Genomic DNA, 72,089 nt, shown 5'->3' on the forward strand with positions numbered 1-72,089 from the left:
GGGTGTCTCACATGTGGTTCATGCATGGCTCACACATCATTCGGGTGTAATTCAGGCGTTGCTCACACAAGACTTGTGAGGGTCACATATCATACATGACACTTTCACCAGTGGTTAAGGCATAGCTCAGCCATGGCTCACACATGATACAGGTTTGCCACAGCACTGGCTCCCATGTGGCTGACACATGATACAGGCTTTTGTCCCGCATGGCTCACACATGGTTCAGGTGTGGCTCATGCATGTCTGTGGTGTTGCTCAGGCCTGGCTCACATGTGTTTGTGGCATGGGTGGCACGTGGATCACCATAGCAGGCAAGTTGTGCCAGTGTGGCTGACACGTGCTTCAAGTGAGGCTGACCTGTGGTTCAAGTGTGACTGGCACTTGGTTCAGGCCTGGTTGGCACATGACACCACGCAGCTGAGCCTTGACACAGGCGTGGTTCACACGTTGTTCAGGCATGGCTGACACATCACTCAGGTGAGGTGGTTTCAGGTGTGGCTGACACATGAGGCAGGCATGGCTGACACGTGACTCAGGCATTCATCGCACAGAATTTGTGCCTATCAGACATGTGTTTCATGCATGGGTTACATGTCATTCCTGTGTGGCACACACGTGGCTCACTCACTGCTGACAAATGGCTCCCACCTACTCGGAAGTCGCTGTCACATGGCTCATGCATGGAGCAGCCATGTTTCACGAGTGGCTCCATTGTGGTTCACGTGTGGTTCAAACCTTGCACATGTGTGCTTCACACGTGTTTCACATGTGGTTCAAGTGTGCCTCATGTGGTTCAGTCTGAAGCACATGTGAGGCACCCTTGAATCACATCTGGACCACATGGGAAACACCCATGTTCAATGCTTGAACCACACATGAACCTCAGGTGAGCCACACATAAAGCACAGCTGAGGCATGCATGAGCCACGTGCCAGCCATGAATGAGTATGTGGGGCCTGGTGTCAGCAACGTGGGAGCCACACCTGTACGACATGTCCCATGTGTGACCACATGCCTGCCACGCATGGATAATGTGCGATGAATGCCTGAGTCGCGTGTGAGCCATGCCTGAGTCATGAGTCAGCCCCGCATCAGAAAAGTGCCAACCACCCATGAATCACCTGTCACCCACATCTGAACCACATATATTTTTTTCAGGCATGGGATTCAGGTGTGTCGGACACGGGTTGCAGCCATATGTGATGCTTTGTTCAGGCCGCAGTGACACGTGCTTGCTCTGTGGCTGACACTTGGTGTGTCGCAGTTGACACATGGCTCAGGCGTGCCTTAGACGGTTCAGTTGTGGCTCACACACAGTTCAGATGTAATTCAGGCATGGCTCACGCATGTCTTGTGTGGGTCACAAATGCTACAGGAAACTTTCACACATGATTTAGGAATGGCTAACACATGGTTCAGGTGCAGCTCAGCCATGGCTCCCACATGATGCAGGCCTGTCACAGAACTGGGTCACGTGTGGGTAACACATGATTCCAGAATTTGTCACGCATGGCTCACTAACGGCTGAGGTGTGGCTCATGCATGGATGTTGTGCTGCTCTGGCATGGCTCACACTTGATTATGTCATGGTTGGCACGTGGTTCAGGCGTGGCCAGCAGGTGGCTAGAGCGTGGCTGACATGTGCTTCAAGTGAGGCTGGTGTGTGGTTAAATAGGGACTTGCACATGGTTCAGTTGTGGCTGGCATGTGACTTCGGCATGGCTGAGATGAGACTCAGGTATGGCTCACACGTTTTGCAGGCATGGCTGATGCATGACTCAGGGGGCAGCCACGTGACAGGCATGCCTGTCACATCACACAGGTGTGGCTCGCACCTGGTTCATGCATGGCATTCAAGTGGCTCAGGGGTGGCTGGTGCGTGGTTCCCGCAAGGGTGCCAGGTTTTTCAGGGGTGGCTGACACATGGCGCAGGCATGGCTGACACGTGACTCAGGCATTCATCCCACATGATCCCTGCATGGCAGACATGTGTTTCATGCATGGGTTACGTGTTGTTCATGTGTGGGACACACGTGACTTGCTTTTTACTGACCCATGGCTCTCACCTACTAAGACGTGGCTGGCACTTGGCTGACACATGGCCCAGTGGCATTTCACGTGTTGCTCCCATGTGGCTCACGTGTGGTTCAGGCATTGAAGATGGGTGCTTCACTCGTGGTCCCCATGTGGTTCAACTGTGACACATGTGGTTCAGTCATGGTTCAGTTGTGGCTCCTGAAGTGTTCAGGAGTAACCCTGGTGTGGCTCACACATGGATCCTCTGCGTGTTACATATGGTTGAGCAGTGTTTCACCTGTGATTCAGGCATGGCTCACACGTGTTGCAGGCATGGCTCAGCCATGGCTCACATGTAGTTGAGGCAAGCCTCAGACCAGGGCCATGTGTGGCTGACACATGATTCAGGAGTTTGTCACACGTGGCTAACACACGTCTCAGGGGAGGCTCACACATGGCCGCGGCATGGCTCTGGAATGGTAGGCATGTGGCTCAGGCATGTCTGACACGAGACTCAGGCATTGCTCACATGTGATTCGGGCATGGGATTCAGGTGTGTTGGACACGGGTTCCAGTGCTGTGTGGTGCTTCATTGAGGCTGCAGTGACACGTGATTGCTGTGGGGCTGACACTTGGGGTGTCACATTTGACACATGGCTCAGGCGTGGCTGACATGTGGTTCAGATGTGGGTGACAGGTGATTCAGGTGTGGCTGGCACTTTACTGATGCGGGGGTGACACACAATGCAGGCATTGCCCACACGTGATGCAGGCATTCATCGCACATTATCCATGCGTGGCAGGCATGTGGTCACTCGTGGGACATGTCGTACAGGTGTGGTTCCCACATTGCTCAAATGTGGGCCCCACATACTCAGTCTTGGTTGGCACGTGGCTCATGCATGCCTCAGCTCTGTTTATGTGTGGCCCACCTGAGCTTCTGGTGTGGTTCAAGCATTGAACATGTGTGCTTCCCATGTGCTTCAGATGTGGTTCAAGGGTGCCTCACATGTGGATCCGGCATGGTTCAGTTGGGGCTCACACATGGTTCAGATGTAATTCAGGCATGGCTCACACATGACGTTTGCTTCACAAATGCTACAGGAGATTTCACACATGATTTAGGCATGGCTCACATATGGTTCAGGTGCAACTCAGCCAGGGCCTGCTGGGAGCCATGGCTACATCATTTGATCGATTGTTTCACAGGGTCCAGCCGATTAACGCCAAGGGGTGCAGGGTCGCCCCTTGGTGAAGACTAACCGGCCAGCCCCTTACATAGTTCTGAAACCTGTGCTGCTTCTAATTGCCCTTCATTCCTTTTCCTTTCTTAACCTCCAGTTTTCACTCCTTTGGGTGGCTGCTTGGGAGGCACTACCTCCCGGGAAAATTAGATATAGTAAGAGAATGTGACCACCTGCAGGTAACTTTCAAGATATTCTTCGGTTAATTATTGGAGGAGCACACAGTCCCATTTGAGACAATCAGAAAGGAATCCTGCCCAGATAAGATGTCGAATTAGGTTTATGGCCTCCGTCTGGTTAATGTTTCCTTCTCCCTCCAGTTCTTTGTCTAAATATATATATGCATCGTCCTTCTAAGTTTGCTGGTTAATTGGATGATCAAGAAGTATCTATATATTATTCTTGACCTTCTGCTTTCTGTTAAAATGTTATACAGGTTTTCTCCCAGAAGCAATAAATAATAAATAATTGATGAGTGGAAGGGCCGAGGGGTGCAGGGATGCCCCTTAGTGAAGAGTGGCTGGCCGACACCCCTGATATTTTCTGAATTATATGCATGCTTTCTAGCAAGGTTATGCCTATACTTATTTCTGTTTTTTATTCTTGAAGATAGATAGATTAGCTTAGCTTTTTAGCCCTCTACTTTACTAACAAAGTGATACTTTCTCAGGCAGTGTGCTTAAGGGACTGTTAGCTCCACAATCTAAAAGACAAAGGAATGCTTCCATCCCCTAAAGGGTGTGAAAAAGTAAAGATGTTTAACTGCCCGCTGAGAATGCAGATAGCCCTGGGGCTAAGACACCCTGGAGTCGCCTTTTGTTCCCATTAACCATCAACACTAATGGCGTAAATGATTAAGGGAGGCAGGGATGGCTCCCCCAGGATGTAAACAGATGTCCTGTCCAGAGGCCTGGACCTTCTCTCTTTGATTTAACTTTACCATGAATTACATCAGACACCTAGGTACCTATCTCCTTTAGCTTAGAGACAACAAACACTAGCTAATTGCGGAGAAGACTACCATTAACCTTATGCTATATAGAATGGAATGCTAGTAAATATTATTGTGCTCGATTTTTTTACTTCCTTATATCTCTGAGAATATTTGTATGTCGACGAAAATAATCCATATCCAATCTATAAATGAAAATTTGGGTGAGTTTATTCTGAGCTTAAATCTGAGGATTATAACCCGGGAGAGTCTTTCCACAAAGGAACAGAGCACTCCAAAGAAGTCGGGGTATAAGGGTGGTTATATACCCTCAAAGAGGATGTTTCACATAGGATTGAAATGTCCCTTTTACAATAGTCGCGAGACTGCTCTGTCGGCACAGTGATTGATGGAAATAGCAGGTAGGTCTGCTGTCTCGGCGAACACAGCTGGGTGGCAGTCTGTTGTCTCCAGCTGGGTGGTCACACGTGAGCTGGGAGGTGAGTGCAGCAATCAATTCCTAGCCTAAGGAAAAATGCTTATCCCTAAGGAAATGCTAATGTGGGGGAAACTTGCACCTTTATCTCAAGGGCCTTTGTTCTGGCCATAGGAAATGTCTAAGTAGATATGCAATGCGTGCTCAATAGCCACAGTCAGGCCCTTTTGAAAAAAAATCAGGCCGAATTAGGTTTATACTAAATGGCTTCCTCATATACTCCAATATATCCTATTGCTTGCCATTTTTATTTGTCATGTAGAACCATTTCTGTACTAATCCTGAAAAATATATAAATGACACTTGTGCACAGTAAAGTTGGACTTGCTAACACCAACCCAAGACTCATGTCCTCTTTATTTCCCCCTCCTTCAGTTTTTCACCGACACCGTCTCTCCCGCGGAACCTGGACTCTGCCGAGGCTGGACCCCAGCAAGGGCCCACACGTGATGCAGGCACACCACAGAACTGGGTCACATGTGGCTGACGCATGCTTCAGGCGTTTGTCACTCATGGCTCAGACACAACTGAGGTGTGGCTCATGCACGGCTGTGGTGGGGCTCAGGCATGGCTCACACTTGTTTGTGGCATGGTTGGCACGTGGATCAGGCATCGCAAGCAGGTGGCTTGAGCTTGGCTGGCACGTGCTTCAAGTGAGGCAGGTGTGTGGTTAAATCGGGACTAGCACATAATTCAGTCGTGGCTGGCATGTGACTTCGGCATGGCTGAGATGAGACTCAAGTGTGGCTCACAGTTTTTCAGGCATGGCTGACACAGGACTCAGGTGTGGCAGCCATGTGCCACAGGCGTGCCTGTCATATCACACAGGTGTGGCTCACACCTGGTTCATGCACGGCCTTCATGTGGCTCAGGAGTGGCTGGTGTGTGGTTCCCACATGGGTGCCAGGTGTTTCAGGGGTTGCTGACACATGGCACAGGCATGGCTGACACGTGACTCAGGCATTCATCCCACATGATCCCTGCATGGCAGACATGTGTTTCATGCATGGGTTACGTGTTGTTCATGTGTGGGACACACGTGACTTGCTTTTTACTGACCCATGGCTCTCACCTACTAAGACGTGGCTGTCACGTGGCTGTCACAGGGCCCAGTCATGTTTCACATGTGGCTCCCATGTGGCTCATGTGTGGTTCAGGCATTGAAGATGGGTGCTTCACTCGTGGGTCCCATGCGGTTCAAGTGTGACACATGTGGTTCAGTCATGCTTCAGGTGTGGCTCCCGAAGGGATCAGGTGGAACCCAGGTGTGGCTCACATATGTCTCATGTGCATGTCAGATATGGTTGAGGAGTGTTTCACCCGCGATTCAGGCGTGGCTCACACGTGGTGCAGCCATGGCTCCGCCATGTCTGACATGTAGTTCAGGCGAGCCTCAGACCAGAGCCAGGTGTGGCTGACACATGATTCAGGAGTTTGTCACACATGGCTAACACACGTCTCAGGGGAGGCTCACACATGGCTGGGGTGTGGCTCTGGCATGGTAGGCACCTGGCTCAGGGATGTCTGACAGGAGACTCAGGTGGTGCTCACATGTGTTTCAGGCATGGGATTCAGGTGTTTCGGACATGGATTCCAGTACTGTGTGGTGCTTCGTTGAGGCCCCAGTGACATGTCATTGCTATGGGGATGACACTCAGTGTGTCGCAGTTGACACATGGCTCAGGCGTGGCTGACATGTGGTTCAGATGTGGGTGACAGGTGATTCAGCTGTGGCTGGCACTTTACTGATGCAGGGCTGACACATGGTGCAGGCATTGCTCTCACTTGACTCAGGCATTCATGGCACATTATCCATGCGTGGCAGGCATGTGGTCACACATGGGACATGTCGTACAGCTGTGGCTCCCACGTTGCTCAAACATGGTCCCCACATACTCAGTCATGGCTGGCATGTGGCTCATGCATGCCTCAGCCGTGTTTCATGTTTGGCTCACCTGAGGTTCATGTTTGGTTCAAGCATTGAACATGGGTGCGTCCCATGTGCTTCAGATGTGGTTCAAGGGGTCCTCACATGTGGTTCAGGCATGGTTCAGTTGTGGCTGACACACGGTTCAGATGTAATTCAGGCATGGCTCACACATGATTTGTGAGCGTCACAAATGCTACAGGAGACTTTCACACATGATTTACACATGGCACACACATGGTTCAGGAGCGACTCATCCAAGGCTCACATGTGATGCAGGCATGACACAGACCTGGGTCACATGTGGCTGACGCATGATTCAGGTGTTTGTCACACATGGCTCACACACGGCTGAAGTGTGGCTCATGCATGGCTGTAGTGTTGCTGAGGCGCGGCTCACACTTGGTTGTGGCATGGTTGGCACGTGGTTTAGGCATGGCAGGCAGGTGGCTCCAGCGTGTCTGACACGTGTTTCAAGTGAGGCTGGTATGTGGTTAGATTGGGACTGGCACATGGTTCAGTCATGGCTGGCATGTGGCTTCGGAATGGCTGAGATGAGACTCAGGTGTAGCTCACACGTTTTTCAGACATGGCTGAGTCATGACTAAGGTGAGGCAGCCACATGACACAGGCGTGCCTGTCACATCATGCAGCTGTGGCTCGCACCTGCTTCATGCGCGGCCCTCACGTGGCTCTGGGGTGGCTGGTGCGTGGTTCACACATGGGTGCCAGGTGTTTCAGGTGTGGCTGACACATGATGGAGGCATGGCTGACACGTGACTCAGGCATTCATCACCCATTATCTGTGCCCGGCCAACATGTGTTTCATGCATGGGTTACATGTCATTCACGTGTAGCACACATGTGACTCACTCACTGCTGACAAATGTCTCCTGCGTACTTGGACGTGGCTGGCACGTGGCTCACGCATGGCCCAGCCATGTTTCACTAGTGGCTCCCCTGTGGTACACATGTGGTTCAAACCTTTAACATGTGTGCTTCACACGTGTTTCACGTGTGGTACAAGTTTGCCTCACGTGGTTGAGTCATGATTCAGGTGTGGCTCCCAAATGGTTCAGGTGTAACTCGGGTGCAGCTCACACACTGCTCATGTGCATGTCACATATGGTTGAGGAGTGTTTGAGCCATGATTTAGGAGTGGCTCACACGTGGTGCAGGCGTGGCTCAGCCATGGCTCACATGGAGTTCAGGCGAGTCTCAGACCGGGGCCAGGTGAGGCTGACACGTGATTCAGGAGTTTGTCACACATCGCTAACACATTTCTCAGGGGAGGCTCACGATGCCTGGGGCGTGGCTCTGGCATGGTTGGCACGTGGCTCAGGCATGTCTGACATGACACTCAGGCATTGCTGACATGTGTTTCAGACATGGGAATCAGGTGTGTCAGACACGACTTCCAGTGGTATGTGATGCTTCATTGAGGGCGCAGTGACACGTGATTGCTGTGTGGCTGACACTTCAAGTGTTGCAGTTGACACATGGCTCAGGCATGCCTGAAATGTGGTTCAGATGTGGGTGACAGGTGATTCAGGTGTGGCTGGCAATTTTCTGATGCGGGGCTGACACATGACGCACGCATGGCTCACAAGTGAATCAGGCAATCATCGCACATTATCCATGCGTGGCAGACATGTGGGCAGACGTGGGACATGTCGTACAGGTGTGGCTCCCATGTTGCTGACACATGGGCCCCGCATACTCAGTCATGGCTTGCACGTGGCTCAGGCATTCCTCAGCGGTGTTTCATGTGTGGCTCACCTGAGGTTCATGTGTTGTTCAAGCATTCAACATGGCTGCTTCCCATGTGGTCCAAGTGTGTTTCAAGGGTGCCTCACATGTGCTTCTGGCACGGTTCTCTTGTGTCTCACACACAGTTCCAATGTAATTCATGCATGGCTCACACATGACTTGTGTGGGTCACAAATGCTACAGGAGACTTTCACACATGATTTAGGCCTGGCTCACACATGGTTCAGGTGCAGCTCAGCCGAGGCTCACACGTGATGAAGGCACGCCACAGAACTGAGTCACATGTGGCTGAGCCATGAGTCCGGTGTTGGTCACGCATCCCTCACACCTGGCTGAGGTGTGGCTCATGCATGGCTGTGGTGCTGCTCAGGCATGGCTCACACTTATTTGTGGCATGGTTGGCACGTTCGTCAGGCATGGCCGGCATGTGGCTCCAGCATGGCTGACACGTGCTTCAAGTGAGGCTGGCGTGTGCTTAAATTGGGACTGCCATATGGTTCAGTCATAGCATGGCTCCCACACAGCTGAGGTGTGCCTCATGCATGGCTGTGGTGCTGCTCAGGCATGGGTCACAATTGTTTGTGGCATTGTTGGCACATGGTTCAGGCATGGCAGGCAGGTGGCTCGAGCGTGGCTGCCATGTGCTTCAAGTGAGGTTGGCATGTGGTTAAATTGGGACTGGCACATGATACAGTCGTGGCTGACATGTGACTTCGGCATGGCTGAGATGAGACTCAGGCGTGGCTCACAGATTTTTCAGGCATGACTGACTCATGACTCACTTGAGGCAGAGACTTGAAACAGGCGTGCCTGTCACATCACGCAGGTGTGGCTCACACCTCGTTCATGCACAGCCTTCACGTGTCTCAGGGGTGGTTGGAGCTTGGTTCCTGCATGGGTGCCAGGTGTTTCAGGTGTGGCTGACACATGATGCAGGCTTGACTAACACGGGACTCAGGCATTCATCGCACATTATCCATGCATGGAAGACATGTGTTTCATGCATGGGTTATGTGTTGATCGTGTGTGGGACACACGATACTCGCTTTTTTCTGACCCATGGCTACCACCTACTCAGACGTGCCTGGCACGTAGCTGACACATGGCCCAGCCATGTTTCACAGCATGGTTCAGTTGTGGCTCACACACGGTTCAGATGTAATTCAGGCATGGTTCACACGTGACTTGTGTGGGTGACAAATGCCACAGGAGACTTACACAGATGATTTAGGCATGGCTCACACATGGATCAGGTGCAGCTCACCCAAGGCTCACAGGTGATGCAGGCATGCCACAGAACTGGGTCACATGTGGCTGACACATGATTCTGGCGTTTATCACGCATGGCTCACACCTGGCTGAGCTGTGGCTTATGCATGGCTGTGGTGCTGCTCAGGCATGGCTCACACCTGTTTGTGGCATGGTTGGCAAGTTGTTCAGGCATGGACGGAAGGTGGCTCCAGTGTGGCTGACACGTGCTTCAAGTCAGGCTGGCGTGTGGTGAAACTGGGACTGGCACACGGTTCAGTCATGGCTGGCATGGGACTTCAGCATGGCTGAGATGAGACTCAGGCATGGCTCACACGATTTTCAGGCATGGCTGACAGATGACTCAGGCAAGGCAGCCATGTGACACAGGCCTGCCTGTAAGATCACTCAGCTGTGGCTCACACCTGCTTCATGCATGGCCTTCATTTAACTCTGGGTTGGCTGGTGCGTCGTTCACGCATGGGTGCCAGGTGTTTCAGGTGTAGCTGACACATGATGCAGGGACGGCTGACACTTGACTCAGGCATTAATCACACATTATCCGTGCCTGGCAGATATGTGTTTCATGCATGGGTTACATGTCGTTTATGTGTGGCACACACGTGACTCACTCACTGCTGACAAATGGCTCCCACCTACTCAGATGTGGCTGGCAAGTGGCTCACTCATGTCCCCACCATGTTACACGAGTGGCTCTCTTGTGGTACATGTGTGGTTCAAACCTTGAACATGTGTGCTTCACACGTGTTTCACATGTGGTTCAAGTGTGTCTCATGTGGTTCACTCATGGTTCAGGAGTGGCTCCCAAATGGTTCAGGTGTAACTCATGTGTGGCTCACACATGACTCATGTGCGTGTCTCATATGCTTGAGGAGTGTTTGAGCCGTGATTCAGGCATGGCTCACACGTGGTGCAGGCATGGCTCAGCCATGGCTCACATGGAGTTCAAGCGAGCCTCAGACCGGGGCCAAGTGTGGCTGACACATGATTCAGGAGTTTGTCACACAAGGCTAACACACGTCTCAGGTGAGGCTCATGCATGGCTGGGGCGTGGCTCTGGCATGGTTGGCACGTGGCTCAGGCATGTCTGACACGATGCTCAGGCATTGCTGACATGTGTTTCAGGCATGGGATTCAGGTGTGTCAGACATGGGTTCCAGAGTTATGTGATGCTTCATTCAGGCCACAGTGACACGTGATTGCTGTGTGGCTGACACTTCATGTTTCGCAGTTGACACATGGCTCAGACATGCCTGAGATGTGCTTCAGATGTGGGTGACAGGTGACTCAGGTGTGGCTGGCACTTTTCTGATGCGGGGCTGACACATGACCCAGGCATGGCTCACACGCGACTCAGGCATTCATCGCACATTATCCATGTGTGGCAAGCATGTGGTCACATGTGGGACATGTCGTACAGGTGTGGATCCCACGTTGCTGATACCTGGCCCCCACATGCTCAGTCACAGCTGGCGCATGGCTCATGCATGCCTCAGCGGTGTTTCACGTGTGGCTTACCTGAGGTTCATGTGTGGTTCAAGCATTGAACATGGGTGCTTCCCATGTGTTCCAGATGTGGTTCAACAGTGCCTCACATGTGCTTCAGTCACGGTTCAGTTGTGGCTCACACATGGTTCTGATGTAATTCAGGCATGGCTCACACATGACTTGTGATGGTCACAAATTCTACAGGAGACTTTCACACATGATTTAGGCATGGTTCACACATGGTTAAGGTGCAGCTCAGAAAAAGGCTCACACATGACGCAGGCACACCACAGAACTGAGTCACATGTGGCTGACGCATGATTCTGGAGTTCGTCACACAGGGCTCACACACGGCTGAGGTGTGGCTCGTGCATGGCTGTGGTGTTGCTCAGGCATGGCTCACATGTGTTTGTGGCAGGGGTGGCACGTGGTTCAGGCATGGCAGGGATGTTCTGCAAGTGTGGCTGACACGTGCTTCAAGTGAGGCTGACCTGTGTTTCAAGTGTGACTGGTGCTTGGTTCAGGCCTGGCTGGCACGTGACTTGGCTTGGCTGAGCCTTGACACAGGCGTGGTTCACACATTGTTCAGGCGTGGCTGACACGTGACTCAGGTGAGGTGGATTCGTGACACAGGTGTTGCTGAAACGTCACGCAGGTGTGGTTCACCCATGGTTCATGCATGGCCTTCGTGTTGTTCAGGGGTGGCTGGTGCATGGTGCACGCATGGGTAGCAGGTGGTTCAGGCATGGCTGAAATGTGACTCTGGCATGTGTGAAACATGGCTCCGGTGTGGCTGACACATATATGAGGCATGTCTTACATGTGACTCTGGCATTCATCGCCCAGTAACCATGTGTGATGGAAAGGTGATCACACAGGAGTCACATGTCGTACATGGGTGGCTCCCACGGGACTACAGGTTGCTGAAACGTGGCTCCCACCTACTCAGTCATGTCTGCCACGTGGCTCCCGCATCTATCAGCTGTGTCTCAAGGGTGGCTGCCCTGTTGTTCATGCGTGCTTCAAGCATGGAACATGTGTGTTTGCCAGGTTCTTCAGATGTGGTTCAAGGGTGTCTCCCATGTGGTTCCTGCATGGTTCACAGATGGTTCGGGTGTAATTCAGGCGTGGATCTCACCTGACTCGTCTGTGTCACATATGGTTGAGGACACTCTCACACGTGGTTCAGGCATAGCTCATCCATGGCTCACACGTGACGCAGGCATGCCACAGTACTGGCTCCCATGTGGCTGACACATGATAGAGGCTTTTGTCACGGATGGATCACACATGGTTCAGGTGTGGCTCATGCATGACTGTGTTGTTTGTCAGGTATGGCTCACATGTGACTCTGGCATGGGTGGCACGTGGTTCAGGTATGGAAGGCAAGTTGTGCCAGTGTGGCTTACACGTGCTTCAAGAGAGGCTGACCTATGGTTCAAGTGTGACTGGCACTTGGTTCAGGCCTGGCTGGCACGTGACTTGGCTTGGCTGAGCCTTGACACAGGCGTGGTTCACACGTTGTTCAGGAGTGGCTGACACATGACTCAGGTGAGGTGGAAACGTGACACAAGCGTGCCTGACACATCATGCAGCTGTGGTTCACACATGGCTCTTGCATGGCCCTTGTGCGGTTCAGGGGTATCTGGAGCGTGGTGCATGCATGGGTGGTAGGTGGTTCAGGCGTGGCTGAAATGTGACTCCGGCATGTGTGAAACAGGTCTTTGGTGTGGCTGACACATGTGTCAGGTATGGCTGACACGTGACTCAGGCATTCATCGCCCAGTATCCATTTGTGACGGAAATGTGATCATGCAGGAGTCACATGCCGTACATGATTGGCTCCCACGTGACTACAGGTTGCTGAAACGTGGCTCCCACATACTCAGTCATGGCTGCCACGTGGCTAACGCATGGCTCAGCTGTGTCTCATAGATGTCACCCCTGTGGTTCATGTGCTCTTGTGTGGTTCATGCATGGAACATGTGTGTTTCACAGGTTCTTCAGATGTGGTTCAAGGGTGTCCCCCATGTGGTTCCTGCATGCCTCACACATGGTTCGGGTGTAATTCAGGCGTGGATCTCACACGACTCATCTGGGTCACATATGGTTGAGGACACTCTCACACGTGGTTGAGGCATAGCTCAGCCATGGCTCACACGTGATGCAGGCGTGCCACAGAACTGACTCCCAGGAGGCTGACACATGATACAAGCTTTGGTCACGCAGGGCTCACATATGGTTCAGGTGTGTTTCATGCATGTCTGTGGTGCTGGTCAGGCGTGGCTCACATGTGTTTTCAGCATGGGTGGCACATGGTTCAGGCATGGCAGGCTACTTGTGCCAGTTGCCCGACACATGCTTCAAGTGAGGCTGACCTGTGGTTCAAGTGTGACTGGCACTTGGTTCAGTCCTGGCTGGCACATGACTGGGCGTGGCTGAGCCGTGACACAGGCGTGCTTCACACGTTGTTCAGGCGTGACTGACACATGACTCATGTGAGGTGGAAACGTGACACAGGCGTGCCTGACATGTCATGCAGGTGTGGATCACACTTGGTTCATGCATGGCCTTCGTGTGGTTCAGGGTGGCTGAAATGTGACTCCGGCATGTGTGAAACAGGACTCCGATGTGGCTGACACATGTGTCAGGCATGGCAGACATGTGACTCAGGCATTCACTGCCCAGTAGCCATGTGTGACAGGAAGGTGATCACGCAGGAGTCACATGCCATACATGGGTGGCTCCCATGTGACTACAGGCTGCGGAAACGTGGCTCCCACATACTCAGTCATGGCTGCCATGTGGCTCACGCATTGCTCAGCTGTGTCTCATGCGTGGCTCCCATGTGGTTCATGCGTGCTTCAAGCATGGGTCATGTGTGTTTCACAGGTTCTTCAGTTGTGTTACAAGGGTGTCTCCCATGTGCTTCCTGCATGGCTTACACATGGTTCGGGTGTACTTCAGGCGTGGATCTCACTCGACTCGTCTGGGTCACATATGATTGGGGACACTCTCACACGTGGTTCAGGCATAGCTCAGCCATGGCTCACATGTGACGCAGGCGAGCCACAGAACTGGCTCCCATGTGGCTAACACATGATACAGGCTTTGGTCACGCATTTCTCACCTATGGTTCAGATGTGGCACATGCATGTCTCTGGTCTTGGTCAGGCGTGGCTCACATGTGTTTATGGCATGGGTGGCATGTGATTCAGGCATGGCAGGCAAGTTGTGCCAGTGTGGCTGACACGTGTTCCAAATGAGGCTGACCTGTGGTTCAAGTGTGACTGGCACTTGGTTCAGGCCTGGCTGACACATGACTTGGTGCGGCTGAGCCGTGACACAAGTGTAGTTCACACGTTGTTCAGGTGAGGTGGAAACGTGACACAGATGTGCCTGACACATCACGCTCGTGTGGTTCACACATGGTTCAGGCATGGTCTTCATGTGGTTCAGGGGTTGCTGGTGCATGGTGCACTCATGGGCGGCAGGTAGTTCAGGCGTGGTTGAAATGTGACTCCAGCATGGGTGAAACAGGACTCCACTGTGGCTGACACATGTGTTAGACATGGCTGACATGTGACTCAGGCATTCATCACCCAGTATCCATGTGTGACGGAAAGGTGATCACACAGGAGTCACATGCCATACCTGGGTTGCTCCCACGGGACTACAGGTTGCTGAAAGGTGGCTCCTAAATACTCAGTCACGGCTGCCACGTGGCTGACCCATGGCTCAACTGTGTCTCATGGGTGGCTCCCTTGTGCTTCATGCCTGGTTCAAGCATGGAAACTGTGTGTTTCACAGGTTCTTCAGATGTGGTTCAAGGGTGTCTACCATGTGGTTCCTGCATGGCTCACACATGGTTCCAGTGTAATTCAGGCGTGGATCTCACACGACTCGTCTGGGTCACATATGGTTGAGGACACTCTCACACGTGGTTGAGGCATAGCTCAGCCATGGCTCACATGTGATGCAGACGTGCCACAGCACTGGCTCCCACGTGCCTGACACATGATACAGGCTTTGGTCACGCATGGCTCACACATGATTCAGGTGTGGCTCCTGCATGTCTGTGGTGCTGGTCAGGCGTGGCTCACATGTGTTTTCAGCATTGGTGGCACGTGGTACAGACCTGGTAGGCAACTTGTGCCAGTGTGCCTGACACGTGCTTAAAGTGAGGCTGACCTGTGGTTCAAATATGACTGGCACTTGGTTCATGCCTGGCTGGCACGTGACTTGGCGCGGCTGATCCTTGACACAGGCGTGGTTAACATGTTGTTCAGGCATGCTGACACATGACTCGGGTGAGGTGGATATGTGACACAGGCATGCCTGACACATCACACAGGTGTGGTTCACACAGGGTTCATGCATGTCCCTCGTTTGGTTCAGGGGCAGCTGGTGCATTTTGCACGCATGGGTGGCAGGGGGTTCAAGCGTTGCTGAAATGTGACTCCAGCATGTGTGAAACAGGTCTCCAGTGTGGCTGACACATGTGTCAGGCATGGGTGACACTTGACTCAGGCATTCATCGCCAAGTATCCATGTGTGATGGAAAGGTGTCACGCAGGACTCACATGCCCTACCTGGGTGGCTCCCACGTGACTACAGGTTGCTGAAACGTGGCCCCCACATAGTCAGGGCTGCCAAGTGGCTCACGCATGGCTCAGCTGTGTCTCATGGGTGGCTCCCCTGTGGTTCATGCGTGCTTCAAGAATGGAACATGTGAGTTTCACAGGTTCTTCAGATGTGGTTCCAGGGTGTCTCCCATGTGCTTCCTGCATGGCTCACACATGGTTCGTTTGTACGTCAGGTGTAGATCTCACACGACTCGTCTGTGTCACATATGGTGGAGGACAGTCTCACACGTGATTCAGGCACAGCTCAGCCATTGCTCACAAATGACGCAGGTGTGCCGCAGAACTGGCTCCCATGTGGCTGACACATGATACAGGCTTTGGTCATGCATGGCTCACACATGGTTCAGGTGTGGCTCATGCAGGTCTGTGGTGTTGGTCAGGCGTGGCTCACATGTGTTTCCGGCATGGGTAGCATGTGGTTCATGCATGGCTGGGAAGTTGTGCCAGTGTGTCTCACACGTGCTTCAAGTGAGGCTGAGGTGTGGTTCAAGTGTGACTGTCGCTTGGTTCAGGCCTGGCTGGCATGTGACTTGGCACTGCTGAGCTTTGACACAGGCGTGGTTCACACATTGTTCAGGCTTGGCTGACACATGACTCATGTGAGGTGGAAACGTGACAGAGGCGTTCCTGACACGGCAGGCAGGGGTGGTTCACACATGGTTCATGCATGGCGTTCCTGTGGTTCAGGGGTGGCTGGTTCATGGTGCACACATGGGTGGCATGTGGTTCAGGCGTCTCTGAAATGTGACTCTTGCATGTGTGAAATAGGACTCCGGTGTGGCTGACACATGTGTCAGGCATGGCTGATGCGTGACTCAGGCATTCATCACCCAGTATCCATGTCTGACGGAAAGTTGATCATGCAGGAGTCACATGCCGTAAATGGGTGGCTCCCACGGGACTACAGGTTGCTGAAACGTGGCTCCCACATACTCACTCATGGCTGCCACGTGGCTCACGCATGGCTCAGCTGTGTCTCATGGGTGGCTCCCCTGTGCTTCATGCGTGCTTCAAGCATGGAACATGTGTGTTTCCCAGGTTCTTCCGATGTGGTTCAAGGGTGTCTACCATGTGGTTCCTGCATGGCTCACACATGGTTCCAGTGTAATTCAGGCGTGGATCTCACTCGACTCGTCTGGGTCATATATGGTTGAGGATACTCTCACACGTGGTTCAGGCATAGCTCAGCCATGGGTCACAGGTGATGCAGGCGTGCCACAGAACTGGCTCCCATGTGGCTGACACATGATACATGCTTTGGTCACCCATGGCTCACACATGGTTCGGGTGTGGCTCATGCATGTCTGTGGTGTTGGTCAGGCGTGGCTCACAGGTGTTTTTGGCATGGGTGGCACGTGGTTCAGGCATGGCAGGAAAGTTGTGCCTGTGTGGCTGACACGTGCTTCAAGTGAGGCTGACCTGTGGTTCAAGTGTGACTGGCACTTGGTTCAAGCCTGGCTGGCACGTGACTTGGCGCGGCTGAGCCTTGACACAGGTGTGGTTCACACTTTGGTCAGGCGTGGCTGAAACCTGACTCAGGTGAGGTGGAAACGTGGCACAGGCGTGCCTGACACATCACACAGGTGTGGTTCACACCTGGTTCATGCATGGCCTTCATGTGGTTCAGGGGTGGCTGGTGCATGGTGCATGCATGGGTGGCAGGTGGTTCAGGCATGGCTGAAATGTGACTCCAGCATTTGTGAAACAGGACTCCAGTGTGGCTGACACGTGACTCAGGCATTCATTGCCCAGTATCCATGTGTGATGGAAATGTGATCACACAAGTGTCACATACCGTACAGGGGTGGCTCACATGTGACTACAGGTTGCTGAAACGTGGCTCCCACCTACTCAGTCATGTCTGCCACGTGGCTCCCGCATCTATCAGCTGTGTCTCAAGGGTGGCTGCCCTGTTGTTCATGCGTGCTTCAAGCATGGAACATGTGTGTTTGCCAGGTTCTTCAGATGTGGTTCAAGGGTGTCTCCCATGTGGTTCCTGCATGGTTCACAGATGGTTCGGGTGTAATTCAGGCGTGGATCTCACCTGACTCGTCTGTGTCACATATGGTTGAGGACACTCTCACACGTGGTTCAGGCATAGCTCATCCATGGCTCACACGTGACGCAGGCATGCCACAGTACTGGCTCCCATGTGGCTGACACATGATAGAGGCTTTTGTCACGGATGGATCACACATGGTTCAGGTGTGGCTCATGCATGACTGTGTTGTTTGTCAGGTATGGCTCACATGTGACTCTGGCATGGGTGGCACGTGGTTCAGGTATGGAAGGCAAGTTGTGCCAGTGTGGCTTACACGTGCTTCAAGAGAGGCTGACCTATGGTTCAAGTGTGACTGGCACTTGGTTCAGGCCTGGCTGGCACGTGACTTGGCTTGGCTGAGCCTTGACACAGGCGTGGTTCACACGTTGTTCAGGAGTGGCTGACACATGACTCAGGTGAGGTGGAAACGTGACACAAGCGTGCCTGACACATCATGCAGCTGTGGTTCACACATGGCTCTTGCATGGCCCTTGTGCGGTTCAGGGGTATCTGGAGCGTGGTGCATGCATGGGTGGTAGGTGGTTCAGGCGTGGCTGAAATGTGACTCCGGCATGTGTGAAACAGGTCTTTGGTGTGGCTGACACATGTGTCAGGTATGGCTGACACGTGACTCAGGCATTCATCGCCCAGTATCCATTTGTGACGGAAATGTGATCATGCAGGAGTCACATGCCGTACATGATTGGCTCCCACGTGACTACAGGTTGCTGAAACGTGGCTCCCACATACTCAGTCATGGCTGCCACGTGGCTAACGCATGGCTCAGCTGTGTCTCATAGATGTCACCCCTGTGGTTCATGTGCTCTTGTGTGGTTCATGCATGGAACATGTGTGTTTCACAGGTTCTTCAGATGTGGTTCAAGGGTGTCCCCCATGTGGTTCCTGCATGCCTCACACATGGTTCGGGTGTAATTCAGGCGTGGATCTCACACGACTCATCTGGGTCACATATGGTTGAGGACACTCTCACACGTGGTTGAGGCATAGCTCAGCCATGGCTCACACGTGATGCAGGCGTGCCACAGAACTGACTCCCAGGAGGCTGACACATGATACAAGCTTTGGTCACGCAGGGCTCACATATGGTTCAGGTGTGTTTCATGCATGTCTGTGGTGCTGGTCAGGCGTGGCTCACATGTGTTTTCAGCATGGGTGGCACATGGTTCAGGCATGGCAGGCTACTTGTGCCAGTTGCCCGACACATGCTTCAAGTGAGGCTGACCTGTGGTTCAAGTGTGACTGGCACTTGGTTCAGTCCTGGCTGGCACATGACTGGGCGTGGCTGAGCCGTGACACAGGCGTGCTTCACACGTTGTTCAGGCGTGACTGACACATGACTCATGTGAGGTGGAAACGTGACACAGGCGTGCCTGACATGTCATGCAGGTGTGGATCACACTTGGTTCATGCATGGCCTTCGTGTGGTTCAGGGTGGCTGAAATGTGACTCCGGCATGTGTGAAACAGGACTCCGATGTGGCTGACACATGTGTCAGGCATGGCAGACATGTGACTCAGGCATTCACTGCCCAGTAGCCATGTGTGACAGGAAGGTGATCACGCAGGAGTCACATGCCATACATGGGTGGCTCCCATGTGACTACAGGCTGCGGAAACGTGGCTCCCACATACTCAGTCATGGCTGCCATGTGGCTCACGCATTGCTCAGCTGTGTCTCATGCGTGGCTCCCATGTGGTTCATGCGTGCTTCAAGCATGGGTCATGTGTGTTTCACAGGTTCTTCAGTTGTGTTACAAGGGTGTCTCCCATGTGCTTCCTGCATGGCTTACACATGGTTCGGGTGTACTTCAGGCGTGGATCTCACTCGACTCGTCTGGGTCACATATGATTGGGGACACTCTCACACGTGGTTCAGGCATAGCTCAGCCATGGCTCACATGTGACGCAGGCGAGCCACAGAACTGGCTCCCATGTGGCTAACACATGATACAGGCTTTGGTCACGCATTTCTCACCTATGGTTCAGATGTGGCACATGCATGTCTCTGGTCTTGGTCAGGCGTGGCTCACATGTGTTTATGGCATGGGTGGCATGTGATTCAGGCATGGCAGGCAAGTTGTGCCAGTGTGGCTGACACGTGTTCCAAATGAGGCTGACCTGTGGTTCAAGTGTGACTGGCACTTGGTTCAGGCCTGGCTGACACATGACTTGGTGCAGCTGAGCCGTGACACAAGTGTAGTTCACACGTTGTTCAGGTGAGGTGGAAACGTGACACAGATGTGCCTGACACATCACGCTCGTGTGGTTCACACATGGTTCAGGCATGGTCTTCATGTGGTTCAGGGGTTGCTGGTGCATGGTGCACTCATGGGCGGCAGGTAGTTCAGGCGTGGTTGAAATGTGACTCCAGCATGGGTGAAACAGGACTCCACTGTGGCTGACACATGTGTTAGACATGGCTGACATGTGACTCAGGCATTCATCACCCAGTATCCATGTGTGACGGAAAGGTGATCACACAGGAGTCACATGCCATACCTGGGTTGCTCCCACGGGACTACAGGTTGCTGAAAGGTGGCTCCTAAATACTCAGTCACGGCTGCCACGTGGCTGACCCATGGCTCAACTGTGTCTCATGGGTGGCTCCCTTGTGCTTCATGCCTGGTTCAAGCATGGAAACTGTGTGTTTCACAGGTTCTTCAGATGTGGTTCAAGGGTGTCTACCATGTGGTTCCTGCATGGCTCACACATGGTTCCAGTGTAATTCAGGCGTGGATCTCACACGACTCGTCTGGGTCACATATGGTTGAGGACACTCTCACACGTGGTTGAGGCATAGCTCAGCCATGGCTCACATGTGATGCAGACGTGCCACAGCACTGGCTCCCACGTGCCTGACACATGATACAGGCTTTGGTCACGCATGGCTCACACATGATTCAGGTGTGGCTCCTGCATGTCTGTGGTGCTGGTCAGGCGTGGCTCACATGTGTTTTCAGCATTGGTGGCACGTGGTACAGACCTGGTAGGCAACTTGTGCCAGTGTGCCTGACACGTGCTTAAAGTGAGGCTGACCTGTGGTTCAAATATGACTGGCACTTGGTTCATGCCTGGCTGGCACGTGACTTGGCGCGGCTGATCCTTGACACAGGCGTGGTTAACATGTTGTTCAGGCATGCTGACACATGACTCGGGTGAGGTGGATATGTGACACAGGCATGCCTGACACATCACACAGGTGTGGTTCACACAGGGTTCATGCATGTCCCTCGTTTGGTTCAGGGGCAGCTGGTGCATTTTGCACGCATGGGTGGCAGGGGGTTCAAGCGTTGCTGAAATGTGACTCCAGCATGTGTGAAACAGGTCTCCAGTGTGGCTGACACATGTGTCAGGCATGGGTGACACTTGACTCAGGCATTCATCGCCAAGTATCCATGTGTGATGGAAAGGTGTCACGCAGGACTCACATGCCCTACCTGGGTGGCTCCCACGTGACTACAGGTTGCTGAAACGTGGCCCCCACATAGTCAGGGCTGCCAAGTGGCTCACGCATGGCTCAGCTGTGTCTCATGGGTGGCTCCCCTGTGGTTCATGCGTGCTTCAAGAATGGAACATGTGAGTTTCACAGGTTCTTCAGATGTGGTTCCAGGGTGTCTCCCATGTGCTTCCTGCATGGCTCACACATGGTTCGTTTGTACGTCAGGTGTAGATCTCACACGACTCGTCTGTGTCACATATGGTGGAGGACAGTCTCACACGTGATTCAGGCACAGCTCAGCCATTGCTCACAAATGACGCAGGTGTGCCGCAGAACTGGCTCCCATGTGGCTGACACATGATACAGGCTTTGGTCATGCATGGCTCACACATGGTTCAGGTGTGGCTCATGCAGGTCTGTGGTGTTGGTCAGGCGTGGCTCACATGTGTTTCCGGCATGGGTAGCATGTGGTTCATGCATGGCTGGGAAGTTGTGCCAGTGTGTCTCACACGTGCTTCAAGTGAGGCTGAGGTGTGGTTCAAGTGTGACTGTCGCTTGGTTCAGGCCTGGCTGGCATGTGACTTGGCACTGCTGAGCTTTGACACAGGCGTGGTTCACACATTGTTCAGGCTTGGCTGACACATGACTCATGTGAGGTGGAAACGTGACAGAGGCGTTCCTGACACGGCAGGCAGGGGTGGTTCACACATGGTTCATGCATGGCGTTCCTGTGGTTCAGGGGTGGCTGGTTCATGGTGCACACATGGGTGGCATGTGGTTCAGGCGTCTCTGAAATGTGACTCTTGCATGTGTGAAATAGGACTCCGGTGTGGCTGACACATGTGTCAGGCATGGCTGATGCGTGACTCAGGCATTCATCACCCAGTATCCATGTCTGACGGAAAGTTGATCATGCAGGAGTCACATGCCGTAAATGGGTGGCTCCCACGGGACTACAGGTTGCTGAAACGTGGCTCCCACATACTCACTCATGGCTGCCACGTGGCTCACGCATGGCTCAGCTGTGTCTCATGGGTGGCTCCCCTGTGCTTCATGCGTGCTTCAAGCATGGAACATGTGTGTTTCCCAGGTTCTTCCGATGTGGTTCAAGGGTGTCTACCATGTGGTTCCTGCATGGCTCACACATGGTTCCAGTGTAATTCAGGCGTGGATCTCACTCGACTCGTCTGGGTCATATATGGTTGAGGATACTCTCACACGTGGTTCAGGCATAGCTCAGCCATGGGTCACAGGTGATGCAGGCGTGCCACAGAACTGGCTCCCATGTGGCTGACACATGATACATGCTTTGGTCACCCATGGCTCACACATGGTTCGGGTGTGGCTCATGCATGTCTGTGGTGTTGGTCAGGCGTGGCTCACAGGTGTTTTTGGCATGGGTGGCACGTGGTTCAGGCATGGCAGGAAAGTTGTGCCTGTGTGGCTGACACGTGCTTCAAGTGAGGCTGACCTGTGGTTCAAGTGTGACTGGCACTTGGTTCAAGCCTGGCTGGCACGTGACTTGGCGCGGCTGAGCCTTGACACAGGTGTGGTTCACACTTTGGTCAGGCGTGGCTGAAACCTGACTCAGGTGAGGTGGAAACGTGGCACAGGCGTGCCTGACACATCACACAGGTGTGGTTCACACCTGGTTCATGCATGGCCTTCATGTGGTTCAGGGGTGGCTGGTGCATGGTGCATGCATGGGTGGCAGGTGGTTCAGGCATGGCTGAAATGTGACTCCAGCATTTGTGAAACAGGACTCCAGTGTGGCTGACACGTGACTCAGGCATTCATTGCCCAGTATCCATGTGTGATGGAAATGTGATCACACAAGTGTCACATACCGTACAGGGGTGGCTCACATGTGACTACAGGTTGCTGAAACGTGGCTCCCACCTACTCAGTCATGTCTGCCACGTGGCTCCCGCATCTATCAGCTGTGTCTCAAGGGTGGCTGCCCTGTTGTTCATGCGTGCTTCAAGCATGGAACATGTGTGTTTGCCAGGTTCTTCAGATGTGGTTCAAGGGTGTCTCCCATGTGGTTCCTGCATGGTTCACAGATGGTTCGGGTGTAATTCAGGCGTGGATCTCACCTGACTCGTCTGTGTCACATATGGTTGAGGACACTCTCACACGTGGTTCAGGCATAGCTCATCCATGGCTCACACGTGACGCAGGCATGCCACAGTACTGGCTCCCATGTGGCTGACACATGATAGAGGCTTTTGTCACGGATGGATCACACATGGTTCAGGTGTGGCTCATGCATGACTGTGTTGTTTGTCAGGTATGGCTCACATGTGACTCTGGCATGGGTGGCACGTGGTTCAGGTATGGAAGGCAAGTTGTGCCAGTGTGGCTTACACGTGCTTCAAGAGAGGCTGACCTATGGTTCAAGTGTGACTGGCACTTGGTTCAGGCCTGGCTGGCACGTGACTTGGCTTGGCTGAGCCTTGACACAGGCGTGGTTCACACGTTGTTCAGGAGTGGCTGACACATGACTCAGGTGAGGTGGAAACGTGACACAAGCGTGCCTGACACATCATGCAGCTGTGGTTCACACATGGCTCTTGCATGGCCCTTGTGCGGTTCAGGGGTATCTGGAGCGTGGTGCATGCATGGGTGGTAGGTGGTTCAGGCGTGGCTGAAATGTGACTCCGGCATGTGTGAAACAGGTCTTTGGTGTGGCTGACACATGTGTCAGGTATGGCTGACACGTGACTCAGGCATTCATCGCCCAGTATCCATTTGTGACGGAAATGTGATCATGCAGGAGTCACATGCCGTACATGATTGGCTCCCACGTGACTACAGGTTGCTGAAACGTGGCTCCCACATACTCAGTCATGGCTGCCACGTGGCTAACGCATGGCTCAGCTGTGTCTCATAGATGTCACCCCTGTGGTTCATGTGCTCTTGTGTGGTTCATGCATGGAACATGTGTGTTTCACAGGTTCTTCAGATGTGGTTCAAGGGTGTCCCCCATGTGGTTCCTGCATGCCTCACACATGGTTCGGGTGTAATTCAGGCGTGGATCTCACACGACTCATCTGGGTCACATATGGTTGAGGACACTCTCACACGTGGTTGAGGCATAGCTCAGCCATGGCTCACACGTGATGCAGGCGTGCCACAGAACTGACTCCCAGGAGGCTGACACATGATACAAGCTTTGGTCACGCAGGGCTCACATATGGTTCAGGTGTGTTTCATGCATGTCTGTGGTGCTGGTCAGGCGTGGCTCACATGTGTTTTCAGCATGGGTGGCACATGGTTCAGGCATGGCAGGCTACTTGTGCCAGTTGCCCGACACATGCTTCAAGTGAGGCTGACCTGTGGTTCAAGTGTGACTGGCACTTGGTTCAGTCCTGGCTGGCACATGACTGGGCGTGGCTGAGCCGTGACACAGGCGTGCTTCACACGTTGTTCAGGCGTGACTGACACATGACTCATGTGAGGTGGAAACGTGACACAGGCGTGCCTGACATGTCATGCAGGTGTGGATCACACTTGGTTCATGCATGGCCTTCGTGTGGTTCAGGGTGGCTGAAATGTGACTCCGGCATGTGTGAAACAGGACTCCGATGTGGCTGACACATGTGTCAGGCATGGCAGACATGTGACTCAGGCATTCACTGCCCAGTAGCCATGTGTGACAGGAAGGTGATCACGCAGGAGTCACATGCCATACATGGGTGGCTCCCATGTGACTACAGGCTGCGGAAACGTGGCTCCCACATACTCAGTCATGGCTGCCATGTGGCTCACGCATTGCTCAGCTGTGTCTCATGCGTGGCTCCCATGTGGTTCATGCGTGCTTCAAGCATGGGTCATGTGTGTTTCACAGGTTCTTCAGTTGTGTTACAAGGGTGTCTCCCATGTGCTTCCTGCATGGCTTACACATGGTTCGGGTGTACTTCAGGCGTGGATCTCACTCGACTCGTCTGGGTCACATATGATTGGGGACACTCTCACACGTGGTTCAGGCATAGCTCAGCCATGGCTCACATGTGACGCAGGCGAGCCACAGAACTGGCTCCCATGTGGCTAACACATGATACAGGCTTTGGTCACGCATTTCTCACCTATGGTTCAGATGTGGCACATGCATGTCTCTGGTCTTGGTCAGGCGTGGCTCACATGTGTTTATGGCATGGGTGGCATGTGATTCAGGCATGGCAGGCAAGTTGTGCCAGTGTGGCTGACACGTGTTCCAAATGAGGCTGACCTGTGGTTCAAGTGTGACTGGCACTTGGTTCAGGCCTGGCTGACACATGACTTGGTGCAGCTGAGCCGTGACACAAGTGTAGTTCACACGTTGTTCAGGTGAGGTGGAAACGTGACACAGATGTGCCTGACACATCACGCTCGTGTGGTTCACACATGGTTCAGGCATGGTCTTCATGTGGTTCAGGGGTTGCTGGTGCATGGTGCACTCATGGGCGGCAGGTAGTTCAGGCGTGGTTGAAATGTGACTCCAGCATGGGTGAAACAGGACTCCACTGTGGCTGACACATGTGTTAGACATGGCTGACATGTGACTCAGGCATTCATCACCCAGTATCCATGTGTGACGGAAAGGTGATCACACAGGAGTCACATGCCATACCTGGGTTGCTCCCACGGGACTACAGGTTGCTGAAAGGTGGCTCCTAAATACTCAGTCACGGCTGCCACGTGGCTGACCCATGGCTCAACTGTGTCTCATGGGTGGCTCCCTTGTGCTTCATGCCTGGTTCAAGCATGGAAACTGTGTGTTTCACAGGTTCTTCAGATGTGGTTCAAGGGTGTCTACCATGTGGTTCCTGCATGGCTCACACATGGTTCCAGTGTAATTCAGGCGTGGATCTCACACGACTCGTCTGGGTCACATATGGTTGAGGACACTCTCACACGTGGTTGAGGCATAGCTCAGCCATGGCTCACATGTGATGCAGACGTGCCACAGCACTGGCTCCCACGTGCCTGACACATGATACAGGCTTTGGTCACGCATGGCTCACACATGATTCAGGTGTGGCTCCTGCATGTCTGTGGTGCTGGTCAGGCGTGGCTCACATGTGTTTTCAGCATTGGTGGCACGTGGTACAGACCTGGTAGGCAACTTGTGCCAGTGTGCCTGACACGTGCTTAAAGTGAGGCTGACCTGTGGTTCAAATATGACTGGCACTTGGTTCATGCCTGGCTGGCACGTGACTTGGCGCGGCTGATCCTTGACACAGGCGTGGTTAACATGTTGTTCAGGCATGCTGACACATGACTCGGGTGAGGTGGATATGTGACACAGGCATGCCTGACACATCACACAGGTGTGGTTCACACAGGGTTCATGCATGTCCCTCGTTTGGTTCAGGGGCAGCTGGTGCATTTTGCACGCATGGGTGGCAGGGGGTTCAAGCGTTGCTGAAATGTGACTCCAGCATGTGTGAAACAGGTCTCCAGTGTGGCTGACACATGTGTCAGGCATGGGTGACACTTGACTCAGGCATTCATCGCCAAGTATCCATGTGTGATGGAAAGGTGTCACGCAGGACTCACATGCCCTACCTGGGTGGCTCCCACGTGACTACAGGTTGCTGAAACGTGGCCCCCACATAGTCAGGGCTGCCAAGTGGCTCACGCATGGCTCAGCTGTGTCTCATGGGTGGCTCCCCTGTGGTTCATGCGTGCTTCAAGAATGGAACATGTGAGTTTCACAGGTTCTTCAGATGTGGTTCCAGGGTGTCTCCCATGTGCTTCCTGCATGGCTCACACATGGTTCGTTTGTACGTCAGGTGTAGATCTCACACGACTCGTCTGTGTCACATATGGTGGAGGACAGTCTCACACGTGATTCAGGCACAGCTCAGCCATTGCTCACAAATGACGCAGGTGTGCCGCAGAACTGGCTCCCATGTGGCTGACACATGATACAGGCTTTGGTCATGCATGGCTCACACATGGTTCAGGTGTGGCTCATGCAGGTCTGTGGTGTTGGTCAGGCGTGGCTCACATGTGTTTCCGGCATGGGTAGCATGTGGTTCATGCATGGCTGGGAAGTTGTGCCAGTGTGTCTCACACGTGCTTCAAGTGAGGCTGAGGTGTGGTTCAAGTGTGACTGTCGCTTGGTTCAGGCCTGGCTGGCATGTGACTTGGCACTGCTGAGCTTTGACACAGGCGTGGTTCACACATTGTTCAGGCTTGGCTGACACATGACTCATGTGAGGTGGAAACGTGACAGAGGCGTTCCTGACACGGCAGGCAGGGGTGGTTCACACATGGTTCATGCATGGCGTTCCTGTGGTTCAGGGGTGGCTGGTTCATGGTGCACACATGGGTGGCATGTGGTTCAGGCGTCTCTGAAATGTGACTCTTGCATGTGTGAAATAGGACTCCGGTGTGGCTGACACATGTGTCAGGCATGGCTGATGCGTGACTCAGGCATTCATCACCCAGTATCCATGTCTGACGGAAAGTTGATCATGCAGGAGTCACATGCCGTAAATGGGTGGCTCCCACGGGACTACAGGTTGCTGAAACGTGGCTCCCACATACTCACTCATGGCTGCCACGTGGCTCACGCATGGCTCAGCTGTGTCTCATGGGTGGCTCCCCTGTGCTTCATGCGTGCTTCAAGCATGGAACATGTGTGTTTCCCAGGTTCTTCCGATGTGGTTCAAGGGTGTCTACCATGTGGTTCCTGCATGGCTCACACATGGTTCCAGTGTAATTCAGGCGTGGATCTCACTCGACTCGTCTGGGTCATATATGGTTGAGGATACTCTCACACGTGGTTCAGGCATAGCTCAGCCATGGGTCACAGGTGATGCAGGCGTGCCACAGAACTGGCTCCCATGTGGCTGACACATGATACATGCTTTGGTCACCCATGGCTCACACATGGTTCGGGTGTGGCTCATGCATGTCTGTGGTGTTGGTCAGGCGTGGCTCACAGGTGTTTTTGGCATGGGTGGCACGTGGTTCAGGCATGGCAGGAAAGTTGTGCCTGTGTGGCTGACACGTGCTTCAAGTGAGGCTGACCTGTGGTTCAAGTGTGACTGGCACTTGGTTCAAGCCTGGCTGGCACGTGACTTGGCGCGGCTGAGCCTTGACACAGGTGTGGTTCACACTTTGGTCAGGCGTGGCTGAAACCTGACTCAGGTGAGGTGGAAACGTGGCACAGGCGTGCCTGACACATCACACAGGTGTGGTTCACACCTGGTTCATGCATGGCCTTCATGTGGTTCAGGGGTGGCTGGTGCATGGTGCATGCATGGGTGGCAGGTGGTTCAGGCATGGCTGAAATGTGACTCCAGCATTTGTGAAACAGGACTCCAGTGTGGCTGACACGTGACTCAGGCATTCATTGCCCAGTATCCATGTGTGATGGAAATGTGATCACACAAGTGTCACATACCGTACAGGGGTGGCTCACATGTGACTACAGGTTGCTGAAACGTGGCTCCCACCTACTCAGTCATGTCTGCCACGTGGCTCCCGCATCTATCAGCTGTGTCTCAAGGGTGGCTGCCCTGTTGTTCATGCGTGCTTCAAGCATGGAACATGTGTGTTTGCCAGGTTCTTCAGATGTGGTTCAAGGGTGTCTCCCATGTGGTTCCTGCATGGTTCACAGATGGTTCGGGTGTAATTCAGGCGTGGATCTCACCTGACTCGTCTGTGTCACATATGGTTGAGGACACTCTCACACGTGGTTCAGGCATAGCTCATCCATGGCTCACACGTGACGCAGGCATGCCACAGTACTGGCTCCCATGTGGCTGACACATGATAGAGGCTTTTGTCACGGATGGATCACACATGGTTCAGGTGTGGCTCATGCATGACTGTGTTGTTTGTCAGGTATGGCTCACATGTGACTCTGGCATGGGTGGCACGTGGTTCAGGTATGGAAGGCAAGTTGTGCCAGTGTGGCTTACACGTGCTTCAAGAGAGGCTGACCTATGGTTCAAGTGTGACTGGCACTTGGTTCAGGCCTGGCTGGCACGTGACTTGGCTTGGCTGAGCCTTGACACAGGCGTGGTTCACACGTTGTTCAGGAGTGGCTGACACATGACTCAGGTGAGGTGGAAACGTGACACAAGCGTGCCTGACACATCATGCAGCTGTGGTTCACACATGGCTCTTGCATGGCCCTTGTGCGGTTCAGGGGTATCTGGAGCGTGGTGCATGCATGGGTGGTAGGTGGTTCAGGCGTGGCTGAAATGTGACTCCGGCATGTGTGAAACAGGTCTTTGGTGTGGCTGACACATGTGTCAGGTATGGCTGACACGTGACTCAGGCATTCATCGCCCAGTATCCATTTGTGACGGAAATGTGATCATGCAGGAGTCACATGCCGTACATGATTGGCTCCCACGTGACTACAGGTTGCTGAAACGTGGCTCCCACATACTCAGTCATGGCTGCCACGTGGCTAACGCATGGCTCAGCTGTGTCTCATAGATGTCACCCCTGTGGTTCATGTGCTCTTGTGTGGTTCATGCATGGAACATGTGTGTTTCACAGGTTCTTCAGATGTGGTTCAAGGGTGTCCCCCATGTGGTTCCTGCATGCCTCACACATGGTTCGGGTGTAATTCAGGCGTGGATCTCACACGACTCATCTGGGTCACATATGGTTGAGGACACTCTCACACGTGGTTGAGGCATAGCTCAGCCATGGCTCACACGTGATGCAGGCGTGCCACAGAACTGACTCCCAGGAGGCTGACACATGATACAAGCTTTGGTCACGCAGGGCTCACATATGGTTCAGGTGTGTTTCATGCATGTCTGTGGTGCTGGTCAGGCGTGGCTCACATGTGTTTTCAGCATGGGTGGCACATGGTTCAGGCATGGCAGGCTACTTGTGCCAGTTGCCCGACACATGCTTCAAGTGAGGCTGACCTGTGGTTCAAGTGTGACTGGCACTTGGTTCAGTCCTGGCTGGCACATGACTGGGCGTGGCTGAGCCGTGACACAGGCGTGCTTCACACGTTGTTCAGGCGTGACTGACACATGACTCATGTGAGGTGGAAACGTGACACAGGCGTGCCTGACATGTCATGCAGGTGTGGATCACACTTGGTTCATGCATGGCCTTCGTGTGGTTCAGGGTGGCTGAAATGTGACTCCGGCATGTGTGAAACAGGACTCCGATGTGGCTGACACATGTGTCAGGCATGGCAGACATGTGACTCAGGCATTCACTGCCCAGTAGCCATGTGTGACAGGAAGGTGATCACGCAGGAGTCACATGCCATACATGGGTGGCTCCCATGTGACTACAGGCTGCGGAAACGTGGCTCCCACATACTCAGTCATGGCTGCCATGTGGCTCACGCATTGCTCAGCTGTGTCTCATGCGTGGCTCCCATGTGGTTCATGCGTGCTTCAAGCATGGGTCATGTGTGTTTCACAGGTTCTTCAGTTGTGTTACAAGGGTGTCTCCCATGTGCTTCCTGCATGGCTTACACATGGTTCGGGTGTACTTCAGGCGTGGATCTCACTCGACTCGTCTGGGTCACATATGATTGGGGACACTCTCACACGTGGTTCAGGCATAGCTCAGCCATGGCTCACATGTGACGCAGGCGAGCCACAGAACTGGCTCCCATGTGGCTAACACATGATACAGGCTTTGGTCACGCATTTCTCACCTATGGTTCAGATGTGGCACATGCATGTCTCTGGTCTTGGTCAGGCGTGGCTCACATGTGTTTATGGCATGGGTGGCATGTGATTCAGGCATGGCAGGCAAGTTGTGCCAGTGTGGCTGACACGTGTTCCAAATGAGGCTGACCTGTGGTTCAAGTGTGACTGGCACTTGGTTCAGGCCTGGCTGACACATGACTTGGTGCAGCTGAGCCGTGACACAAGTGTAGTTCACACGTTGTTCAGGTGAGGTGGAAACGTGACACAGATGTGCCTGACACATCACGCTCGTGTGGTTCACACATGGTTCAGGCATGGTCTTCATGTGGTTCAGGGGTTGCTGGTGCATGGTGCACTCATGGGCGGCAGGTAGTTCAGGCGTGGTTGAAATGTGACTCCAGCATGGGTGAAACAGGACTCCACTGTGGCTGACACATGTGTTAGACATGGCTGACATGTGACTCAGGCATTCATCACCCAGTATCCATGTGTGACGGAAAGGTGATCACACAGGAGTCACATGCCATACCTGGGTTGCTCCCACGGGACTACAGGTTGCTGAAAGGTGGCTCCTAAATACTCAGTCACGGCTGCCACGTGGCTGACCCATGGCTCAACTGTGTCTCATGGGTGGCTCCCTTGTGCTTCATGCCTGGTTCAAGCATGGAAACTGTGTGTTTCACAGGTTCTTCAGATGTGGTTCAAGGGTGTCTACCATGTGGTTCCTGCATGGCTCACACATGGTTCCAGTGTAATTCAGGCGTGGATCTCACACGACTCGTCTGGGTCACATATGGTTGAGGACACTCTCACACGTGGTTGAGGCATAGCTCAGCCATGGCTCACATGTGATGCAGACGTGCCACAGCACTGGCTCCCACGTGCCTGACACATGATACAGGCTTTGGTCACGCATGGCTCACACATGATTCAGGTGTGGCTCCTGCATGTCTGTGGTGCTGGTCAGGCGTGGCTCACATGTGTTTTCAGCATTGGTGGCACGTGGTACAGACCTGGTAGGCAACTTGTGCCAGTGTGCCTGACACGTGCTTAAAGTGAGGCTGACCTGTGGTTCAAATATGACTGGCACTTGGTTCATGCCTGGCTGGCACGTGACTTGGCGCGGCTGATCCTTGACACAGGCGTGGTTAACATGTTGTTCAGGCATGCTGACACATGACTCGGGTGAGGTGGATATGTGACACAGGCATGCCTGACACATCACACAGGTGTGGTTCACACAGGGTTCATGCATGTCCCTCGTTTGGTTCAGGGGCAGCTGGTGCATTTTGCACGCATGGGTGGCAGGGGGTTCAAGCGTTGCTGAAATGTGACTCCAGCATGTGTGAAACAGGTCTCCAGTGTGGCTGACACATGTGTCAGGCATGGGTGACACTTGACTCAGGCATTCATCGCCAAGTATCCATGTGTGATGGAAAGGTGTCACGCAGGACTCACATGCCCTACCTGGGTGGCTCCCACGTGACTACAGGTTGCTGAAACGTGGCCCCCACATAGTCAGGGCTGCCAAGTGGCTCACGCATGGCTCAGCTGTGTCTCATGGGTGGCTCCCCTGTGGTTCATGCGTGCTTCAAGAATGGAACATGTGAGTTTCACAGGTTCTTCAGATGTGGTTCCAGGGTGTCTCCCATGTGCTTCCTGCATGGCTCACACATGGTTCGTTTGTACGTCAGGTGTAGATCTCACACGACTCGTCTGTGTCACATATGGTGGAGGACAGTCTCACACGTGATTCAGGCACAGCTCAGCCATTGCTCACAAATGACGCAGGTGTGCCGCAGAACTGGCTCCCATGTGGCTGACACATGATACAGGCTTTGGTCATGCATGGCTCACACATGGTTCAGGTGTGGCTCATGCAGGTCTGTGGTGTTGGTCAGGCGTGGCTCACATGTGTTTCCGGCATGGGTAGCATGTGGTTCATGCATGGCTGGGAAGTTGTGCCAGTGTGTCTCACACGTGCTTCAAGTGAGGCTGAGGTGTGGTTCAAGTGTGACTGTCGCTTGGTTCAGGCCTGGCTGGCATGTGACTTGGCACTGCTGAGCTTTGACACAGGCGTGGTTCACACATTGTTCAGGCTTGGCTGACACATGACTCATGTGAGGTGGAAACGTGACAGAGGCGTTCCTGACACGGCAGGCAGGGGTGGTTCACACATGGTTCATGCATGGCGTTCCTGTGGTTCAGGGGTGGCTGGTTCATGGTGCACACATGGGTGGCATGTGGTTCAGGCGTCTCTGAAATGTGACTCTTGCATGTGTGAAATAGGACTCCGGTGTGGCTGACACATGTGTCAGGCATGGCTGATGCGTGACTCAGGCATTCATCACCCAGTATCCATGTCTGACGGAAAGTTGATCATGCAGGAGTCACATGCCGTAAATGGGTGGCTCCCACGGGACTACAGGTTGCTGAAACGTGGCTCCCACATACTCACTCATGGCTGCCACGTGGCTCACGCATGGCTCAGCTGTGTCTCATGGGTGGCTCCCCTGTGCTTCATGCGTGCTTCAAGCATGGAACATGTGTGTTTCCCAGGTTCTTCCGATGTGGTTCAAGGGTGTCTACCATGTGGTTCCTGCATGGCTCACACATGGTTCCAGTGTAATTCAGGCGTGGATCTCACTCGACTCGTCTGGGTCATATATGGTTGAGGATACTCTCACACGTGGTTCAGGCATAGCTCAGCCATGGGTCACAGGTGATGCAGGCGTGCCACAGAACTGGCTCCCATGTGGCTGACACATGATACATGCTTTGGTCACCCATGGCTCACACATGGTTCGGGTGTGGCTCATGCATGTCTGTGGTGTTGGTCAGGCGTGGCTCACAGGTGTTTTTGGCATGGGTGGCACGTGGTTCAGGCATGGCAGGAAAGTTGTGCCTGTGTGGCTGACACGTGCTTCAAGTGAGGCTGACCTGTGGTTCAAGTGTGACTGGCACTTGGTTCAAGCCTGGCTGGCACGTGACTTGGCGCGGCTGAGCCTTGACACAGGTGTGGTTCACACTTTGGTCAGGCGTGGCTGAAACCTGACTCAGGTGAGGTGGAAACGTGGCACAGGCGTGCCTGACACATCACACAGGTGTGGTTCACACCTGGTTCATGCATGGCCTTCATGTGGTTCAGGGGTGGCTGGTGCATGGTGCATGCATGGGTGGCAGGTGGTTCAGGCATGGCTGAAATGTGACTCCAGCATTTGTGAAACAGGACTCCAGTGTGGCTGACACGTGACTCAGGCATTCATTGCCCAGTATCCATGTGTGATGGAAATGTGATCACACAAGTGTCACATACCGTACAGGGGTGGCTCACATGTGACTACAGGTTGCTGAAACGTGGCTCCCACCTACTCAGTCATGTCTGCCACGTGGCTCCCGCATCTATCAGCTGTGTCTCAAGGGTGGCTGCCCTGTTGTTCATGCGTGCTTCAAGCATGGAACATGTGTGTTTGCCAGGTTCTTCAGATGTGGTTCAAGGGTGTCTCCCATGTGGTTCCTGCATGGTTCACAGATGGTTCGGGTGTAATTCAGGCGTGGATCTCACCTGACTCGTCTGTGTCACATATGGTTGAGGACACTCTCACACGTGGTTCAGGCATAGCTCATCCATGGCTCACACGTGACGCAGGCATGCCACAGTACTGGCTCCCATGTGGCTGACACATGATAGAGGCTTTTGTCACGGATGGATCACACATGGTTCAGGTGTGGCTCATGCATGACTGTGTTGTTTGTCAGGTATGGCTCACATGTGACTCTGGCATGGGTGGCACGTGGTTCAGGTATGGAAGGCAAGTTGTGCCAGTGTGGCTTACACGTGCTTCAAGAGAGGCTGACCTATGGTTCAAGTGTGACTGGCACTTGGTTCAGGCCTGGCTGGCACGTGACTTGGCTTGGCTGAGCCTTGACACAGGCGTGGTTCACACGTTGTTCAGGAGTGGCTGACACATGACTCAGGTGAGGTGGAAACGTGACACAAGCGTGCCTGACACATCATGCAGCTGTGGTTCACACATGGCTCTTGCATGGCCCTTGTGCGGTTCAGGGGTATCTGGAGCGTGGTGCATGCATGGGTGGTAGGTGGTTCAGGCGTGGCTGAAATGTGACTCCGGCATGTGTGAAACAGGTCTTTGGTGTGGCTGACACATGTGTCAGGTATGGCTGACACGTGACTCAGGCATTCATCGCCCAGTATCCATTTGTGACGGAAATGTGATCATGCAGGAGTCACATGCCGTACATGATTGGCTCCCACGTGACTACAGGTTGCTGAAACGTGGCTCCCACATACTCAGTCATGGCTGCCACGTGGCTAACGCATGGCTCAGCTGTGTCTCATAGATGTCACCCCTGTGGTTCATGTGCTCTTGTGTGGTTCATGCATGGAACATGTGTGTTTCACAGGTTCTTCAGATGTGGTTCAAGGGTGTCCCCCATGTGGTTCCTGCATGCCTCACACATGGTTCGGGTGTAATTCAGGCGTGGATCTCACACGACTCATCTGGGTCACATATGGTTGAGGACACTCTCACACGTGGTTGAGGCATAGCTCAGCCATGGCTCACACGTGATGCAGGCGTGCCACAGAACTGACTCCCAGGAGGCTGACACATGATACAAGCTTTGGTCACGCAGGGCTCACATATGGTTCAGGTGTGTTTCATGCATGTCTGTGGTGCTGGTCAGGCGTGGCTCACATGTGTTTTCAGCATGGGTGGCACATGGTTCAGGCATGGCAGGCTACTTGTGCCAGTTGCCCGACACATGCTTCAAGTGAGGCTGACCTGTGGTTCAAGTGTGACTGGCACTTGGTTCAGTCCTGGCTGGCACATGACTGGGCGTGGCTGAGCCGTGACACAGGCGTGCTTCACACGTTGTTCAGGCGTGACTGACACATGACTCATGTGAGGTGGAAACGTGACACAGGCGTGCCTGACATGTCATGCAGGTGTGGATCACACTTGGTTCATGCATGGCCTTCGTGTGGTTCAGGGTGGCTGAAATGTGACTCCGGCATGTGTGAAACAGGACTCCGATGTGGCTGACACATGTGTCAGGCATGGCAGACATGTGACTCAGGCATTCACTGCCCAGTAGCCATGTGTGACAGGAAGGTGATCACGCAGGAGTCACATGCCATACATGGGTGGCTCCCATGTGACTACAGGCTGCGGAAACGTGGCTCCCACATACTCAGTCATGGCTGCCATGTGGCTCACGCATTGCTCAGCTGTGTCTCATGCGTGGCTCCCATGTGGTTCATGCGTGCTTCAAGCATGGGTCATGTGTGTTTCACAGGTTCTTCAGTTGTGTTACAAGGGTGTCTCCCATGTGCTTCCTGCATGGCTTACACATGGTTCGGGTGTACTTCAGGCGTGGATCTCACTCGACTCGTCTGGGTCACATATGATTGGGGACACTCTCACACGTGGTTCAGGCATAGCTCAGCCATGGCTCACATGTGACGCAGGCGAGCCACAGAACTGGCTCCCATGTGGCTAACACATGATACAGGCTTTGGTCACGCATTTCTCACCTATGGTTCAGATGTGGCACATGCATGTCTCTGGTCTTGGTCAGGCGTGGCTCACATGTGTTTATGGCATGGGTGGCATGTGATTCAGGCATGGCAGGCAAGTTGTGCCAGTGTGGCTGACACGTGTTCCAAATGAGGCTGACCTGTGGTTCAAGTGTGACTGGCACTTGGTTCAGGCCTGGCTGACACATGACTTGGTGCAGCTGAGCCGTGACACAAGTGTAGTTCACACGTTGTTCAGGTGAGGTGGAAACGTGACACAGATGTGCCTGACACATCACGCTCGTGTGGTTCACACATGGTTCAGGCATGGTCTTCATGTGGTTCAGGGGTTGCTGGTGCATGGTGCACTCATGGGCGGCAGGTAGTTCAGGCGTGGTTGAAATGTGACTCCAGCATGGGTGAAACAGGACTCCACTGTGGCTGACACATGTGTTAGACATGGCTGACATGTGACTCAGGCATTCATCACCCAGTATCCATGTGTGACGGAAAGGTGATCACACAGGAGTCACATGCCATACCTGGGTTGCTCCCACGGGACTACAGGTTGCTGAAAGGTGGCTCCTAAATACTCAGTCACGGCTGCCACGTGGCTGACCCATGGCTCAACTGTGTCTCATGGGTGGCTCCCTTGTGCTTCATGCCTGGTTCAAGCATGGAAACTGTGTGTTTCACAGGTTCTTCAGATGTGGTTCAAGGGTGTCTACCATGTGGTTCCTGCATGGCTCACACATGGTTCCAGTGTAATTCAGGCGTGGATCTCACACGACTCGTCTGGGTCACATATGGTTGAGGACACTCTCACACGTGGTTGAGGCATAGCTCAGCCATGGCTCACATGTGATGCAGACGTGCCACAGCACTGGCTCCCACGTGCCTGACACATGATACAGGCTTTGGTCACGCATGGCTCACACATGATTCAGGTGTGGCTCCTGCATGTCTGTGGTGCTGGTCAGGCGTGGCTCACATGTGTTTTCAGCATTGGTGGCACGTGGTACAGACCTGGTAGGCAACTTGTGCCAGTGTGCCTGACACGTGCTTAAAGTGAGGCTGACCTGTGGTTCAAATATGACTGGCACTTGGTTCATGCCTGGCTGGCACGTGACTTGGCGCGGCTGATCCTTGACACAGGCGTGGTTAACATGTTGTTCAGGCATGCTGACACATGACTCGGGTGAGGTGGATATGTGACACAGGCATGCCTGACACATCACACAGGTGTGGTTCACACAGGGTTCATGCATGTCCCTCGTTTGGTTCAGGGGCAGCTGGTGCATTTTGCACGCATGGGTGGCAGGGGGTTCAAGCGTTGCTGAAATGTGACTCCAGCATGTGTGAAACAGGTCTCCAGTGTGGCTGACACATGTGTCAGGCATGGGTGACACTTGACTCAGGCATTCATCGCCAAGTATCCATGTGTGATGGAAAGGTGTCACGCAGGACTCACATGCCCTACCTGGGTGGCTCCCACGTGACTACAGGTTGCTGAAACGTGGCCCCCACATAGTCAGGGCTGCCAAGTGGCTCACGCATGGCTCAGCTGTGTCTCATGGGTGGCTCCCCTGTGGTTCATGCGTGCTTCAAGAATGGAACATGTGAGTTTCACAGGTTCTTCAGATGTGGTTCCAGGGTGTCTCCCATGTGCTTCCTGCATGGCTCACACATGGTTCGTTTGTACGTCAGGTGTAGATCTCACACGACTCGTCTGTGTCACATATGGTGGAGGACAGTCTCACACGTGATTCAGGCACAGCTCAGCCATTGCTCACAAATGACGCAGGTGTGCCGCAGAACTGGCTCCCATGTGGCTGACACATGATACAGGCTTTGGTCATGCATGGCTCACACATGGTTCAGGTGTGGCTCATGCAGGTCTGTGGTGTTGGTCAGGCGTGGCTCACATGTGTTTCCGGCATGGGTAGCATGTGGTTCATGCATGGCTGGGAAGTTGTGCCAGTGTGTCTCACACGTGCTTCAAGTGAGGCTGAGGTGTGGTTCAAGTGTGACTGTCGCTTGGTTCAGGCCTGGCTGGCATGTGACTTGGCACTGCTGAGCTTTGACACAGGCGTGGTTCACACATTGTTCAGGCTTGGCTGACACATGACTCATGTGAGGTGGAAACGTGACAGAGGCGTTCCTGACACGGCAGGCAGGGGTGGTTCACACATGGTTCATGCATGGCGTTCCTGTGGTTCAGGGGTGGCTGGTTCATGGTGCACACATGGGTGGCATGTGGTTCAGGCGTCTCTGAAATGTGACTCTTGCATGTGTGAAATAGGACTCCGGTGTGGCTGACACATGTGTCAGGCATGGCTGATGCGTGACTCAGGCATTCATCACCCAGTATCCATGTCTGACGGAAAGTTGATCATGCAGGAGTCACATGCCGTAAATGGGTGGCTCCCACGGGACTACAGGTTGCTGAAACGTGGCTCCCACATACTCACTCATGGCTGCCACGTGGCTCACGCATGGCTCAGCTGTGTCTCATGGGTGGCTCCCCTGTGCTTCATGCGTGCTTCAAGCATGGAACATGTGTGTTTCCCAGGTTCTTCCGATGTGGTTCAAGGGTGTCTACCATGTGGTTCCTGCATGGCTCACACATGGTTCCAGTGTAATTCAGGCGTGGATCTCACTCGACTCGTCTGGGTCATATATGGTTGAGGATACTCTCACACGTGGTTCAGGCATAGCTCAGCCATGGGTCACAGGTGATGCAGGCGTGCCACAGAACTGGCTCCCATGTGGCTGACACATGATACATGCTTTGGTCACCCATGGCTCACACATGGTTCGGGTGTGGCTCATGCATGTCTGTGGTGTTGGTCAGGCGTGGCTCACAGGTGTTTTTGGCATGGGTGGCACGTGGTTCAGGCATGGCAGGAAAGTTGTGCCTGTGTGGCTGACACGTGCTTCAAGTGAGGCTGACCTGTGGTTCAAGTGTGACTGGCACTTGGTTCAAGCCTGGCTGGCACGTGACTTGGCGCGGCTGAGCCTTGACACAGGTGTGGTTCACACTTTGGTCAGGCGTGGCTGAAACCTGACTCAGGTGAGGTGGAAACGTGGCACAGGCGTGCCTGACACATCACACAGGTGTGGTTCACACCTGGTTCATGCATGGCCTTCATGTGGTTCAGGGGTGGCTGGTGCATGGTGCATGCATGGGTGGCAGGTGGTTCAGGCATGGCTGAAATGTGACTCCAGCATTTGTGAAACAGGACTCCAGTGTGGCTGACACGTGACTCAGGCATTCATTGCCCAGTATCCATGTGTGATGGAAATGTGATCACACAAGTGTCACATACCGTACAGGGGTGGCTCACATGTGACTACAGGTTGCTGAAACGTGGCTCCCACCTACTCAGTCATGTCTGCCACGTGGCTCCCGCATCTATCAGCTGTGTCTCAAGGGTGGCTGCCCTGTTGTTCATGCGTGCTTCAAGCATGGAACATGTGTGTTTGCCAGGTTCTTCAGATGTGGTTCAAGGGTGTCTCCCATGTGGTTCCTGCATGGTTCACAGATGGTTCGGGTGTAATTCAGGCGTGGATCTCACCTGACTCGTCTGTGTCACATATGGTTGAGGACACTCTCACACGTGGTTCAGGCATAGCTCATCCATGGCTCACACGTGACGCAGGCATGCCACAGTACTGGCTCCCATGTGGCTGACACATGATAGAGGCTTTTGTCACGGATGGATCACACATGGTTCAGGTGTGGCTCATGCATGACTGTGTTGTTTGTCAGGTATGGCTCACATGTGACTCTGGCATGGGTGGCACGTGGTTCAGGTATGGAAGGCAAGTTGTGCCAGTGTGGCTTACACGTGCTTCAAGAGAGGCTGACCTATGGTTCAAGTGTGACTGGCACTTGGTTCAGGCCTGGCTGGCACGTGACTTGGCTTGGCTGAGCCTTGACACAGGCGTGGTTCACACGTTGTTCAGGAGTGGCTGACACATGACTCAGGTGAGGTGGAAACGTGACACAAGCGTGCCTGACACATCATGCAGCTGTGGTTCACACATGGCTCTTGCATGGCCCTTGTGCGGTTCAGGGGTATCTGGAGCGTGGTGCATGCATGGGTGGTAGGTGGTTCAGGCGTGGCTGAAATGTGACTCCGGCATGTGTGAAACAGGTCTTTGGTGTGGCTGACACATGTGTCAGGTATGGCTGACACGTGACTCAGGCATTCATCGCCCAGTATCCATTTGTGACGGAAATGTGATCATGCAGGAGTCACATGCCGTACATGATTGGCTCCCACGTGACTACAGGTTGCTGAAACGTGGCTCCCACATACTCAGTCATGGCTGCCACGTGGCTAACGCATGGCTCAGCTGTGTCTCATAGATGTCACCCCTGTGGTTCATGTGCTCTTGTGTGGTTCATGCATGGAACATGTGTGTTTCACAGGTTCTTCAGATGTGGTTCAAGGGTGTCCCCCATGTGGTTCCTGCATGCCTCACACATGGTTCGGGTGTAATTCAGGCGTGGATCTCACACGACTCATCTGGGTCACATATGGTTGAGGACACTCTCACACGTGGTTGAGGCATAGCTCAGCCATGGCTCACACGTGATGCAGGCGTGCCACAGAACTGACTCCCAGGAGGCTGACACATGATACAAGCTTTGGTCACGCAGGGCTCACATATGGTTCAGGTGTGTTTCATGCATGTCTGTGGTGCTGGTCAGGCGTGGCTCACATGTGTTTTCAGCATGGGTGGCACATGGTTCAGGCATGGCAGGCTACTTGTGCCAGTTGCCCGACACATGCTTCAAGTGAGGCTGACCTGTGGTTCAAGTGTGACTGGCACTTGGTTCAGTCCTGGCTGGCACATGACTGGGCGTGGCTGAGCCGTGACACAGGCGTGCTTCACACGTTGTTCAGGCGTGACTGACACATGACTCATGTGAGGTGGAAACGTGACACAGGCGTGCCTGACATGTCATGCAGGTGTGGATCACACTTGGTTCATGCATGGCCTTCGTGTGGTTCAGGGTGGCTGAAATGTGACTCCGGCATGTGTGAAACAGGACTCCGATGTGGCTGACACATGTGTCAGGCATGGCAGACATGTGACTCAGGCATTCACTGCCCAGTAGCCATGTGTGACAGGAAGGTGATCACGCAGGAGTCACATGCCATACATGGGTGGCTCCCATGTGACTACAGGCTGCGGAAACGTGGCTCCCACATACTCAGTCATGGCTGCCATGTGGCTCACGCATTGCTCAGCTGTGTCTCATGCGTGGCTCCCATGTGGTTCATGCGTGCTTCAAGCATGGGTCATGTGTGTTTCACAGGTTCTTCAGTTGTGTTACAAGGGTGTCTCCCATGTGCTTCCTGCATGGCTTACACATGGTTCGGGTGTACTTCAGGCGTGGATCTCACTCGACTCGTCTGGGTCACATATGATTGGGGACACTCTCACACGTGGTTCAGGCATAGCTCAGCCATGGCTCACATGTGACGCAGGCGAGCCACAGAACTGGCTCCCATGTGGCTAACACATGATACAGGCTTTGGTCACGCATTTCTCACCTATGGTTCAGATGTGGCACATGCATGTCTCTGGTCTTGGTCAGGCGTGGCTCACATGTGTTTATGGCATGGGTGGCATGTGATTCAGGCATGGCAGGCAAGTTGTGCCAGTGTGGCTGACACGTGTTCCAAATGAGGCTGACCTGTGGTTCAAGTGTGACTGGCACTTGGTTCAGGCCTGGCTGACACATGACTTGGTGCAGCTGAGCCGTGACACAAGTGTAGTTCACACGTTGTTCAGGTGAGGTGGAAACGTGACACAGATGTGCCTGACACATCACGCTCGTGTGGTTCACACATGGTTCAGGCATGGTCTTCATGTGGTTCAGGGGTTGCTGGTGCATGGTGCACTCATGGGCGGCAGGTAGTTCAGGCGTGGTTGAAATGTGACTCCAGCATGGGTGAAACAGGACTCCACTGTGGCTGACACATGTGTTAGACATGGCTGACATGTGACTCAGGCATTCATCACCCAGTATCCATGTGTGACGGAAAGGTGATCACACAGGAGTCACATGCCATACCTGGGTTGCTCCCACGGGACTACAGGTTGCTGAAAGGTGGCTCCTAAATACTCAGTCACGGCTGCCACGTGGCTGACCCATGGCTCAACTGTGTCTCATGGGTGGCTCCCTTGTGCTTCATGCCTGGTTCAAGCATGGAAACTGTGTGTTTCACAGGTTCTTCAGATGTGGTTCAAGGGTGTCTACCATGTGGTTCCTGCATGGCTCACACATGGTTCCAGTGTAATTCAGGCGTGGATCTCACACGACTCGTCTGGGTCACATATGGTTGAGGACACTCTCACACGTGGTTGAGGCATAGCTCAGCCATGGCTCACATGTGATGCAGACGTGCCACAGCACTGGCTCCCACGTGCCTGACACATGATACAGGCTTTGGTCACGCATGGCTCACACATGATTCAGGTGTGGCTCCTGCATGTCTGTGGTGCTGGTCAGGCGTGGCTCACATGTGTTTTCAGCATTGGTGGCACGTGGTACAGACCTGGTAGGCAACTTGTGCCAGTGTGCCTGACACGTGCTTAAAGTGAGGCTGACCTGTGGTTCAAATATGACTGGCACTTGGTTCATGCCTGGCTGGCACGTGACTTGGCGCGGCTGATCCTTGACACAGGCGTGGTTAACATGTTGTTCAGGCATGCTGACACATGACTCGGGTGAGGTGGATATGTGACACAGGCATGCCTGACACATCACACAGGTGTGGTTCACACAGGGTTCATGCATGTCCCTCGTTTGGTTCAGGGGCAGCTGGTGCATTTTGCACGCATGGGTGGCAGGGGGTTCAAGCGTTGCTGAAATGTGACTCCAGCATGTGTGAAACAGGTCTCCAGTGTGGCTGACACATGTGTCAGGCATGGGTGACACTTGACTCAGGCATTCATCGCCAAGTATCCATGTGTGATGGAAAGGTGTCACGCAGGACTCACATGCCCTACCTGGGTGGCTCCCACGTGACTACAGGTTGCTGAAACGTGGCCCCCACATAGTCAGGGCTGCCAAGTGGCTCACGCATGGCTCAGCTGTGTCTCATGGGTGGCTCCCCTGTGGTTCATGCGTGCTTCAAGAATGGAACATGTGAGTTTCACAGGTTCTTCAGATGTGGTTCCAGGGTGTCTCCCATGTGCTTCCTGCATGGCTCACACATGGTTCGTTTGTACGTCAGGTGTAGATCTCACACGACTCGTCTGTGTCACATATGGTGGAGGACAGTCTCACACGTGATTCAGGCACAGCTCAGCCATTGCTCACAAATGACGCAGGTGTGCCGCAGAACTGGCTCCCATGTGGCTGACACATGATACAGGCTTTGGTCATGCATGGCTCACACATGGTTCAGGTGTGGCTCATGCAGGTCTGTGGTGTTGGTCAGGCGTGGCTCACATGTGTTTCCGGCATGGGTAGCATGTGGTTCATGCATGGCTGGGAAGTTGTGCCAGTGTGTCTCACACGTGCTTCAAGTGAGGCTGAGGTGTGGTTCAAGTGTGACTGTCGCTTGGTTCAGGCCTGGCTGGCATGTGACTTGGCACTGCTGAGCTTTGACACAGGCGTGGTTCACACATTGTTCAGGCTTGGCTGACACATGACTCATGTGAGGTGGAAACGTGACAGAGGCGTTCCTGACACGGCAGGCAGGGGTGGTTCACACATGGTTCATGCATGGCGTTCCTGTGGTTCAGGGGTGGCTGGTTCATGGTGCACACATGGGTGGCATGTGGTTCAGGCGTCTCTGAAATGTGACTCTTGCATGTGTGAAATAGGACTCCGGTGTGGCTGACACATGTGTCAGGCATGGCTGATGCGTGACTCAGGCATTCATCACCCAGTATCCATGTCTGACGGAAAGTTGATCATGCAGGAGTCACATGCCGTAAATGGGTGGCTCCCACGGGACTACAGGTTGCTGAAACGTGGCTCCCACATACTCACTCATGGCTGCCACGTGGCTCACGCATGGCTCAGCTGTGTCTCATGGGTGGCTCCCCTGTGCTTCATGCGTGCTTCAAGCATGGAACATGTGTGTTTCCCAGGTTCTTCCGATGTGGTTCAAGGGTGTCTACCATGTGGTTCCTGCATGGCTCACACATGGTTCCAGTGTAATTCAGGCGTGGATCTCACTCGACTCGTCTGGGTCATATATGGTTGAGGATACTCTCACACGTGGTTCAGGCATAGCTCAGCCATGGGTCACAGGTGATGCAGGCGTGCCACAGAACTGGCTCCCATGTGGCTGACACATGATACATGCTTTGGTCACCCATGGCTCACACATGGTTCGGGTGTGGCTCATGCATGTCTGTGGTGTTGGTCAGGCGTGGCTCACAGGTGTTTTTGGCATGGGTGGCACGTGGTTCAGGCATGGCAGGAAAGTTGTGCCTGTGTGGCTGACACGTGCTTCAAGTGAGGCTGACCTGTGGTTCAAGTGTGACTGGCACTTGGTTCAAGCCTGGCTGGCACGTGACTTGGCGCGGCTGAGCCTTGACACAGGTGTGGTTCACACTTTGGTCAGGCGTGGCTGAAACCTGACTCAGGTGAGGTGGAAACGTGGCACAGGCGTGCCTGACACATCACACAGGTGTGGTTCACACCTGGTTCATGCATGGCCTTCATGTGGTTCAGGGGTGGCTGGTGCATGGTGCATGCATGGGTGGCAGGTGGTTCAGGCATGGCTGAAATGTGACTCCAGCATTTGTGAAACAGGACTCCAGTGTGGCTGACACGTGACTCAGGCATTCATTGCCCAGTATCCATGTGTGATGGAAATGTGATCACACAAGTGTCACATACCGTACAGGGGTGGCTCACATGTGACTACAGGTTGCTGAAACGTGGCTCCCACCTACTCAGTCATGTCTGCCACGTGGCTCCCGCATCTATCAGCTGTGTCTCAAGGGTGGCTGCCCTGTTGTTCATGCGTGCTTCAAGCATGGAACATGTGTGTTTGCCAGGTTCTTCAGATGTGGTTCAAGGGTGTCTCCCATGTGGTTCCTGCATGGTTCACAGATGGTTCGGGTGTAATTCAGGCGTGGATCTCACCTGACTCGTCTGTGTCACATATGGTTGAGGACACTCTCACACGTGGTTCAGGCATAGCTCATCCATGGCTCACACGTGACGCAGGCATGCCACAGTACTGGCTCCCATGTGGCTGACACATGATAGAGGCTTTTGTCACGGATGGATCACACATGGTTCAGGTGTGGCTCATGCATGACTGTGTTGTTTGTCAGGTATGGCTCACATGTGACTCTGGCATGGGTGGCACGTGGTTCAGGTATGGAAGGCAAGTTGTGCCAGTGTGGCTTACACGTGCTTCAAGAGAGGCTGACCTATGGTTCAAGTGTGACTGGCACTTGGTTCAGGCCTGGCTGGCACGTGACTTGGCTTGGCTGAGCCTTGACACAGGCGTGGTTCACACGTTGTTCAGGAGTGGCTGACACATGACTCAGGTGAGGTGGAAACGTGACACAAGCGTGCCTGACACATCATGCAGCTGTGGTTCACACATGGCTCTTGCATGGCCCTTGTGCGGTTCAGGGGTATCTGGAGCGTGGTGCATGCATGGGTGGTAGGTGGTTCAGGCGTGGCTGAAATGTGACTCCGGCATGTGTGAAACAGGTCTTTGGTGTGGCTGACACATGTGTCAGGTATGGCTGACACGTGACTCAGGCATTCATCGCCCAGTATCCATTTGTGACGGAAATGTGATCATGCAGGAGTCACATGCCGTACATGATTGGCTCCCACGTGACTACAGGTTGCTGAAACGTGGCTCCCACATACTCAGTCATGGCTGCCACGTGGCTAACGCATGGCTCAGCTGTGTCTCATAGATGTCACCCCTGTGGTTCATGTGCTCTTGTGTGGTTCATGCATGGAACATGTGTGTTTCACAGGTTCTTCAGATGTGGTTCAAGGGTGTCCCCCATGTGGTTCCTGCATGCCTCACACATGGTTCGGGTGTAATTCAGGCGTGGATCTCACACGACTCATCTGGGTCACATATGGTTGAGGACACTCTCACACGTGGTTGAGGCATAGCTCAGCCATGGCTCACACGTGATGCAGGCGTGCCACAGAACTGACTCCCAGGAGGCTGACACATGATACAAGCTTTGGTCACGCAGGGCTCACATATGGTTCAGGTGTGTTTCATGCATGTCTGTGGTGCTGGTCAGGCGTGGCTCACATGTGTTTTCAGCATGGGTGGCACATGGTTCAGGCATGGCAGGCTACTTGTGCCAGTTGCCCGACACATGCTTCAAGTGAGGCTGACCTGTGGTTCAAGTGTGACTGGCACTTGGTTCAGTCCTGGCTGGCACATGACTGGGCGTGGCTGAGCCGTGACACAGGCGTGCTTCACACGTTGTTCAGGCGTGACTGACACATGACTCATGTGAGGTGGAAACGTGACACAGGCGTGCCTGACATGTCATGCAGGTGTGGATCACACTTGGTTCATGCATGGCCTTCGTGTGGTTCAGGGTGGCTGAAATGTGACTCCGGCATGTGTGAAACAGGACTCCGATGTGGCTGACACATGTGTCAGGCATGGCAGACATGTGACTCAGGCATTCACTGCCCAGTAGCCATGTGTGACAGGAAGGTGATCACGCAGGAGTCACATGCCATACATGGGTGGCTCCCATGTGACTACAGGCTGCGGAAACGTGGCTCCCACATACTCAGTCATGGCTGCCATGTGGCTCACGCATTGCTCAGCTGTGTCTCATGCGTGGCTCCCATGTGGTTCATGCGTGCTTCAAGCATGGGTCATGTGTGTTTCACAGGTTCTTCAGTTGTGTTACAAGGGTGTCTCCCATGTGCTTCCTGCATGGCTTACACATGGTTCGGGTGTACTTCAGGCGTGGATCTCACTCGACTCGTCTGGGTCACATATGATTGGGGACACTCTCACACGTGGTTCAGGCATAGCTCAGCCATGGCTCACATGTGACGCAGGCGAGCCACAGAACTGGCTCCCATGTGGCTAACACATGATACAGGCTTTGGTCACGCATTTCTCACCTATGGTTCAGATGTGGCACATGCATGTCTCTGGTCTTGGTCAGGCGTGGCTCACATGTGTTTATGGCATGGGTGGCATGTGATTCAGGCATGGCAGGCAAGTTGTGCCAGTGTGGCTGACACGTGTTCCAAATGAGGCTGACCTGTGGTTCAAGTGTGACTGGCACTTGGTTCAGGCCTGGCTGACACATGACTTGGTGCAGCTGAGCCGTGACACAAGTGTAGTTCACACGTTGTTCAGGTGAGGTGGAAACGTGACACAGATGTGCCTGACACATCACGCTCGTGTGGTTCACACATGGTTCAGGCATGGTCTTCATGTGGTTCAGGGGTTGCTGGTGCATGGTGCACTCATGGGCGGCAGGTAGTTCAGGCGTGGTTGAAATGTGACTCCAGCATGGGTGAAACAGGACTCCACTGTGGCTGACACATGTGTTAGACATGGCTGACATGTGACTCAGGCATTCATCACCCAGTATCCATGTGTGACGGAAAGGTGATCACACAGGAGTCACATGCCATACCTGGGTTGCTCCCACGGGACTACAGGTTGCTGAAAGGTGGCTCCTAAATACTCAGTCACGGCTGCCACGTGGCTGACCCATGGCTCAACTGTGTCTCATGGGTGGCTCCCTTGTGCTTCATGCCTGGTTCAAGCATGGAAACTGTGTGTTTCACAGGTTCTTCAGATGTGGTTCAAGGGTGTCTACCATGTGGTTCCTGCATGGCTCACACATGGTTCCAGTGTAATTCAGGCGTGGATCTCACACGACTCGTCTGGGTCACATATGGTTGAGGACACTCTCACACGTGGTTGAGGCATAGCTCAGCCATGGCTCACATGTGATGCAGACGTGCCACAGCACTGGCTCCCACGTGCCTGACACATGATACAGGCTTTGGTCACGCATGGCTCACACATGATTCAGGTGTGGCTCCTGCATGTCTGTGGTGCTGGTCAGGCGTGGCTCACATGTGTTTTCAGCATTGGTGGCACGTGGTACAGACCTGGTAGGCAACTTGTGCCAGTGTGCCTGACACGTGCTTAAAGTGAGGCTGACCTGTGGTTCAAATATGACTGGCACTTGGTTCATGCCTGGCTGGCACGTGACTTGGCGCGGCTGATCCTTGACACAGGCGTGGTTAACATGTTGTTCAGGCATGCTGACACATGACTCGGGTGAGGTGGATATGTGACACAGGCATGCCTGACACATCACACAGGTGTGGTTCACACAGGGTTCATGCATGTCCCTCGTTTGGTTCAGGGGCAGCTGGTGCATTTTGCACGCATGGGTGGCAGGGGGTTCAAGCGTTGCTGAAATGTGACTCCAGCATGTGTGAAACAGGTCTCCAGTGTGGCTGACACATGTGTCAGGCATGGGTGACACTTGACTCAGGCATTCATCGCCAAGTATCCATGTGTGATGGAAAGGTGTCACGCAGGACTCACATGCCCTACCTGGGTGGCTCCCACGTGACTACAGGTTGCTGAAACGTGGCCCCCACATAGTCAGGGCTGCCAAGTGGCTCACGCATGGCTCAGCTGTGTCTCATGGGTGGCTCCCCTGTGGTTCATGCGTGCTTCAAGAATGGAACATGTGAGTTTCACAGGTTCTTCAGATGTGGTTCCAGGGTGTCTCCCATGTGCTTCCTGCATGGCTCACACATGGTTCGTTTGTACGTCAGGTGTAGATCTCACACGACTCGTCTGTGTCACATATGGTGGAGGACAGTCTCACACGTGATTCAGGCACAGCTCAGCCATTGCTCACAAATGACGCAGGTGTGCCGCAGAACTGGCTCCCATGTGGCTGACACATGATACAGGCTTTGGTCATGCATGGCTCACACATGGTTCAGGTGTGGCTCATGCAGGTCTGTGGTGTTGGTCAGGCGTGGCTCACATGTGTTTCCGGCATGGGTAGCATGTGGTTCATGCATGGCTGGGAAGTTGTGCCAGTGTGTCTCACACGTGCTTCAAGTGAGGCTGAGGTGTGGTTCAAGTGTGACTGTCGCTTGGTTCAGGCCTGGCTGGCATGTGACTTGGCACTGCTGAGCTTTGACACAGGCGTGGTTCACACATTGTTCAGGCTTGGCTGACACATGACTCATGTGAGGTGGAAACGTGACAGAGGCGTTCCTGACACGGCAGGCAGGGGTGGTTCACACATGGTTCATGCATGGCGTTCCTGTGGTTCAGGGGTGGCTGGTTCATGGTGCACACATGGGTGGCATGTGGTTCAGGCGTCTCTGAAATGTGACTCTTGCATGTGTGAAATAGGACTCCGGTGTGGCTGACACATGTGTCAGGCATGGCTGATGCGTGACTCAGGCATTCATCACCCAGTATCCATGTCTGACGGAAAGTTGATCATGCAGGAGTCACATGCCGTAAATGGGTGGCTCCCACGGGACTACAGGTTGCTGAAACGTGGCTCCCACATACTCACTCATGGCTGCCACGTGGCTCACGCATGGCTCAGCTGTGTCTCATGGGTGGCTCCCCTGTGCTTCATGCGTGCTTCAAGCATGGAACATGTGTGTTTCCCAGGTTCTTCCGATGTGGTTCAAGGGTGTCTACCATGTGGTTCCTGCATGGCTCACACATGGTTCCAGTGTAATTCAGGCGTGGATCTCACTCGACTCGTCTGGGTCATATATGGTTGAGGATACTCTCACACGTGGTTCAGGCATAGCTCAGCCATGGGTCACAGGTGATGCAGGCGTGCCACAGAACTGGCTCCCATGTGGCTGACACATGATACATGCTTTGGTCACCCATGGCTCACACATGGTTCGGGTGTGGCTCATGCATGTCTGTGGTGTTGGTCAGGCGTGGCTCACAGGTGTTTTTGGCATGGGTGGCACGTGGTTCAGGCATGGCAGGAAAGTTGTGCCTGTGTGGCTGACACGTGCTTCAAGTGAGGCTGACCTGTGGTTCAAGTGTGACTGGCACTTGGTTCAAGCCTGGCTGGCACGTGACTTGGCGCGGCTGAGCCTTGACACAGGTGTGGTTCACACTTTGGTCAGGCGTGGCTGAAACCTGACTCAGGTGAGGTGGAAACGTGGCACAGGCGTGCCTGACACATCACACAGGTGTGGTTCACACCTGGTTCATGCATGGCCTTCATGTGGTTCAGGGGTGGCTGGTGCATGGTGCATGCATGGGTGGCAGGTGGTTCAGGCATGGCTGAAATGTGACTCCAGCATTTGTGAAACAGGACTCCAGTGTGGCTGACACGTGACTCAGGCATTCATTGCCCAGTATCCATGTGTGATGGAAATGTGATCACACAAGTGTCACATACCGTACAGGGGTGGCTCACATGTGACTACAGGTTGCTGAAACGTGGGTCACACACACTCAGTCATGGCTGCCACGTGGCTCACGCATGGCTCAGCTGTGTTTCTTGGGTGGCTCCCCTGTGGTTCATGCGTGGTTCAAGCATGGAACATGTGTGTTTCACAGGTTCTTCAGATGTGGTTCAAGGGTCTCTCCCATGTGGTTACTGCATGGCTCACACATGGTTCGTGTGTAATTCAGGCGTGGATCTCACACGACTCATCTTGGTCACGTATGGTTGAGGACCCTCTAAGACGTGGTTCAGGCACAGCTCAGCCATGGCTCACAAGTGACGCAGGCGTGCCGTAGAACTGGATCCCCTGTGGCTGACACATGATACAGGCTTTGGTCAGGCATCGCTCACACATGGTTCAGGTGTGGCTCATGCCTGTCTGTGGTGTTGCTCAGGCATGGGTCACATGTGTTTTTGGCATGGGTGGCACGTGATTCAGGCATGGCATGCAAGTCGTGCCAGTGTGGCTGACACGTGCTTCAAGTGAGTCTGACCTGTGTTTCAAGTGTGACTGGCACTTGGTTCAGGCCTGGCTGGCACGTGACTTGGCGTGGCTGAGCCTTGACACAGGCGTGGTTCACACGTTGTTCAGGCGTGGCTGACACATGACTCAGGTGAGGTGGAATGGTGACACAGGTGCACCTGACACGTCACGCAGGTGTGGTTCACACATGGTTCATGCATGGCCTTCATGTGGTTGAGGGGTGGATGGTGCATGGTGCACGCAAGGGTGGCAGGTGGTTCAGGCGTGGATGAAATGTGACTCCAGCATGTGTGAAACAGGACTCCGGTGTGTATGACTCATGTATCAGGCATGGCTGACATGTGACTCAGGCGTTCATCACCAAATATCCATGTGTGACAGAAAGGTGATCACGCGGGAGTCACATGCCGTATATGGGTGGCTCCCACGGGACTACAGGTTGCTGAAACGTGGCTCCCAAATACTCAGTCATGGCTGCACGTGGGTCACGCATGGCTCAGCTGTGTCTCATAGATGTCACCTCTGTGGTTCATGCGTGGTTCAAGCATGGAACATGTGTGTTTCACAGGTTCTTCCGATGTGGTTCAAGGGTGTCTCCCATGTGTTTTCTGCATGGCTCACAGATGGTTCTGGTGTAATTCAGGCGTGGATCTCACACGACTCATCTGGGTCACATATGGTTGAAGACGCTCTCACACGTGGTTGAGGCATAGCTCAGCCATGGCTCACACGTGATGCAGGCGTGCCACAGAACTGGCTCCCATGTGCCTGACACATGATATTCACGTAAACCGCAGGGGGCACTGCAATCACTGTAGGATCACTGCATCCACCTTCATGGGCACTGCATCGTACATCACAACATACTGCATGCACATTGTGGGACCACTGCATCCACATTCCAGGACAATGCTGGGGACACTGCAACCTCTGCAGGGACACTGCAGCCAGCTGATGTGGAAATGCAGGAGCACCTCAATCACTGCAGCATAACTGCATCCACTGCATGTTCACAGCATTCACATTCAGGGACACAGCAGGGTGAACAGGAACCACTGCAAGACCACTGCATCCAACTTCATGGGCCCCGGCATCGTCCATCACAACATGCTTCATCCACCTTGTGGGACACTGCATCCACTGCATGACCACTGCATCCACATTCCAGGACAATGCCGGCAGCCATGCAACCTCTGCAGGGACACTGCATCCACCTTCATGGGCACTGCATCCTCCATCGCAACTACTCCATAAACCTTTAGGTACACTTCATCCACTGCATGGGCACTGCATTCACTTTCAGGGACACAGAAGGCAGCACTGCAATCCTTGCAGGGACACTGCTTCTAGCTGATGTGGAAAGGCAGGCACACAGCAATCACTGCAGGATCTCTGCATCCACTGCATGTTCAGAGCATCCACATACAGGGACACAGCAGGGTGCACTGCAAGCACTGCCAGATCACTGCATCCACCTTCATGGGCGCTGCATCCTCCGTCACAACATACTGCATACACCTTGAAAGACACTGAATCCAATACCTGGTCACTGCATCCACATTCTCAGACAATGCAGTGTGCACTGCAACCACTGCAGGGACACTGCATCCAACTGAAGTGGCACTGCAGGCGCAGTGCCATCACTGAAGGATCACTGCATTCACCTTCATCGGCACTGCATACTACAACACACCACAATGCCTCCTCATTGTGGGACACTGCATCTGCTGCATGATCACTGCATCCACATTCCAGGACAATGCAGGGGGCATTGAAACCACTGCAGGGAAACTGCGTCCAGCTGAAGTGCCACTGCAGGCGCACTGCCATCACTGCAGGATCACTGCATCCACCTTCATGGTCACTGCATCCTCTGTCACAACATACTTCATGCACATTGTAAGACACCGCATCCACTGCATGGGCACTGCATCCACGTCCAGGGACACTGCAGCTCACCCTGCAACCAATGCAGCAACACTGCATCCAGCTGAAGTGGCACTGCAGGCACACTACAATCACTGCCGGCTCACTGCAACCACCATCATGGACACTGTGTCCTCCATCACAACATACTGCATCCACTTTGTGGGACACTGCATGCACTGCATGGGCACTGCATCCACATTCAGGGAATGTGTAGGGGGCCCTGCAACCAATGCAGGCTCATTGCATACACACTCATGGGCACTGCATCCTCCAGGCTATCATACTGCATCTGCCTTGTGAGACACTGCATCCACATTCAGGTAATCTGCAGGGGGCACTGCAACCACTGCAGGTTCACCGCATCCACCTTCATGGGCAGTGCATCCTCCATCATAACATACTTCATCCAACTTGTGGGAACCTGCATCCACAGAATGACTAGTGCATCCTCATTCCCGGACAATGCGGGGGAACTGCAAGTGATGCAGGGACACTGCATACATCTTCATGAGACCTGCATCATCCGTCATAACATACTGCATCCACCTTGTGGGACACTTCATCCACTGCCTGGCCACACCATCCACATTCCCGGACAATGCAGGAGGCACTGCAACCACTGCTGGGTCACAGCATCCACACTCATGGGCCCTGCATCCTACAACATAACATACTGCAACCACCTTGTGGGACACTGCAAACACTGCATGACTACTGCATCCACATTCCCAGACAATGCTGGGGGTACCGTAAGCACTGCAGGATCACTGCATCCAATCTCATGGGCCCTTAATCCTCCAACATAACATACTGCATCCACCTTGTGGGACACTGCATCCGCTGCATGAGAACTGCATCCAAATTCTGGTAAAGTGCAGGTGGCACTGCAACAACTGCAGGTTTGCCACATCCACCTTCATGGGCAATGCATCCTCTGTCAAAACATACCGCAATCGCCTTGTGAGACACTGCATCCTCTGCATGGGCACTGCATCCACTTTGTGGGACACAGCAGTTGGCTCTGCAACCACTGCAGCAACACTGCATCCAGTTGAAGTGGCACTGCAGGTGCACTGCAATTACTACAGGCTCACTGCATCCAGCATCGTGGGCACTGCATCCTCCGTCAATCATACTGCATGCACATTGTGGGACACTGCATCCACCGCATGGGCACTTCATCCATGTTCAGGGACAATGCAGTTGTGTCTGCAACCCCTGCTGCAACGCTGCATCCAGCTGAAGTGGCACTGCAGTAGCACTGCAATCACTCAGGCTCACTGCATCCACCTTCATTTGCACTGCATCCTCCATCACAACATACGTTATCCACCTTGTGCTACACTGCATGCACTGCATGGGCACTTCATCCACATTCAGTGACACAGAAGGTGGCACTGCAACCCCTGCAGGGACACTGCTTCCAGCTGATGTGGAAATGCAGGTGCACTGCCATCACTGCAGGATCACTGCATCCACTGCATGTTCAGAGAAGGCACATTCAGGGACACAGCTTGGTGCACTGCAACCACTGCTGGATCACTGCATCCACCCTCATAGTCACTGCCTCCCCCGTCACAACATACTGCTTGCACCTTGTGTGACACTGCATCCAATGCCTGGGCACTGCATCCACGTTATCGGACAATGCAGTCGGCACTGCAACCACTGCAGGGACACTGCATACAGCTGAAGTCTCACTGCATGTGTGCTGCATTCAGCACAGACTCACTGAATCCACCTTTGTGGGCACTGCATCTTCCATCACAACATACGAAATCCACCTTGTGGGACCCTGCATCTACTGCATGGGCACTGCATCCATATTCCAGTAACTGTAGGGGACACTGAAACCACTGCAGCGTCACTGCATCCACCTTCATTGGCCCTGCATCCTCCCTTACAACATACTGAATCCACCTTGGGGGACACTGCATTCAATGCCTGGGCACTTCACCCACATTCAGGGACACTGCAGTTGGCTCTGCAACCACTGCAGCAACACTGCATCCAGCTGAAGTGGCACTGCAAGCTCACTGCAGTCACTGCAGGTTCACTGCATCCACCTTCGTGGGCACTGCATCCTCTGACAAAACATACTGCATCCGCCTTGTGAGACACTGCATGCACTGTATGACTACTGATCCACATTCCTGGACAACGTGGGGGCTCTGCAAGCACTGCATGGACACTGTATCCACCTTCTTGAGAATTGCATCATCATCATAACATACGGCATCCACCTTAAGGGACACTGCACCCACTGCCTGGGCACTTCATCCACAATGCCAGACCCTGCAGGGGGCACTGCAATCACTGCAGCAACACTGCGTCCAGCTGAATTGGCACTGCAGGTGCACTGCCATCACTGCAGGATCACTGCATTCACCTTCATTGGCACTGCATACTACAACACACCACAATGCCTCCACATTGTTGGACACTGCATCCACTGCATGAGCACTGCATCCACATTCCAGGAAAATGCAGGGGGCACTTGCAACCACTGCAGGGACACAGCATCCCAATGAAGTGGCACTGCAGGTGCACTGCAATGACTGCAGGATCACCGCATCATCCTTCATCGGAACTGGATCCTACTTCACAACATACTGCATCCACCTTGGGTCACACTGCAGACAGTGCATGGGCAGTGCATCCACATTCAGGGACACTGCATGGGGCTCTGCAACCACTGAAGCTACAGTTTATCCAGTTCAAGTGGCACTGCAGGCGAACTGCAATCACTGAAGTTTCACTGCATCCACTGCATTGACACTGCATCAAAATTCCAGGACAATGGTGCGTTCACTGCAACCACTGCAGGGACACGGCATCCGTCTTCATGGGCACTGTAGCCTCCGTCACAACATACTGCATGCTCCTTCTGGGACACTGCATGCACTGAATGGGCACTGCATCCACATTCAGGGAAACTGTAGGGGCACTCAAACCACTGCAGGGACACGACATCCATCTTCATGGGCACTGCATCCTCGGTCACAACCTTCTGCATAAACCTTTAGGTACATTGCATTCACTGCATGGGGACTGCATTCAAGTTCAGGCACTGAGAAGGTGGCACTGCAAACCCTGCAGGGACACTGCTTCCAGCTGACGTGGCACAGCAGGCACACTCCAATCACTGCAGTCTCACTGCATCCCTGTTCGTAGGCACTGCATCCTCCTTCACAACATACTGCATCCACCTTCTGGAACACTGAATCCACTGCATGGGCTCTGCATCCACATTCAGGGCCGAGGCAGGGAGCACTGCAACCACTGCAGGGACACTACATCCAGATGAAGTGGCACTGCAGTTGCACAGCAATGACTGAATGGTCACTGCATCACCTTTCATGGGCACTGGATGCTACTTCAAAGCATACTGCATCCATCTGGGGTCACAATGCAGACACTGCATGGGCAGTGCATCCACATTCAGGGACATTGAAGTGGGATCTGCAACCACTGCAGCTGGACGGTATCCAGCTGAAGTGGCACTGCAGGCACACTGCAATCACTGAAGTTTCATTGCATCGACTGAATTGGCAGTTCATCAACATTCCAGGACAATGCCTGGGCACTGCAACCACTGCAGGGAGCCTGCATCCACCATCATGGGCACTTCATCAACATCACAACATACTGCATGCACATTGGGGGACACTGCATCCACTCCATGGGCACTGCATCCACGTTCTCAGACATTGAAGTTGGCTTGCAACCACTGCAGCAACACTGCATCCAGGTGATGTGGAACTGCAGGTGCACTGAAATCACTGGATGCTCAATGCATCCACCTTCGTGGGCACTGCACCCTCCGTCACAACTTAATGCATCCACCTTGTGGGACACTGCATGCACTGAATGGGCAGGGATCCACATTCAGGAAACTGTAGGGGGCACTGCAACCACTGCAGGTTCACAGCATCCACCTTCATGGGCACTGCATCTTCCCACAAAACATACTGTATCCGCCTTGTGAGACCCTGCAAACACTGCATGACCTCTGCATCCATATTCCAGGACAATGCCGGAGGCACTGCAATCACTGTAGGAGCACTGCATCCACATTCATGGGCACTGCATCCTCTGTCACAACATACTGCATAAACCTTTAGGTACACTGCATTCACTGCATCATCACTGCATTCATCTTGAGGGACACAGAAGGAAGCACTGCAACCCCTGTATGGACACTGCTTCCAGATGATGTGGAAATGCAGGCGCTCTGCAATCACTGCAGGATGTCTGCATCCACTGCTGGTTCACCGCATCCACCTTCATGGGCACAGCATCATCCGTCACAACATACTGCTGCACCTTGTGGGACACTGCATCCAATGACTCTGCACTGCATCCACGTTCTCAGACAATGCAGTGGGCCCAGAAACCACTGCAGGGACAATGCGTACAGCTGAAGGTGCACTGCAGGCGCTCTGCAGTCAAACAGGCTCACTGCATCCACCTTCATTGGCACTGCATGTTCAATCACAACATACGACATGCACCTTGTTGGACACTGCAACTACTGCATGGGCACTGCATCCACATTCAGGGAACTGTAGTGGGCACTGCAACCACTGTAGCATCACTGCATCCACCTTCATGGGCCCTACATCCTCCATGACAAAATACGGCATCCACCTTGTGGGACACTGCATCTACTGCATGACTACTGCATCCACATGGACGGACAATGTGGGGGGCACTGTAAGCACTGCAGGGACACTGCATGCACCTTCATGAGAACAGCATCATCCGTCATAACATACTGCATCCACCTTGTTGGAAACTGCATCCACTGCATGGGCACTGCATACACAATCCCGGAAAATGCAGGTGGCACTGCAACCACTGCAGCAACACTGCATCCAGCTGAAGTGGCACTGAAGGTGCACTGCCATCACTGCAGGATCACTGCATTCACCTTCATCAGCACTGCATAGTACAAACACAACTATGGCTACAAATTGTGGGACACTGCATCCACTGCATGAGCACTGCATCCACATTCCAGGACAATCCAGGGGGCATTGCAAGCACTGCAGGGACACTGCATCCACCTTAAGTGGCACTGAAGACATACTGCAATCACTGCCGGCTCACTGCATCCAACTCGTGGGCACTGCATCCTCTGTCACAACATACGGTAATCAACATTTGGTACTGTGCATCCACTGCATGGGCACTCCATCCACAGTCAGGGACACAGAACAGGGCACTGCAACCACTGCAGGGACACTGCAGCCAGCTGAATTGGCACTGCAGGTGCACTGCAATGACTGCAGGATCACTGCATCCTCCTTCATGATCACTGAATCATCCATCACCACATAAGGGATTCACCTTAAGGGACACTGCATCCACTGCATGAGCACTGCATCAACATTCAGGTAAACAGCAGGGGCAGTGCAACCACTGTATGATCACTGCATCCACCTTAATGGGCACTGCATACTCCCTCTCAACAGACTGCCTAGACCTTTAGGTACACTGCATCCACTGAATGGGCACTGCATTAACTTTCAGGGACACAGAATGCGGCACTGCAACCCTTGCAGGGACACTGCTTGCAGCTGAATTGGGAATGCAGGTGCACTGCAATGACTGCAGGATCACTGCATCTCCCTTCATGATCACTGAATCCTCCATCAAAACATAAGGCACCCACCCTGACGAACACTGCATGCACTGCATGAGCACTGCATCCACATTCAGGTAAACTGCAGGCGGCACTGCAACCAGTGAAGGATCACTGCATCCACCTTCATGGGCACTGCATCCTCTGTCACAACATACTGCATGCACATTGTGGGAAACTTCATTCAATGCCAGGGCACTGAATCCACGTTCTCGGTCAATGCACTGTGTACTGCAACCACTGCAGGGACACTGCATACAGCTGAAGTTGCATTACAGATGCACTGCTTTCAGAAGCGGATCACTGCATCTACCTTCGTGGGCACTGCATCCTCCATCACATCATACAGCATCCACCTTGTGGGACACTGCAACTAATGCCTGGGTACTGCATCCACATTCAGGAAAACTGTAGGGGGCACTGCAACCACTGCAGTTTCATCACATCCACCTTCATGGGCACTGCATCCTCTGACAAAACATACTACATACGCCTTGTGAGACACTGCATCCACTGCATGACCCCTGCATCCACATTCCAGCACAATGCTGGGGGCTCTCAACTACTGCAGGGACACTGCATCCACCTTCATGCACACTGCATCCTCCATCACAACATACTGCATAAAGCTTTAGGGACATTGCCTGCACTGCATGGGCACTGCATTCACCTTCAGGGACACAGAAGTCGGCACTGCAACCACAGCTACATCACTGCTTCCAGCTGATAAGCAAATGCAGGTGTACTGCAATGAGTGCAGGATCACTGCATCGTCCTTCATGGGCACGGAATCCTGCTACACAACATACTGCATCCACCTTGAGTCACACTGCACAGACTGCATGTGCACAGCATCCATATTCAGGGACATGGCAGGGGGTCTGAACCACTGCAGCTACACTGCATCCAGCTGAAGTGGCACTTCAGGCACACTGCAATGACTGAAGATTCACTGCATCCACTGCATAGGCAATGCCTCAACATTTCAGGATGATGCCGGGGGCACCGCAACCACTGGAGGGACACTGTAGCCAGCCGAAGAGGTACTGCAAGTTCACTGCGATAACTACAGGAGCACTGCATCCTCCTTCATGATCACTGAATCCTCCAACACATCATAAGGCATTCAGCTTGAGGGACACTGCAACCAATGCATGAACCCTGTGTCCACATTCTAGCACAATGGCAGGGGCCTAGCAACCACTGAAGGGACACGGCATCCTCCATCACAACATACTGCGTAAACCTTTAGGTACACTGCCTCCATTGCATGGGCATTGCATTCACCTTCAGGGACACAGAAGGCAGCACTGCCAGAACTGCTGCAACACTGCTTCCAGCTGGTGAGGAAATGCAGGCGCACTGCAATCACTGAAGGATCACTGCATCCACTGCATGTTCACAGCATCGACATTCAGGGACACAGCAGGGTGCACTGCAACCACTGCAGGATCACTGCATACACGCCCATTGGCACTGCATCCTCCATCACAACATACAGCATGCAGTTTGTGGGACACTGATCCACTGCCAGGGCACTGCACCCACATTTCCGGACAATGGAGGGGGCACTGCAAACACTGCATGGGCACTGCATCCACATTAAGGGAATTGTTGGGGCCACTGCAACCACTGCAGCATGCTTGCATCCACCTTCATGGGCTCTGCATCATCCGTCACAACATACTGCATCCAATTGTGGGACTCTGCATCCACTGCATAGCTACTGCATCCACATTCCTCGGACAATGCTGGGGGCACTGCAAGCACTGCAGGGACACTGCATCCACCTTCATGAGAACTGCATCATCCGTCATAACATACTGCATCCACATTGTGGGACACTGCATCCACTGCCTGGGCACTGCATCCACATTTCCGGACAATGGAGGGGGCACTGCAAACACTGCACGGGCACTGCATCCACATTCAGGCAATGGTAGAGGACACAGCAAGCAGTGGAGCATCACTGCATCCACCTTCATGAGAACTGCATCATCCGTCATAACATACCGCATCCATCTTGTGGGACAATGCATCCTCTGCCTGGGCACAGCATCCACATTCCCAGACAATGCAGGGACTGTAACCACTGCAGCAACACTGCATCCAGCTGAAGTGGCACTGCAGGTGCACTGCCATCACTGCAGGATCACTGCATTCACCTTCATTGGCACTGCATACTACAACACACCACAATACCTCCACATTGTCGGACACTGCATCCAATGCATGAGCACTGCCTCCACATTCCAGGACAATGTATGGGGCATTGCGACCACTGAAGGGACACTACATCCAGCTGAAGTGGCACTGAAGGTGTACTACAATCACTGCCGGCTCACTCCATCCAACTCCCGGGCTCTGCATCCTCTGTCACAATATACGGCAACCAACTTTTGTACTTGCATCCAGTGCATGGACACTGCATCCACATTCAGGGACACAGGACGGATCATGGCAACCACTGCAGGGACACTGCAGCCAGCTGAAGTGGCACTGCACGTTCACTGCAATGACCGCAGGTTCACTGCATCCACCTTCATGATCACTGAATCCTGCAACACATCATAAGGCATCCACCTTGAGGGACACTGCATGCACTGCATGAGCACTGCATCCACATTCAGGTAAACTGCAGGGGGCACTGGAACCACTGCAGGATCACAGCATCCACCTTCATGGGCACTGCATCCTCCGTCACAATAAACTGCATGCACATTGTGGGACACTGCATCCACTGTATGGGCACTGCATCCACTTTAAGGGACACTGCAGTTGGCTCTGCAACCACTTCAGCGACACTGCATCCAGCTGAAGTAGCACTGCAAGCGCACTGCAATCACTGCAGGCTCACTGCATCCACCTTCGAGGGCTCTGCATCCTCCATCACAGCATACCGGATCCACATTGTGGGACACAGCATGCATTGCCTGGGCACTGCATCCACAATCCTGGACTATGCAGGGGGCACTGCAACCACTGCATCAACACTGCATCCACCTGAAGTGGAAAGGCGGGCACACTGCCATCACTACAACATCACTGCATTCACCTTCATTGGCACTATATACTGCAACACACCATAATGTCTCCACATTGTGGGACACTACATGCACTGTATGAGCACTGCATCCACATTCCAGGACAATGCAGGGGGCTCTGCAACCACTGCAGCAACACTGCATCTAGCTGAAGTGGCACTGCAAGTGCACTGCAGTCACTTCAGGCTCACCGCATCCACCTTCGTGGGCACTGCATCCTCCATCACATCCTACTGCGTCCACTTTGTGGGATGATGCATGCAATGCGTGGGCAAAGCATCCACATTCAGGGAAACTGTATGGGGCACTGTCACCACTGCAGGTTCACCGCATCCACCTTCATGGGCACTGCATCCTCCAATACATACTGCATCCGTCTTGTGAGACACTGAATCCACTGCATGACCCCTGACTCCATATTCCAGGACAATGCTGGGGGCCCTGCAACCACTGCAGGGACCCTGCATCCACCGTCATGGGCACTGCATCCTCCGTCACAACATACTGCATAAACCTTTATGTACACTGCATCCACCTTCATGCACACTGCATCCAAGTTCTCAGAAGATGCAGTGTGCACTGCAATCACTGCAGGTTCACGGAATCCACCTTTGTGGGCACTGCATCATCCGTCACAACAGACTGCATCCACCATGTGGGACACAACATGCACTGCATGGGCACTGTATCCACATTCAGGGAAACTGTAGGAGGCACTGCAGCCACACAGGTTCACCACCTCCACCTTCATTTTCACTGCATCCTCCGTCACAACATACTGCATGCACCTAGTGGGACACTGCATCCAATGCCAGGGCACTGTATCCACGTTCACGGACAATACAGTCGGCGCTTCAATAACTGCAGGGACAATGCAATTTGCTGAAGTCACACTGCAGGCTCACTGACTTCAACACAGGCTCACCGCATCCACTGCCATGGGCCCTGCATCCTCCATCACAACATGCTGCATCCACCTTGTGGGACAATGCATCCACTGCATGAATACTGCATCCAAATTCCCGGACAATGCGGGAGGCATTGCAAGCACTGCAGGGACACTGCATTCACCTTCATGAGAACTGCATCATCCGTCATGACATACTGCATCAACAATGTGGGACACTAGATCCACTGCCTGGGCACTGCATCCACATGCCTGGACAATGCAGGGGGCGCTGCAACCCCTGCAGCAATACTGCATCCAGCTGAAGTGGCACTGAAGGCGCACTACCATCACTGCATGTTCACTGCATTCACCTTCATCGGCACTGCATACTACAACACAACAGAATGCCTCCACATTATGAGAAACTGCATCCACAGCAGGAGCACTGCATCCACATTCCAGGACAAGGCAGGGGGCATTGCAACCACTGCCGGGACACTGCATCCAGCTGAAGTGGCACTGAAGGTGTACTGCAATCACTGCCGGCTCACTGCATCCAACTCTTGGACACTGCATCCTGTGTCACAACATACAGCAACCAACTTTTGGTAATCTGCATCCACTGCATGGGCACTGCATACACGTTCTCGCACAAAGCAGTTGGCACTGCAACCACTGCAGGGACACGGCAGCCAGCTGAAGAAGCACTGCAAGTGCACTGCAATGACTGAAGGATCACTGCATCCTCATACATGATCACTGAATCCTCCATCACAACGTAAGGCAACCATCTTGATCGACACTGCATCCACTGTATGAGCAGTGCATCCACACTCAGGTAAACTGTAAGGGGCAATGCAACCACTGCAGGATCACTGCATTCACCTTCATCAGCACTGCATACTACAACACACCACGATGCCTCCACATTGTGGGACACTGCATCCACTGCATGAGCACTGCATCCACATTACAGGACAACACAGGGGGCATCACCTCCACTGCAGGGACAATGCATCCAGCTGAAGTGGCACTGAAGGCATACTGCAATCACTTCCTGCTCACTGCATTCAACTCTTGTGCACTGCATCCTCTGTCACAACATACGCCAACCAACATTTGGTAGTATGCATCCATTGCATTGGCACTGCATCCACATCCAGGGACACAGAACTGGGCACTGCCATCACTGCAGGGACACTGCAGCCAGCTGAATTGGCACTACAGGTGCACTGCAATGACTGCAGGATCACTGCATCCTACTCCATTATCACTGAATCCTCCAATATATCAAAAGGCATCCACCAGGAGGGACACGGCATTCACTCCATGAGCACTACATCCACAGGTAAAGTGCAGGGGACACAGCAACCACTGCAGGATCACTGCATCCACCTTTATTGGCACTGCATCCTCCGTCACAACATACTGCATGCACATTGTGGGACACTGCATCCACTGCCTTGGCACTTCATCCACGTCTCGGACAATGCAGTGCACATTGCAACCACTATGGGGACACTGCATACTTCGGAAGTCACACTGCAGGTGCACAGCATTCAGCACAGGCTCACTGCATCCATCTTCGTGGGCACTGCATCTTCCATCACAACATACGACAACCACCTTGTGGAACACTGCAACTACTGCCTGGACACTGCATCCACATTCAGGGACACAGTATGGGACACTGCAACCACTGCAGGAACACTGCAGCAAGCTGATGTGTCACTTCATGTGCACTGCAATGACTGCAGGATCACTGCATCCTCCTTCATGATCACTCAACCCTCCATTACAACATAAGGCATCCACCTTGTGGGACACTGCATCCACTGCATGGGCACTGCATCCACATTCGGGGAACGTGAAGGGGCACTGCAACTAGTGCAGGATCACAGCATCCATCTTCATGGGCACTGCATCCTCCATGACAACATACATCATCACTGCATGTGCACTCAATTCACATTCAGGGACACTCCATCCAGATGAATTGACACTGCAGGTGCACTGCAATGAATGCAGGATCACTGCATCCTCCTTCATGGGTACTTCATCCTACTACACAACATACTGCATTCACCTAGGGTCACACTGCAGAGGCTGAATGGGCCCTGCAACCACATTCAGAGACACTGCAGCAGGCTCTGCAACCACTGCAGCAACACTGCATTCAGCTGAAGTGGCACTGCTTCATCCGTCACAACATACTGCATGCAAATTGTGGGACACTGATCCACTGTATGGGCACTGCATCCACGTTCAGGCACACTGCAGTGGGCTCTGCAACCACTGCAGCAACACTGCATCCAGCTGAAGTGGCACTGCAGGCGCACTGCAATCACTGCAGGCTCACTGCATCCACCTTCATGGGCACTGCATCCTCCGTCAGATCATACTGCATCTACCTTCATTGACACGGCAGCCATTGCATGGGCACTGCAGCCACGTTCAGTTACAGGTCAACAGGCACTGCAACCACTGCAGGGACTCTGGATCCAGCTGCAATGGCACTGCATGTGCACTGCAATCACTGCAGGCTCACTGCATCCACGTTCATGGGCACTGCATCCTCCATCACAACATACTGCATCCGACTTGTGGGACACAGCATGAACTGCATGGCCACCGCATCCACATTTAGGGAATCTGTAGGGAGCACTGCACCCACTGTAGATTCAACGCATCCACCTTCATTGGCACTGCATCCTCTGTTAAAACATAAGCATCCACCTTGTGAGAAACTGCGTCCACCGCATGACCATTGCTTCCACATTCCAGGACAATGATGGGGGCACTGCAACCACTGCAGAGACACTGCATCCACCTTCATGGACACTGCATCCTCCGTTAAAACGTACAGCATAAACCTTTAGATACACTGCATCCTCTGAATGGGCACTGCATTCACCTTCAGGGAAACAGAGGGTGGCACTTCAAACAATGCAGGATTACTGCATCTACTGCATGATCACTGCATCCACTGCATGATCACTGCATCCACATTCAGGGACACAGCAGGGTGCACTGCAACCACTGCAGGGACACTGCATACAGATGAAGCAGCACTGCAGTTGAACTGCAATGACTGCAGGATCACTGCATCCTTCCTTCATCATCACTGAATCCTCCATCACAACATACTGCATGCACCTTGTGGGACACTGCATCCAATGCGTGGGCAGTGCATCCACATTCTCAGACAATGCAGTGTGCACTGCAACCATGGCAGGTACACTACATACAGTTGAAATCTCACTGCAGGTGCACTGCATTCAGCACAGGCTCACTGCATCCAACTTCATGGGCACTGCATCTTTCATCACAACATACGACATCCACCTTGTGGGACACTTCAACTACCGCATGGGCACTCCATCCACATTCAGGGAAACTTCGGGGGCACTGCAACCACTGCAGCATCACTGCCTCCACATTCATTGACCCTGCATCCTCCATCACAACACACTGTATCCAGCTTGTGGGACACTGCATCCACTGCATGACTACTGCATCCACATTCCCGGACAACCCAGTGGGCACTGCAAGCAATGCAGGAACACTGCATCCACCGCCATCAGAACTGCATCATCCCTCCTAACATACTGTATCCACCTTGTGGGACTCTGCAACCACTGCTTGGGCACTGCATCCATGTCTCGGACAATGCAGTCGGCACTGCATCCACTATGGGGACACTGCATACAGTGGAAGTCACATTGCAGGCACAAGACATTCACCACAGGATCACTGCATCCATCTTCGTGGGCAATGCATCTCCCATCAAAACATACCACATCCACCTTGTGGGACACTGCAACTACTGCATGGGCACTGCATTCACATTCAGTGGCACAGTACGGGGCACTGCAACCACTACAGGGACACTGCAGCGAGGTGATGTGGCACTGCATGTGCACTGCAATGACTGCAGGATCACTGCATCCTCCTTCATGATCACTCAATCCTCCATTACAACATAAGGCATCCACCTTGTGGGACACTGCATCCACTGCATGGGCACTGCATCCACATTCATGGAACCTGAAGGTTGCACTGCAACAAGTGCAGGATCACGACATACACCTTCTTGGGCACTGCATCCTCCATGACAACATACATCATCACTGCTTGAGCACTGAATCCACATTCAGAGACACTGCATCCAGATGAATTCACACAGCAGGTGCACTGCAATGAATGCAGAATCACTGCATCCTCCTTCATGGGGACTGCATCCTACTTCACAACATACTGCATCCACCTTGGGTCACACTGCAGAGGCTGCATGCGCCCTGCATCCACATTCAAGACACTGCAGTGGGCTCTGGAACCACTGCAGCAACACTGCATTCAGCTGAACTGGCACTGCAGGTGCACTGCAATCACTGAATATTCAGTGCATCCACTGCTTGTTCACTGCATCCATATTCAGGGACACTGCATTGTGCACAGAAACGATTGCAGGATCACTGCATGCAACTCCATGGGCACTGCATCCTCTGTCAAAACATATGGCATCCAACATATGTGACACTGCATCCACTGCCTGGGCACGGCATCTGTATTCCTGGACAATGCAGGCAGCACTGCAACCACTGCAGGGACACTGGATACAGTTGAGGTGGCACTGCAGGGGTACTGCAATCACTGCATCTCACTGGTTACACAGTCGTGAGCACTGCAACTTCCGCCACAACATACTGCTTCCACCTTGTGAGACACTGCATCCACTGCATGGGCAGTGCATCCACAATCAGGGACATAGAAGGGGGCATGACAACCAGTGCAGGAACACTGCATGCACCTTCATGGGCAATGCATCAGCCGTCATAACATACTGCATCCACCTTGTGGGGCACTGAATCCACTGCAAGGGCATGGCATTCTCATTCAGGGATGCTGAAGGGGGCACTGCAACCACTGCAGGATCACTGCTTCTACCTTCATGGCCACTGCTTCCTCCAACACAACATACTGCATCTAACTTCTGTGAAACTGCAGCCATTGCATGGGCACTGCATCCACGTTCAGGGACACTGCAAAAGGCACAGCAACCACTGCAGGGACACTGGATACCCCAGAAGTGGCACTGCAGATGCACTGCAATCACTGCAGGATCACTGCATCTGCCTTCATGGGCACCGCATCCTCCATCACAACATACATCATCACTGCATGAGCACTGAATCCACATTCAAGGAAACTGCATTCAGATGAATTGATACTGCAGGTGCACTGCAATGAATGCAGGATCACTGCATCCTCCTTCATGGCTACTTCATCCTACTTCACAACATACTCCATCCACCTTGGTTCACACTGCAGAGGCTGAATGGGCCCTGCATCCACATTCACAGAAATGGCTGTGGGCTCTGCAACCATGGCAGCAACACTGCATTCAGCTGAAGTGGCACTGCAGGTGCACTGCAATCACTGAATATTCAGTGCATCCACTGCTTGTTCACTGCATCCACATTCAGGGACACTGCAGTGTGCACGGAAACTACTGCAGGATCACTGCATCCACCTTCATGGGCACTGCATCCTCTGTCACAACACACTGCATCCTAATTGTGTGGCACTGCCTACACTGCCTGGCAATGCATCCACATTCCCAGACAATGCAGGCAGCAATGCAATCACAGCAGGGACACTGTATGGAGCTGAAGTGGCACTGCAGGTGCACCGCAATCACTTAATTTTCACTGCATCCACATTCAGGGACAATGCAGTGTGCACGGAAACCACTGCAGGATCACCGCATCCACCTTCATGGGCACTGCATCCTCTGTCACAATATAGTGCATCCAACTTGTGTGACACTGCATCCACTGCATGGGCACTGAATACACATGCAGGGAACCTGAAGCGGGCACTGCAACAACTGCAGTATCACCGCATCCACCTTCATGTGTGAAGCATCCTCCATTACAACAGACTGCATCTGCCTTGTGGAACACTGCATCCACTGCATGGGCACTGCATCCAGAATCAGGGACACAGAAGGGCGCATGACAACCAGTGCAGGAACACTGCATGCACCTTCATGGGAACTGCATCCTTCATCACAACATACTGCATCTACCTTCAGGGACACTGCAGCCATTGCGTGGGCACTGCAGAAATGATCAGGCACAGGGCAACAGGCACTTCAACCACTGCAGAGACTCTGGATCCAGCTGAAGAGGCACTGCAGGCACACTGCAATCACTGCAGGATCACTGCATCTGACTTCATGGGCACTGCATCCTCCATCACAACATACTTCATCACTGCATGAGCACTGCATCCAAATTCAGGGACAGTGCAAGTTGCACTGCAGCGACTGCAGGGACAATACATCCAGTGAAGTGGCGCTGCATGCGCACTGCACCCACTGCAGGATCACTGCATCTGCCTTCATGGTCACTGAATCCTCCATCACAACATACATCATCACTGCATGAGCACTCAATCCACATTCAGGGACACTGCATCCAGATGAATTGACACTGCAGGTGCACTGCAATGGATGCAGGATCACTGCATCCTCCTTCATGGGGACTGCATCCTAATTCACAACATACTGCATCCACCTTGCGTCAACTGCAGAGGCTGCATGGGCCCTGCGTCCACATTCAGAGACACTGCAGTGGGCTCTGCAACCACTGCAGCAACACTGCATTCAGCTGAACTGGCACTGCAGGTGCACTACAATCACTATTCAGTGCGTTTACTGCTTGTTCACTGCATCCACATTCAGGGACATGGCAGTTTGCACGGAAACCACTGCAGGATCACTGCATCCACCTTCATGGGCACTGCATCCTCTGTCACAACATACTGCATCCAACATGTGTGACACTGCATACACTGCTTGGGCACTGCATCTGCATTCCCGGATAATGCAGGCAGCACTGCAACCACTGCAGGGACACTGTATACAGTTGAAGTGGCACTTCAGGCGCACTGCCATCACTGCAGTCTCTCTGCATTCACAATCATGAGCCCTGCATCCTCCATCACAACATATTGCATCCAGCTTGTGCGACACTGCATCCACTTTATGGGCACTGCATCCACATTCAGTGAACCTGAAGGGGGCACTGCAACAACTGCAGGATCACCTCATCCACCTTCATGGGGAATGCATCATCCAGCATAACATACGAAATCTACCTTCAGTGACACTGCAGCCATTGTATGGGCCCTGCATCCACATTCATGGATCCTGAAGGGGGCACTGCAACCACTGCAGGATCACTGCATCCACCTTCAGGGGCACTGCATCCTCTGTAACAACATACTTCATTGAACTTGTGTGACACTGCATCCACTGCTTGGGCACTGCATCAGCATGTCTGGACAATGCAGGCAGCACTGCAACCACTGCAGGGACACAGTATACAGTTGAAGTGGCACTGCAGGTGCACTGCAATCACTGAATCTCAATGCTTTCACAGTCGTGGGCACTGCATCTTCCGTCACAACATACTGCATCCACTTATGCGACACTGCATCCACTGCATGGGCACTGCACCCACATTCAGGGACCCTGAAGGGGACACTGCAACAACTGCAGAATCACCACATCCAAGTTCATGGGCACTGCATCCTCCATTACAGCATACTGCATCTGCCTTGTGGGACACTGCATCCACTGCATGGTCACTGCATCCACAATCAGGGACACAGAAGTTGGCAAGACAGCCAATGCAAGAACACTGCATCCACCTTCATGGGCAATGCATTATCCATCATAACATACTGCATCCACCTTGTTGGGCAGTAAATCCAATGCAAGGGCACGGCATTCTCATTCAGGGATGCTGCAGGGGGCACTACCACCACTGCAGGATCACTGCATCCACTTCCATGGGCACTCCAACCTCCGTCACAACATACTGCATCTACCTTCAGTGACACGGCAGCCATTGCATGGGCACTGCTGCCACATTCATGGACAGTGCAACAGGCACTGCAACAACTACAGGGACTCTGGATCCATCTGAAGTGGCACTGCTGGCGCACTTCAATCACTGCAGGATTACTGCATCTGCCTTCATGGCACTGCATCCTCCATCACAACATTCTTGATCACTGCATGAGCACTGCATTCAAAATAAGTGACAGTGCAGGTTGCACTGCAGCGACTGTAACTGAAGTGGCACTGCATGCGCACTGTAACCCCTGCAGAATCACTGCATCCACATTCATGGGCACTGCATCCTCTGTCTCAACATGCAATATCCATCTTTTGGTATTCTGCATCCACTGAATTGACACTGCATTCATATTCAGAGACAAAGATGGGGGCACAGCAACCCCCACAGGAACACTGCAGCCAGCTGAAGTGGCACTGCAGGTGCACTGCAATCACTGCAGAAACACTGCATCCTCCTTCATGGGCAATGCATCATCCGTCATAACATACTGCATCCACCTTGTGGGGCACTGAATCCACTGCATGAGCACTGAATTCACCTTCAGGGACACAGAAGGTGGCAGTGCAACCCATGCAGGAACACTGCATCCAGCTGAAGTGGCACTTCAAGTGCACTGCAATCACTGCAGGCTCAATGCATCCACCTTCATGTGCACTGCATCCTCCGTGACAGCATACCGCATCAACCTTGTGGGACACTTCATGTACTGCATGGGCACTGCATCTAAATTCAGGGAAAGTGTAGGTGGCACTGCAATCACTGCAGGTTCACCGCATCCACGTTCATGGGCACTGCATCCTCTGTCACAACATACTGCATAAACCTTTAGGTAAACTGCATCCACTGCGTTGGAACTGCATTCACATTCAGTGACAGAGAAGGCGGCACTCCGCCTGCAGGGACACTGCTTCCAGCTGATTTGGAAGTGCAGGCACACTGCAATCATTGCAGGATCACTGCATCCATTCCATGTTCAGAGCATGCACATTCAGGGACACAGCAGGGTACACTGCAACCACTGCAGGTTCACCACATCCACCTTCAGGGGCACTGGATGCTCCTTCACAACATAGTGCATGCACCTTGTGGGACACTGCATCCAATGCTTGGGCACTGCATCCAAGTTCTCAGGCACTGCAGTGTGCACTGCATTAACTACAGGCTCACGGAATCCCCCTTGTGGGTACTGCATCCTCTGTCACAACAGACTGCATCCAACA

Source organism: Equus caballus, chromosome 8 (assembly GCF_041296265.1).
Source record: "Equus caballus isolate H_3958 breed thoroughbred chromosome 8, TB-T2T, whole genome shotgun sequence".
In the NCBI taxonomy this organism is placed as follows: Eukaryota; Metazoa; Chordata; class Mammalia; order Perissodactyla; family Equidae; genus Equus; species Equus caballus.